Source organism: Lepisma saccharinum, chromosome 25 (assembly GCF_977018435.1).
Source record: "Lepisma saccharinum chromosome 25, izLepSacc3.1, whole genome shotgun sequence".
NCBI classification, from domain to species: domain Eukaryota; kingdom Metazoa; phylum Arthropoda; class Insecta; order Zygentoma; family Lepismatidae; genus Lepisma; species Lepisma saccharinum.
Genome location: NC_139253.1, coordinates 11,797,896 through 11,869,984, shown reverse-complemented (window position 1 = coordinate 11,869,984; position 72,089 = coordinate 11,797,896). Strand labels below are relative to the sequence as shown.

The 72,089-nt window shown below is 37.1% G+C and overlaps 2 protein-coding genes across 3 annotated transcripts in view; both read right to left on the bottom strand.

The window, feature by feature from the left end:
- Window positions 1-28,710, bottom strand: part of Rtf1 (RNA polymerase-associated protein Rtf1) — a 36,233-nt gene extending 7,523 nt beyond the window's left edge. The window contains exons 1-12 of the mRNA XM_083111170.1: window positions 28,526-28,710; window positions 20,419-20,683; window positions 19,805-19,994; window positions 18,320-18,519; window positions 16,884-17,130; window positions 16,246-16,344; window positions 11,978-12,068; window positions 10,049-10,131; window positions 8,045-8,240; window positions 3,334-3,428; window positions 2,054-2,216; window positions 1,394-1,543 (exon numbers count right to left, since the gene is read on the bottom strand). Coding sequence (XP_082967296.1) covers window positions 1,394-1,543; window positions 2,054-2,216; window positions 3,334-3,428; window positions 8,045-8,240; window positions 10,049-10,131; window positions 11,978-12,068; window positions 16,246-16,344; window positions 16,884-17,130; window positions 18,320-18,519; window positions 19,805-19,994; window positions 20,419-20,683; window positions 28,526-28,603 — 1,857 coding nt within the window. The 5' untranslated portion in view covers window positions 28,604-28,710. The remainder of the gene's footprint in view (window positions 1-1,393; window positions 1,544-2,053; window positions 2,217-3,333; window positions 3,429-8,044; window positions 8,241-10,048; window positions 10,132-11,977; window positions 12,069-16,245; window positions 16,345-16,883; window positions 17,131-18,319; window positions 18,520-19,804; window positions 19,995-20,418; window positions 20,684-28,525) is intronic.
- An 8,917-nt stretch (window positions 28,711-37,627) lies between these two features.
- On the bottom strand, window positions 37,628-71,665 carry Arp2 (Actin-related protein 2). Of its 2 annotated transcripts, XM_083111462.1 has the most exons (9): window positions 71,215-71,665; window positions 67,325-67,435; window positions 58,020-58,099; window positions 53,588-53,723; window positions 52,415-52,624; window positions 49,713-49,862; window positions 48,694-48,787; window positions 47,437-47,621; window positions 37,628-44,045 (listed from the first exon to the last, which is right to left on the bottom strand). In XM_083111462.1, the coding sequence occupies exons 1-9, from the start codon at window positions 71,260-71,262 to the stop codon at window positions 43,875-43,877; spliced, it is 1,185 nt and encodes a 394-aa protein (XP_082967588.1). In that variant the 5' UTR covers window positions 71,263-71,665; the 3' UTR covers window positions 37,628-43,874. The 2 variants fall into 2 exon arrangements, with proteins under 2 accessions (XP_082967588.1, XP_082967589.1); XM_083111463.1 differs by lacking the exons at window positions 67,325-67,435; window positions 71,215-71,665 and adding an exon at window positions 59,891-59,904.
- Window positions 71,666-72,089: the final 424 nt, after the last annotated feature.

Here is a 72,089-nt window from a genome sequence, read left to right as displayed (position 1 = left end):
GAAAAGGAAGAGATTTTAAGAAGATAGAAAGATTATCTTCAAGACCTTTTAAACTTTGGCAATTCAGATATATTAACCGAAGTACCACCAGAAAGAGAAATAGAGACAGAAGAGAATTTAAGCCCACCTACTTATCAAGAAATAGTCCAAATTATTAAAAACTTGAAGGGAAACAAAGCAACAGGGTCAGATAATATTATACCGGAATTAATTAAAAGTGGAGGAATGAAATTGAAACACAAAATATGTAAGTTAATTTTAAAAGTCTTGGAAAAATAAGAAATGTCACAAATATGGTCAGAAGGAATAATTTGCTCTATCCATAAAAAAGGGGGACCAAAGTACGTATATGTGATAATTATAGAGGAATCACTTTATCAAATATATCATAAAAAATATTTTCTGTTGTATTGTACAACCGGCTTACAGAAATAGTGAAAAAACAATTAGGAGAATACCAAATGGGTTTCAGACCAAACAGATCCACAATAGATAATATCCATATAATCAGACAAATATATGAAAAATGTTATGAGCCCAATATCACAATACATAATACATTTATAGATTACAAACAGGCTTTTTGAAGTGTAAAAAGGACAGTTAATCTTGAGTCCCTAAAGAAATATAGAGTACCAAATAAACTAATCCAACTAATTAAAATAACCTTAAGAAATACCACTGTAAAGTTGGAATAAACAATGAAACTACAGGAAGCTTTGGAGTTAATATTGGGGTACGACAAGGAGTTCCCCTATCAGCTATGATTTTTCAATAACAATTGATAGAATTATCAAAAAGCAAGACATGAGAGGCACAATAGCAACAAGATTAAAACAACTATGTGCGTACGCAGATGATAGCACATTTATGTAGTTGTCCGAGTATAAGCTTATTCCTGCGTAAAGGACTTCATTTTTGCTTCTCAAATATTTACACCAGAATTAACTAATTTTCTATGATTTGCATAACTCACAGGATAAATCAGACCTCTGAAAGTGTAATGTCAGTCAATAAACTCTAAATTTCGTGTTTGAGAGTTTATTTCACATTTTGCAGTCCATTTCGCATCATTTTGTGACAAAACATGGTAGGAAAATGAACCTCCCACCTTTCAGAAACATGAAAAATGAACATTACAGTGTGTTATTTCACATTTTGTGTTTCAGTCAAAAACGAAATGTGCATACCTCTAATAATTGCGGAGTAAACCAGTCCAGATTAACATTCTGTACACAAATTTGGTCTTAAAAATTTTGTAACTGTGCTCAAGGATGTTATGAGACAACTGCATCTATTACCAAAGTAAGTACCATTTTGAGACGATTACCAAAAATGATTTGCTAACTAATATCAAGGAAGTATTAAATAATAAGCCAGGGGGAATACTCACCAACATACTGGCTTGCTTCAGCTTCTCTTCCTCTTCTTGCAACTGAAGCTGATCCATTTGTTCACTAACTTTGAATACCATGCGAGGTTTTGTACTGCGTCTAGTGAATGGATCATCAATTTTCTTTCCTTTATTGGCACGAACCTCTTCCTGGAATATAAAGATTACATTATTAGTGTTTACATATGTACTATCAAATTTATATAATTATACAAGCTTCTTCAAGATCACAAGTTTCGTACACAAGAGTATATGCCTAAAAGCCATACACTAACAGTAATACTTGAAATTTTCACCTAAGAATACGTTCAGGAGATAATAAAATAACATGACTTTTCACACCACATGTGGTGCCTTGACATGCTAATAACATGTTATTTAAGATAATAAAGTTTATTCAAAGTGTTCAAAACAAATTAATAAAAAAAGGGTATATTTTGACAATACAGTAAAAACCTCAATTTTGCATTTTTAAGAGAGCGAAGCTGAAACAACTTAAAATGCAGGAAATTGTATAAAAGAGGAAAATTTGATAACATTTTGCTATGTTGGGACTGTCAAGATGGAATGTATAATGCAAGAAAATGTAAAATCTGGGAACATAAACTTGGGGTTCCACTGTATATTTGATTGTATTACATTAGGAAAAACAGTTCCTACCATGATTGCTTTCTCTGCTTCTTCAACATTCTTCTTTCGATTCCTGTCGTTTATGTAGCTAATACTGGAAATGGTTGAGGTACGGAGTCTGTCCAGTTCTTCCGCTCGCTCCTCAAGTTCTTGGAGTTTCCGCTGAATTCTTGTGGCTTCATCTTCATCTCCCCTGGGAATGGAATTGCATTTAGATTCATACGTTGCAATTTCAAAGAATGGATCCAACTTTTTCAGAGGCCATGGTGGCTACTCTGTGATTAAGATAAAATTCAAGCACTAAATGTTCCTATATAACTACATACACACACATGAAACAAAATCAAAGATATACTAACGCCATCTCCATGACAACCCTTATTTCCTCAAATTACGAAATTCCATGGTGGAATATCCCATTGAGATGGCCTGAAAAGTGCTTTTCTTTCTTTCTTCAATGAGCGACGTGTGACCAGTGCACCCATTCCCATCAACTGCATTGTCTGACTTTGAATGAATGAATGAGTTCAAAAGTTTTGTTTGTGTCAGCATGTATCACCATTTTGCACCCTTCAAAGTATATGGAGGAAAATTCCCTTATCTAACATCCTTACCTCAGAATTAAACAAAGGAAAGTAAAAAATCCCTGGGTGAAAGGTTGAAAGGGACCTGCACAGGACACACACAACACATTAAAAAGGTAAAGACAAACTAAAAAAAACTTAATTACAGAGAGTATAAATGGACCAATTCTCACAAAGCTCAAAACACAAGATACAACACTGTCATCATCTTCCAATCTCCCGACATGGATGATAAATCGCTGTCTGAGGATATTAAAATTGAATTGTTCGAGAAGGATGTGCCAAACATTTAAAATTACAGACATGACACAGCGGAGGATCCAGCCATTGCAGCAAATGACGATGTGCGAGATGATTGTGGGTTTGAGGAATGTCATGCACCAATGGTGGGCTTGATAGTGGAAAGCTTGTTCCGCTCTTCCTGCCAATGGGAAGAAGGGAGCAACGAAAAGCTTCCAAACTGCCCTCAAGATACAGGGCCAGTACAGAAATTTTACACATCAAACAAGGAATCAAAGCAGGGGCTATCAACACCAAAGACACGAGTACTAACCATTTGGCTACAATGAAGAACTGTCGCAAGAATACAAATTTTATTTTTATTTCACTGGCTACATTTCAACACATGCAAGGAGTTTTTATCAGGCCACAATAACAAACAGTGAATATGAATGTTTCTACTTCTTTGATTTGAAATTTGGTAAAACATATGCTACGATTACGTACCTTCCTATTGCCATGTCCCGCTCTTTCATCAATTGAGTCTTTTTCATTGCATAGTTGAAAGGGTTTGTTTGGAATCGCTCCTTCTCCTTAATTATCTACAATATAATACATGGAATTTATAATAATTGACAAAATATAATTTCATTTTTAATCAACAACTACTTTACTAATGTACTACCCATTATGGATAGACCAACATGAAATTTTGCTGATACTGATAAACTGCCAATATATATGCCAATGCGGATAACTAATAATATTCCAGTATAAAATTCGGATAACTAATAATATTCCAGTATAAAATTCCAAATGTTCAATGAAAAATGTGAATGGTATGAACATGATGATTATATATTTATATTCATAAAGAATAACAACAAATTGGTGGAATTTTACACTAAATTACAGGATATTGCATTGATGATGAAACAGATGATACAATAAATTCTCACCTGGGTCTTTGAAAGGTGTTATGATAAATGCAAATAATGAGAAATTACATGTATACAGAACTTTTGTTTGTGTCTTAGACCTGGGGAAGTAACAACTGGGAGGAACCCTACAGAGTATGACGATTTTTATAATGAATACTGAGAAGAAACTTGTTTCAGTATTGAGTTTGAGATTTTGTTTTAAGTTCACATTATGCACAGGTAGGTGGACTTACGCAACTCCACCGCGTATCGAACCTCGGAACCATTACGAGGATACGACATTGCCACCATGACATCGGGGAGGCGAACTTGTTTGAGTAAATGCTCTGGTAATGTGACATGTTTCTTGTGAGAGTTATATCATATGGTAAATAGTCAACACTTTTGGATTTCTTCTTTGCTCAAATTAATACATTATAAAAACATTTAATGATTAAAAATGAGTGAATTGAGTAACTCCCTGATGGTACAGGAAGTGGTCTTGTAATCTCCTTTGATCCCACTGTAAAATGTAGGTCCACTCTCAATTAGCCTATCTGAGCATAAAGTGCACTTAAAATAGGAAACGAAAAACAAAGATGCTGGACTCATCTGAGTGATGCCAACCTGCAAAAGATTTGTAATCAATAAAAGTGGATGTTAAAGTATTTTGTTAAGTAGAACTAAAAAAAAAAATTACACCCAAGACCAGAGTGGAGTAGGTCTACCCTACCAAATACTAAAAGGAAGCCGGAGAGTGGGACCAAAGGCTAAAGGTGCACTTCACGTTTTCCATGCGTGCATCACAACCACCCATAGGCCCACCTATGGATGTTGAGTATTTTGTGAACACACACATATCTAGGTTCTTTCCAAACATTCGTGTTCCCACTTTTAATAAATGCATTTTGCACTGTAAAATAAAGATTAAACTCAGGCAAAATACCACCAACTTAAAACTGAACATCCAGTTCCAATTAGCCTTTCTGTGCATAAAGTAGACTTAAAACCAAACTCAAAACAAAAAAAAATCACTAAATAGAAATGAAAAATCATGCTTACTAAGTTTCAATTGGTATGAAAATAATGGTTTCAATATTAATTTTTCATTTTGAAAGTTGTTTCCATGGCCATCTAACTACCGTAAAAAGGATGGCCTTTTGTCTCGAGCTTGGTAACCTTGCCAGATCTCACCTGGTCCATAGCCAAAGAGAATCTTTTCATCATGAACATTGCGGTTAAAAGTAATAACGGCCATTATTTAGTTAATTGATGAAATTTTATTGATTTTTATTCCATTTAATAATTATTTAATTTTGTTTAAAACAAATAGTTATAGTCAGGGATCGAAAAATCCCGGTTGCCAGGGTGACTAAAAATGTGAGTCTGGCAACTGTGATCTTTTGCTGTAATATCAAAGGTAAAGAATAAACTGTTTATCCATTTATTGTGTAAGATAAAATACTTATAATGCTTATAATTTTCTTAGCATGTCCTCTTAATACAGTGATATTTCCGTTACACAATGTGTACTGTAATTATTTTTCAAATCTCCCATCTCCCGTTGTCAGCTGATTGGCCGTGATTCGCGTAAGAGTCAAGCGTTCGCTGTTGCTTCGTACTCCTGCAGCGGCGCCGGCAGCCATTTGTCTCAAGTTAATTTACAGCTTTACTTTTACAGCAACTTTTTTAACTTTTGCTTTTAAGTTTGCATGTACGAAATTTTGAAAATTTGCAAATTTACAGGCATACTTTAAAATTTTAACTGTAGAATATTGTTAAGTTTACATTAACTTCTAACAATGTACACACACACTCATACATGTTATATAGGCCTGAGGGGGAACCATCCAGGCAATGCTAACAAGATGGCTGTCACCTGGTTAATCGCAACAATGTTGATTAATGATCCTTTTAAGTCCTAATTGGAATGTTCTGTTGTCTTAACCATTCCAAAATCCAACAGCAAATGATGAGAGCTCAAGAGATCATCAAGACAAGATTAAAGTTACAATAAAACTGAAGACACCATCATCTTTCTTATCTACTTGTAGTCTACGGTTATTACAAGCATAAAAACATATTTTTTCGTTGTGACGTTTCAGAACACAGACTCCCTTCATCAGACATTCATTTTCAGTTTGACTAAAGATACAGTTATAACAATAGTTAAGAATTTTTTAAATAAAAAGAGAATCCATTATACAATGGATGTTGTCAATGTTACTTCGTTGTAATATAGCAACATAACTGAAAAAACAAGCAGTCTTGTTTTATTTTTATTTCAGATAAAACATTTTATCACACTAAACTAGCTGGGAAAAATCCATCCATACCAATTCAGAACATTCTCGTATAGCAATGGATAATATATTTTTAATTTTTCTCCTGAGAGCACAAAGACTATGTTCTAATAATAAGGATATCAAAATTCAAGAAGAAAGGCTTTTTAATATAGCAAAAGAAAATGGCTTTCACACTTACAGAATAAACCAAATCAAAAAAGAAGTCACAAGAAAACTAAACGAAAAGAAAAATACGGACAAAGATGAGAAATTTGTTTGCATTCCATTCCACAAGGGATTCTCACATAAAATTCCAATTTTTTTTAGAATAATTTCAAAATTGTTTTTAGATCACCAAGAAGTTTGGAATGTACATTTAATTAATACAAAATGAGAAAATCTCTACCAGATGTGGTTGATTGATTTTGTGTTTTAAGTTCACTTTATGCACAGTGAGGCTAATCGAGACTGGACCTACAGTTTAAAGTGAGATCCGAACCACCAGTGCCTCCACCCAGTATTGAACCTGGGACCCGTTCATTACAATGTGAAGATGCTACCACTGCACCATCTGGAAAGCCTAGTACAAGGTGAGGAAACCACAGGAATATATAATATAAGTTGTTCATGTTCAATGGATTGTGTAGGACAAACAGCAAGGGAAATGGCAATAAGATGGCATGGACATGATTTGGACATTATAAATCTAAACCCAAGAACAGGTTTGTCAGCTCACATCATCGAAGAGAAACATTTTATTAAAAAGAGAAGGGTTATAAAAAGAGTAACGGGAAACATAGATATGAATGTCTGGGAATCTTCCTTCATTACAGACGAACACTGGAATAAATTTAATAATGAAAATGGTACCATAACCCACTATGGAGTTTTCTTTTTCATAAGTGGAGTAAGCCACCATCTTTAAAATTTAATGTAACAGAAAACATCAAGAAACTCTGTAAAAGAAATGGTGATTTTGAATTGCCTGATGATATTTGGGATTCATAATATTTTTTTAATAAAAATAAGGTGATAATTTTTTTTATCTGAAATAAAAATAAAACAGACTGCTTGTTTTTTCAGTTATGTTGCTATATTACAACAATGTAACATTGACAACATCTATTGTATAACGGATTCTCTTTTTTATTTAAAAAATTCTTAACCATTGTTATAACTTTATCTTTAGTCAAACAAAAAATAAATAAATGATGAAGGGAGCGTGTGTTCTCCTGAAACGTCACAACGAAAAGCTGTGTTTTTATGTTTGTAATAAGAGAAATAATTCTAGAATGCAAGCAATACGTACATACAAGAAAAACTATCATGTTTCTTGTCAAATCATAGCCAATTTTGATGTCACATGACCACCTTACATTTAAGAAAATGAGGTTGAGTTCAAGATAACAGCTTTCAAGATGGTGGGCAACCACATCATGTTTTGGGACATTGAACTGGTATGTGTGTCAGTACATTTGCTCTTCACAGGGGTGGTTCCATCCTTTTGGCCCTGCTTCTCTCTCTGTGTGCGCTATAGTGAATAATGATGCATCTGCCAGCACATTATTAAATATGTTGCTACCTCTTCTGTCAACAAAGGCAATGAGAATGATTTATGAAATAGATACTAACAATAATATGAATTATGCAGGGTTCAAATCTGAAGCCTCTGACTGTACATGCCATTCAACTAACCATTACACTACAGTGGCCAATGGGAAATGTATTGTCTGATATAGTGATGGCAAAAATATCCGAAATCCAGAAAATTTAAAATCCGATTTCGGATATTTTACTATCAGGATTTTCTGGTTTTACTATTTGGATCCCGGATTTTAAAATATCAAGATTTGACCATCCCTAGTCTGATAGTAATATACTGGTATTAAGGTACTTCTAATACTGACAGAAAAAAAACAACATCGAATCACATTGTTACTAACATGCCATGATTAAAAATGATATTCTTTTGGAATCACACAAAACAAATAACACACAAGAGGCAACACTCACCTTTTCGACATCCTCCTCCTTGAATTCATAGTGCAAAGCTTCCTGAATATCTTTCAATTTCTGGTTCATCTCATCCAGCGTTGGGACAGAGATGCCTTGTAGCATACACGTCTCCCTCCACTTGTGGAATTCACTGTCGGTGAATTCCTGATTGCTGACGAACTCCAATCTGAACACACGTTCTTGAGCAGCATGTCTGAAAGAGGAATTAAATTGCATATGTGCAACGTAAATAACAAAATAACTATTTTATCTATTCCGATCTTACATCTGTCACAGAGAATAACAAACATGAAACAAACAGCCGATAATAAAACTAGAATTATGTTGAAACAAATGTATGTATATATATATTTAGTTCATTCAAATGAAAAGGTCCATTTTATTTTTTCTGAAAAAGTGTTTTATACGAGACAGTAATTTCATGTGTTTTGTATACCCACAGGTATATGTGACATTTTAGTAATGAGGCATCTGCGCATGCGCAAGTGTGTCCAGGTAGCACGTGTCCGTTATCTAATCACCTTCACTTTCTTCCCTCCAGGTGGAACGCTGTGCTGAACAATGGAGCTGCCACTAAGGGACGTGTCCAAGGAAGAACAGCGGGGTGTCATTCGGTTTCTTCATGCCGAAGGAGTATATCCAGCGGAGATTCATAGGAGAATTAAAGTTGTGTATGAAAATGTGTATCAGACAAAACAGTGAGAAAATGGTGTAGGCATTTTCGTGGTGGACGAAACACATTGAAGGACGATGCTCGGCCGGGACAGTTGAAAAATTGCATTCCTGATTGGACAGTGGCTGCTATTGACAACCTTATTCAAGAAGACAGACGAATATCCCTGGCAGCCATTAGCGAACAAGTGAACGTGTCATTGGGTAGTGTGCATGACATTGTGAGGCACAGACTGGGTTACAGGAAAGTGTGCGCACAATGGGTGCCAAAGTGTTTGTCAGAGGAACAAAAAATGTGCAGAATGGGAATGTCATTGGCTCATTTGATGCGATACAGGAATGAAGGTGAGGACTTTATCAGCAAAATCATTGCTGGAGATGAATCCATCTGCCCGTATTACCAGCCAGAATCAAAGAGAGACAGTATGGAATGGAAGCATACAGGTTCACCAAAACCAAAGAAAAGCAAGTGACTACCTAAAGTCGGCAAACTTATGATGACAGTATTTTTCGATGACCAAGGGCCACTGCTAGTGAGTTCCTTCCAGAGGGACACACAATTAACGCAAACACGTACTGTGAAACACAGCATCGTCTACGGACATCAATCAAGAATAAGCGTCGAGGAAAATTCAGCAAAGGCATCATTTTACTCCAGGAAAATGCTCGTCCCCATACAGCCAGACAGACACAGGATATGTTGCAATCATTCCATTGGGAAGTGCTAGACTACCCTGCCTACAGTCCTGACTTGAGTCCATGTGATTATCACATTTTCGGACCTATGAAGAAACACCTCAGAGGACGACGCTTTGCCTCGAGTCCTGAGCTGCAGGAAGCTGTCAGGGAATGGTTTCATTCCCAGCACAAGGACTTCTTCTACCAAGGAATTCATAATCTTGTTTCAAAGTGGAACCAGTGTCTTACCTCATATGGTGAATATGTGTAGCCAACTACTGTAATAAAGTTTCTGCAAGGAAATGGACCTTTTCATTTGAATGCACCTAATATATTGTGTCCATTGTAATTTAATCATGGATACTTCCCATATTTCTGTATTTAAATCCATGTTAGGCTCAGATAACATGGATCTACAGTTTAAAGTGAGAATCCAATTACTGTGCAACATGTCAGGGATCGAACATGGGACCTTTGATTACAAGGTCACAGCATGAACCCCAATGACATTAGGCAGACTATGTAAGAAATTTGGTTGTATTTCGACTTGCACTCAATACATGCAAACTTATTTTATGTTCATCTCAATTTTATTATATTCCTATCTTCAATACAGTAGACTATACTATGTATTGTAACAATTATGGTTACCTCAATTTTAACCCTTTATTGGTTCTTGTTGTTCCCAGCTGGTAAATTTTTGCAGTTTCACAAACTCCAACAATTTCAGCAACCTGAAAAGAGCAGATATATTGTAGAGATGAGTAAACAAACAAACAAAAAGAATGCATTTTTGCAAAGACCTTTTGCAGTGACAACCAATTTATTATATTATATTCTAGATATACAATAAAACTGTTACTCAATAAGATACTGACTGTAAAATATTGACAATAAACAATTCACAGATTTTGAAGAAACAGAGAAATTAAATACAGCGGAACTATATTTTAAGTGTAAGAATTATGTACACAGTATAAATTTAACCGACAAAATTTGCTATTCGATCCTCTATATCTAGAGGCACATATTTTTGGTAAATAAGAAAGCAACATTTCGGTACAAAAATGAATGAATCTCCCGTATATATCCAGGTTTTGCAGACCACGAACCAAAATTTTCCAGAACATGCCATTATATTTAAATGTGTGGAAGAAGGTCACTATATTTTAGCTAAACACCACACTTAGAATCCCACTAAAACAAATCTTTAGAATAGTATTCACTTCAGATGTAATGACAAGAAAACAGATATCCACTGTTGGGAAGGGGTATAAGGGGTGAACTTCTATGTAATACCTGCCATGTACTGAATAATGGTTAACAGAGAATTCTTTTCTTATATTAAAAATCATTACAATTATAGCATAATACATTATTATTGTAATATTTAGTATTATATGCATTCATCCTAATATCTACCAAACACAAGCCAAATATTGCAACAAAAAAGTGGAAAATTCTTAACAGCCATTTGTTGTAGTATATTTCAACATGTAAATGACTCAAAACATGATCCCTTTTCCTAGAGTAATGTACAATTTCTACAGTAACTACCAATAATACTTAGTACATTAAACTGAAGTATAGTTTGTGCACAACAAATTTGAAATTTCTAGTTTGTATATATTTTTTTTTAAAAAAATCTACTTTTAGTACACTTCCACAAAAACGTCGATTTTTTCCAGAAAATAAAATTCCCGACATTCCATGACTTTTCCAGAAAAAGTAATTTCCTTTATTTATTTAATGATTTCCAGACTGGTAGGCACCCTGATAAATATTGGCTCGGCTTTAATAGAAATGTTAATGTTATATGAAATTCATGAAGCTGAAAACAAGCAATGTGTAACTATCGCACATAACATATTACATGCAAAAATTAAAGTAAACGCATGCCACTATGGACCTTCCACACCTGGACCTCTTTACTTCACAGCACACCTAGAGGCTCATAGCAAAACCACTACACTCTGGAGGCCTGTGAAGCAATAACGCAACATACCCTTGAATGGTATCACAGAGATTAATATAAACCCAACAAATTAATTTTGCAGATAAAAATAAGAACTTGATTCCAGTATATTAATTTGCAACCACGTTTCTCATTCCCTGAAAACATGAACGTACTGTCATAAATATACATATATACAATAATTATTATTACAGGGTGTCCCATAAGCTTGGACCCATGGGAGTTTTCAGCAGGATGGTGCCCCTCCACATTTCAAGCTGGCAACGAGATATTACCACAACACAGAGTTTCCTACACATTGAACTAACAGCCAAGTATGAATGAAGTGGCCTCCAAGGAACCCAGATCTAACTCTGCTTGATTTTTATTTGTAGGGCCACCTGAGATCAAAATTGAGAGCACACTGTGCAGGCGTGTCACCAAATTTCTGCAACTGTGATCCATATAGAGTTGCAAGAGGGAATTTTTCTTCTACTGTGCATGCAATATAATGGAGGTCACTTGAACAAATTCTGTAATTCTAAATTTTCTTCTCTTATGAGTCGAGATTTATGGGACATCCTGTACATTAATTTTAAAGTATAAGTAGTGGTAAGCCTTCTCACCCTGTAGACAGGCTTTCCATTATTGCTACCAATTCCTATCCTAACAAAACAGCCTTGTGCAACTCTTGGAAAGAAGGGCAAGTGCACGAATCTGGAAGAGAGAGAGTTTATAAGTTCTAGGTATAGTGGCAGCCTTACACACCTCTTCATAAACTTATAATAAACACTGCAAACACATATAGGCATGTGGGAAACCTTTAACTTTCTTTTAGGGTATAAAATACACTGTGAATTATAGGCACGTGTGCTGAATCTCTCTGTCTTTCTTCTAAGATCAGCTCCTATTATCTGCTGCACTTTCTCCAAGTGATGTAATATTATATGCACTTTCTCTAAGTGATGTAATATTATAAAATTAACGTTAGTCGCATGCTTGAGAGATCTACGTATCTACCCCTTTCTCACTAACCTATATAACATCTGAAGATACTGTGCTCTGTCTTAACTTTGTTACGTATTTAGTCCCCAAAGCATGAGACTGACTTTAACATTGTAATATTACATGGCTTAGAAGTGCACAGAACCACACAGCTAAGCAATGAAAAAAGATAAAGAAATAACGCTCAGCTACATAAAAGCACCCACATGCAGTATAGTTCACAGTATTGCAATGAAGATCAATGGGGAACACTGGTACCCTACATACCTAACAGAGGGTTAAAAAAATCATGCATTATGTAACTGCATATACAATAACCACCTCAAATGGATAAGTACATATTATTTGGCATTAACTCGTCCCCTTTCTTACAATGGTATAAAGCAGGTTGCCTTGCCAACCACATTCTATCCTGGTTAATTTACACCATTTTCCTACCTCTTGCATCTTTCTTTGCTGGTGGCAATACTTGTTATTTTAAATACTACAGAATAGTGAACATCAACACTTCGAGGATTTAAATTAAATAATTAAAAAGAAAAACTCTGGTGTAAAACATGGTTAGTGACATTTTGGTCCTTTCCGAGTTACGAAGTAAAATGCACCATTCTTCCTTCCATTTTCGAGTGAAATTGCATTGACATACAATTTGCATGGGACTCAGTGAAGCCTTCTGAAATTGGTAAACACAACAGGAAAACAATTTATTTACAGTATAGCTTCTAATAAACTTTTTTCTTAATGAACTCAGAAATGACCTAAATGTCACTTAGCTTGTTTTACACCAAAACCCTTCAAATATACCGTATTTACGCGTGTATAATGCGCACTTTTTTCCAAAATTTTTGCCCTTCAAAACTGTGGTGCGTATTATACACGGAATAATTCGGACAGCTAAAATTAAATCACGCATTTTTTTTCACTATGTCACTGCGTATAACGTATATATCTACAGATTGCCTTTCTTTAGCAATAATAATTTTAAAAAAATAACTTTTTAATGTGAAATGGCCGTTTTCCATGAGTTGTCACTTAGTAATGGAAAGTTTTGCGACATCGAGAAAAGCAGCACCCGTTCTGGCGGCATTCAAGCACGCACCTCCCGTCACACGGGAGACGTATCAAGCGGTATTTTTCACGGGAGAAATAACTTCCACAAAAATTGTTTTCGCCTTAGACATGGTCATGAACAGAGATCGGGCGAAAAATACGTTTTTTGCACTCATTCCCTTCAGAAGCACTCTACCGCTCGCAAGTGGGTCTGATCTAAAAATAAACACCAGATCACGCTTCAGTTATTTCCAATAGCACTTGACCTCTGCCCTCCCCTCCCCCAAGCGTATCAATGTTATCCGCAGCCGACGGCTGCTACCCAACATGCCAGGCTTGTTTTGCCATTGTGATTTCGTTTGCTCTTGGATACATGAGAAGAGATCGAATATGCTTCGATGTTATTTTAAATAGACTTTGTAGCGTACAACTTCCGGTAATCGCTTTCATTCAAAACGTATTCTTTGTTCCCTGTAACACTTCCTAAAGAAGTGAAACTGTTATAGATAATCAAAGCCACATAGGCCACCTAAAGATCGTTAACACTCTTAATGCATTTTCATCCAGGTTTCCACAAAAGTTCACTTCGATCTTACTTGCATCATAACTCCCGTTTACCACTTTCTACATTTTCATGACTGTGCCGATGTCCTAATATTTGCCAAAAGTGTTCCGTTGGCAGAGTGACTTCTCCCTCTTTTCTTCTCAGCAAACGTTTAAGGGGGGGGGGGGCAATGCCGATTGTCTTCTTGCTCGTGTGTGCACACAGGCTGATTACAGGCAAGGGTGGAAGTGGACCGCTCTTTCTTTCCTTTGACTTCTAAAATGGTCAACCAGTTCTGGATGCATTCTTGAAAACGAACAAAAACCATAGGACAAGTATAAAAAAAATGCCCCCCTACCCAGCTTTCTCCGCCACTGGTCTGCACGGCAATGTAATAATTGCAGAATTCAGGTCCTATTTTTTTCTTTTTTTAATGCTATTGTATTGAAATATTGCCCGTATTATTGTCTGTTGCAAGGTAAAATATAAAGAAAGGGTTTATTCTTTCTTCTTCACATAGCTGATAAAAAGTTCAGCCTTCGACAGTTGCGTTATCTTTGTGTGAAATACGGAGGATTTTCCCTGACCACCTGTTGCTCGAACTTCCAGCCGGTCGCCTTGTTTTTACGCTGCAACTGGCGCCAGTGTTTTGTCTAGCGTCTGCGAAGTTGTCGCTTGTGGATAACAGCAATGACTCATCCAGCGCGAAGGCAAGTCATTGTTTTGTATCTCGCAAAGCTGTTTTGATTTGACGATAACGAAATTCGATCTTCAGAAAGAAAAAGAAGAGTTAAAACAACTTCGTGTTCTGCACCTTTATCTTCAGAACCTCAATGTGTAAGCTGCGAACGATTTTTAAAAAAATGCTCAATGTATAAGCTGACACCGATTATCGTCGATTAACGTGAGAGTAAATAAAGATCTTCCATTTTGATATCTGAAAATGCGCAGGTTTCATAAAGCTTGTTTTGAGTTCATTTTATGCTTTTAGGCTAATCGGGACTAAATATACAGTTTCACTTTAGTGAAATCTAATTCCAAACCAAAGTGATTATCGAGTGCGACACTGTTCAATGTGTCTTAGAATACGCATTGGGTGCAAATAGATTGCAAGTTGCCCGTTTCATTTTTCACGCTGGCTTACAATACAAGTCGAGGAAGAGGAAGGACTGCTCCCTGGAATGGGGGAGGGGGTGAATTAGAAGTTGGTCGAAGGAAGGAAAACGTGACATTTTTACGACGTATTTTACACAGCCTAACCAAAACGAAATTTACAGCCCCTTTTTTTTTGTGCCTAGAAAGGTGAGATCTTCCGAGATATCGTATCTTACCAGTTCATCTTGTAACAGACAATGCTCTAGTAGACCCGTATTAAATCCAACATTCATTCTGCCCGATTATCTCCAAATAATCGTTTTTGGTGCAAATTCCAATAACAACCCCTTCGAAATAACTACCTTTTTCCTGGGAACTATGAAAGGTCGTTGTATCGAGAGTTGACTGTAACAAATATGAAGGTAAAATAATTACGTCAACACTTACAAATAGAAATAATTACTGTATATTTACTGCGCTATTGCGGCTTGACTCACGTAAATAAATAAATAACGTTTACACTTAATTTCGTCATTCACTCCCAGTTACTAATACAAGCAGTCTGAAATGTCCTCACTTCCATCCATCTTGTTCGATATTCCCGTTACCTTAAAACTTTTGATCATCATTTCAACGGAGATGGAGTTCCATGCCTCACGAACCCATTCACAAACAATCGGCAGCGACCCACGTTTCACCCATAGGTTTCACCCTCCCGCTTGATGCGAGTTCATGCTGCCTTGATGTCATCCATCTATTGTAAGCATCACGCACTGCGACCTTGAACGGGTGGTTGATAACTTTGCTCCCTCCTCTCCTATGAAAAGCCCAACATCTGGAAGTTCAAGGTCGCGTGGTGAATGCCAGCTACGAAAGCAAGGAAAATATCGTTTTTATGATCTACTGATCAATTTTAAATGAAATACGTAAATGTTAGTCCGACGCTAAGAAAGCCATTTCTGGAACCTGAATTGTACTGCGCATTATATAAGAGATATATATTTTTGTTGCTTTTCCCCATCAAAAACGAGGGTGCGTATTATACACGCACGCGCATTATACACGCGTAAATACGGTAACTTTGCATGCCAATGGGCTACTCAGGACTGAATCTGGGACCTTTGGATTACACAGCCACTTAGCACTACACCATATATTTACCAAAAAAATAATTTACCAGATGAACTGCTTCTAAATTACCTTTCTAATTTATGTCTTGATAGCCGAATTCTGTTCAACTGCTCCTTTGCAGAAATATGTTCTATCTTCTTAGACTTACTCCTTGAGCTAGCAATTGACCTGGAAAAATTATGATTGAAATGTTAAGGCATCACTTTAAGTTGAATGTTTTGACACAGTGAAATATTCATAAATAAACAACCCATAATTACTTTTTCTCTTTGTATTATGTATTAACTTCCGTGGCTGGTAAAACACAACAAGTTCACGGAGCAACTTGACAGAACTTGAAAAAATAAACTGACACACAAAAACAGTATGTGTCAAATATTTTGAGAGTCCCTTTACTATAAAATATTAAAGATTCTTACCTACCCTTCCACAACCAACCACCTACCTAATGTTTAATATCAACACAACACACAGACCATCAGCCAAAACAGCCAATAAACCCTGCCCCCTCAATAACCTAGGGGTGCATTTGAGTGTGCAGTGCAAGGCACATTACATTGGCAGATGCAACAGCATCCAACAGACACTATGAACATCCACTCCACCACATGAAGTATCTTCACCAAAATTAAAGAATAAAATGACATAATGATTTTCCGCAAGAATTGAACATTCACAAATGCAAAGGTCATCAAAAGTCCACTTACTTGGTGTCCGAATCTGAGTCACTACTGCTCTTAGAATCACTGCTACTGCTTCTTCTTCGACTTTCCGCCTTCTCTGATTTGTCGCTTTCAGATCCACTGTCATCAGAGTAAATATCGGAGGCCTTCAGTTTTGTTTTTGGCGTTTTATCTTTGTCATCGTCGTCTTTATTTTCATCATCATCTTCACCTTCTTGCTTTTCCTCTTCCTTCTTTTTCTCTTGCTCCATCCTCAGTTTCTCTTTCTCCTCTGTTAGGAAAAAGGATTTAAAATAAACTAACAGTTTGTTATCTAATAAGAATATTATAAATGTAACTAATACCCTTCAGTATTCTTTTTGACAATATCCACGAGAAGTGGATGTAATGAATCATTGGGACTTCTAGGAATACTCAATGTTTCTGGGTTGGGTGTTTCATGGCATTTCCTGGATATGGGGTTAAGTAGTAGGGAGCAACAGCTGATAACAATTGACAATCATATTGTGATCCATGCTTTACACTCCACACCTCAAACTTGACTGGAGGGTTACAAAAGTTAATAATTTGTTTGAATTGCTGTTGTAAGTCTACTTCATGCACAGATAGGCTAATCAGAACTGGACCTACAGGCTAAAGTGGGATCCAAACCACTGTGCAAGTGCCTGCACCAGGTATTGAAGGCCTGCATCCACTCCTGTGTAAAGCAACCCTTTCTTACTTCTCAAATATATAGAGCAGAAATAATCAATTTTCTGTGATTTGCATAACTGACAGGATAATTCAGACTTCTGAAAGTGTCACATTGGGAAATAAACTCTAAATTTTGTGTATAGAGAGTTAATTTCACATAATTTTGTGGCAAAGCATGATGTAAAGGTAAAGTACTCCCCTGTGCTTAGCACCACGCCATGAAGGCATATAGGGGGTGTGGGGGTAATACCCCACACTTTCTTTATCTGGTCATGAGTGGGGGTGATGTGATCAGCATCACGCCCCTGACTGCCTTTACCCCCTAGGGTTTCCCCCAGGTACCCATGTCATTCGACGCTGGGTGGGCGCTGGGGCCGCTTCCGTTAGAAAAGTTCCCGAATTTGAACCGGCCAGGGATCGAACCCAGGACCTTGAGCATTGTAGTCAGACGCGTTACAGACTGAACCGATACTAAAATGTATCCCACATATTAGCCTGCATGAAACTGTCATGCAGCATTTTACAGCCTCCATAACCCAGAGAATTGACAGTACTGATACATTCATTGCATGTATACCTTTAGTGTGACGGAATATCATATCAAGACTTTGCCAGTAAAGTAAAACTCCACATTTCCTTCCATGCTGCCACAAACTGTGAAATATTAACAATAAATTCCACTTCAGCTTAACGAATATTTGGAAGAAAGGAAATACAGCATCAAGTTACAAATTTAATGATTCTCATTGCATTCAATTCACACATACCTCTCTCCCTCTTTTCTTCTCGGCGTGCTTTCAGAGCATTCATCGCCTGAGCCTTTTTGTCAAATTTTCCTTTTATCTCCTCCACCGTTTTCTTCCTCTCTTTGCTCCTTTCCTTCGCATCAATCTTCATCTTCTCTTGCTCCCTTTTCTTCTTAATTTCCTGCTTCCTTGCCAACCTCAACTTCTTCTCTATCTCAAATCTTCGAAAGAGAAATAATCAAATAAACATAAAACATAATATATAACTAAAAAATGCATGTTACACATGACACTTGTTGACTCTATTTCTGCCAACTATTCAGTTGAAAAAATAACGGTATGAAGTAACAAGAACCATAGCAATGTAATTTATAACTGATTGAAAAAGACCATAATTGGATCCCAGTACTTGATGCCATGAGATCGTTTTTACTCAACATTAGTAACAAGTAAAAATTCAGGTAATTACTCTGAAAGCACAGGGGAGAACAATTGTTGTGATCCTCGTTAATGCACCCTAAATAAAATATAAAGTCACAATAGTAACACACAGATCATACATTTGTTCTAAGATTGTGGCCTGCAGTAACAGCATTTTAAGTAAAAACCAACACTATTTGTGGATTTTTACTTTAAAACAATAAAAACTCATAGATGTTGCATCCTCATTCTATAGGGTTGTGCACACAAGCCTCTCCTCACATCGGAAACTAAATTGATTTTTTATTGATTTGCTTTACTTTACTTTTTGTGCCAATTTTGGCTAATTTGCGAAGATGGGGGATGAGTGATGATATTGACGACACTCACAAACATCCATGACTAAGCTGGGAGTCGAATTCAGGATCCTTGGCGACGTAGCACGATGTGCTAACCAATCCGCCACGGGGGCCGACGGAGAAACTAAATTAATGCAATATAAAGAACTATACGCTAGGAAAGGAGGGGATTTCAATGGCTGAACGTAGGAGAAAGAATTAAAATTTCAGAACAAGCAAGCAAGATGAGGCAAGTTAGTTTTTTGTAGCAAACCCTGTACTTGACAAAAACCACCATAGAAAGCGTTGAAAGTGCTTTTTTCAGTTTAATATAACATTTACCAATAACACAAACCTTTCTTGATAGCCCTGAATGGTTTGCACACAGGCCTTGCCCCCATCGCCCTGGGTATTCAGAAATTTATTTTACAAAATCAAGGACCACAAATTATAGCCGGTATAAACATAAAAACAACAACACGATGGAAGAATTGTGCACTTCCTTTCAAGCTATCAACAGGGATAATGGATAAGTAGCTGTCAATAAAACAACATATCTGTATTAGCTAATGACAACCATTAGTTTAATTAATGACATTTATGTGCATACTTTAAGATAACCACTACTAGAACAATGAAATAAAAGTGAACTGGTCAAAAAATGACAACACAACCCAAATATGGAACCGCAAGATTTAGAAAGAAAGACAATGTGAGAGTAGATTGGTTGGATGAGAACCTCACTCACCTAGTTTTCATAACTTCTCGTTGTTCAATTCTCTTAAATATCTCCTGCTCCCTTTCTTTCTCAGTCATTTGAGCTAGCCGAGCCTGATCCTCCTCATCTCCCATGAGGTTCTCATCGTAGCCATCGTTAAACTCCTCTTGGCTCAGGTCGGATGTGTCGGAATTACTTCCATCGGAATCTGACACTTCACCTTCAATGCAACAAGCACACTCTTTATTATCAGTCATAAACATTTATATAAATAATATTGAACACATATGAAATAAAATTTGTTGTATTATCAGAAAAAGATTGTTATATATTACAACGTTACTTAACATTAAAAGATGAGGTGAATCTGATTTCTTGTGCATGTGCTGGCTGGAACCAGTATAACAATTTGTGAAGTTTTATATTTAAACATAAAAAAGGTAAAGTGTTCCCCTGGGCTTAGCACCACGCCATGAAGGCGTATAGGGGGTGTGGGGGTAAACATACTGGTATTCAATACATATCTACAAATGATGAAATATAACTTAATTACACTTATTGTTACATGTCTTGGGATTCAAACCTAGACTGCTGATTGCACAGTCTAGCAACATGGACAAGTAATACATATACCAAATCCTCACCCTCCTCCGGCTCAGAGCTTTTCTCCTTGTCACTCTCATCTTCACTTCCAGATGACTTTGTAACAGTTTTCTTCCCTGCCTTCTTAGTCTTTATTTTCTTCTTCTTCTTTCCCTTTCCTCTGGCGTCCCAATCGTCATCAGAATCTGAGGTGTCAGAGTCTGAGGACCCTGTGTCTTGTTTCGAATTCTCCTCCTTTTTATTGGTTGGTTCTGAGTTTTGAGAATCATCAAGTTTCTTTTTCTTATTGGCAAGGGACAAAAATTCCTGAAATGGGAAAGTGAATGAGATGAACAGGGTATGGGAACACAATGATACTAACATCATATCTTACATATTCACTATAAGCAATGATACTGTGTTTACAGTGAATATATAAGATATGATCTTGGGTAGAAAGATGAATAAACCAATGAAGGGCCAATTTAAATGGGTCAAAACTTGTACAAAACATATATAAGTATCACAGTCATGGTCTACAATTCAAGTGTGCCACACTACAAATTATATTTGAAGCTTTAATTGAACAATAGTAATGCACAGTACTGTGAACTAAGGAGAGGCAGGGCAAGCTGCTTGCATAGATTTCTCACGGAATATTTAATGCATTATCTGCTTTCTCTATGTTTTTAAAAGAAAAGAAAAAAAGCGTTGTTCAAAATGTTCTTATGTTTCTGTTTTGACAGCGTTGGTTCTAAGCCCAGGAATGATGTGATTCTATGTTCATGTTTTCCCCTTGTCTATGCTTGCAACCTACCTTCGTGAACTTATGTTGTTCTCCCATATTATGTGTAGTAAGTTGACGCACGGCTCTGGCCAACCGAAACATGGCAAAGAAATCACTCTTGCATTCCAGAGTGCCGTTGTCTGCAAGTGTAGAGTTGCAAACTCTGTTTCAAATCCATTACATGTCACATTGTGCCATAGAAGTGTTAGTATTACTTCTCTCGTAGTTTACGGTTCTTACAACCATTTACAAACACTTTTTGATGTAATGATTCTGGAGAACCCACGCTTCCTTCACCAGACAAAGAAGTGTTAGTAGAGTTTGTTATTCTCTTTTGGGTATATGTATGTGTTTATGAATAGGGGTTGTTTAGTTCTAGTAATAGGGGCTTAGAGTATGCAAAACTGTAGTAGGGCAGGGAAGATCAGTGGTAAAACAATGGGTAAGGGTTCAGAATGTTTAATGATTTTTCGTAAGGAAGTACTTTAGAATACTGGAAAACATAGTGGAAGGAAGTTTGAATCTTACAGAAATGAATTAGCATAGCTCAAAGATTCATTATTATTACTTACTGAAGAATTACGATTTAAGAACTAGCCTAAGAAAACATTCACTTTTTCAGTGAGCAGCAATTCATAATTTACGGGCATCTCCAAAATGCAGTTCCAGAAGATTTTAATTTGAGGTTCGAAGGGGTTTCATACTTGAGGCCAGATATTATGCGATCAGGTGCTGGAGTTATTATTATTTTAATGCTAAGTGCCATACAACTGACTGAACTCACCTCACAACAAAAGCTTTTATGGATGATTTATTATTGCCAAGAGCCCTAGACCTGACTAGCCTACTCTAACAATATAAGCATCTACCCATCATACCCCACACACATTAAGTAGATAGGAGAAGCGGTCTGTATCCAAGAAAACAGCAAACAAATGAATGCTGAAAAAGATTCACATAGGAGTATAAGATACGTAAAAATCATCCTCAAGACAGCATGCAGCAAGTAATCACTAAGGCTCTCAAGTATGTGTAGGAATAGAACCATGTAAAAAAATGTGGTAACAGTTCGTTATATTGGAGACACATATATTGGATATTTTGTGTTTCTCATGGTTCGTACTTACCAATTGTGTATTGCAAAACATAGTTCAAGGTGCCATTGTGCATTTTACACGAAAACAAACACAATTTTTCCCATAGAGAGTAGTTTTTGTTATTTCTTTTTTCGCTTCCGTAACACACAATATGGTGGGCAGAGGTTCACTACTGTTATAGGTATGCAGTGTTCCCAACCTTCTTCACCGAAAAATACCTACTATCATGTTCGTGACGTGTGCAAATTGTACATTATGCACAGGTAGCTGACGGATAGCCCAACGAACCATTTCTGAAAAGGTTAGGCTAGGCAAGCATAGTTAAAAAGAAAGGGGTTGGAAACACTGACAGGGGGTTACGTCATCAAACGTATGCAGCATCCGGTTTATGTAGCGAAAGCAATGGCACTTGTGCGTCGGTGAGATATTTCTCTTGAAAAATACATGATTTCCAGGTCAAATAGATTCCACGATGAAAGAAAATACCTCGACGAACATTGGAAACCTTAGAGAAACTAATTTTAGTAAGTAGATTCTTCTGTAAAAATGAAGAAATGTGTCTCCGATATAACGAACTGTTACCAAAAATGTGTGTGTCAAGTTTACTTCGGAATTAAGCAATAAGAACATGGGCCAAACCGTGACCTTGGAGCAACTTTTGCCTTCATTTTTCAAAAATTAAGAATCAATCTTGCAATGCCAGACACAAATCAAGATGACAAAATACATCCAGCACCACACTTGCTATGGAGGAAAAAGAAAGATTCAACCCCTACAATCGAAAAAAGGTCCTGTTTCCGACTTAAGGACAGATATTTTCCCATGTAAACTAGTCACAAACCCACAATTTCTCATAAATATATTAAATATATTCTTGATATAAAGTAAGTGGAAATCACTGGAAAAGGGCTGCTGCTTTACATAAATGATCCTATCTGAGGGGATGGTACTCTCCACTTTGACTTTGAATACTATTCAACATGTATTTTTAAATTGGCTGGTGCTTACAATCCATAAAGGAAATACTAAACCTAAAAGAGACCAATGTTTACATAATCCAAGAGAAATAACCACTACACAATCGGTTGGGACTGTAAGTCATAAGATGGATAAAAACTCTTCATTTCAAAATCTTGAAGAAATGACATGCATCCAGACAAACATCCATGTCTAGTAGCAACATTCAGGATCAAATTGGGCTGGCATCATTAAAAAAAATTAAACACCTCCATAGGCTGTGAAGGTCAAGTAAGCAAAGTACAGACACTATTAACAGCATTAATGAACTATTGAGACGAATGAAAGAAAGGAAAATCATGTTTTTATCAAGATACTTGGGTTAGTATACACCACTTCATTTGTTTAGCATTCATTCTTACCATTACTATTAGCCTATGAAGTAGAAAGGATACATAAAATAATCAAAATAAACACAGAACATTAAAGTCCACTTGGAGTAACTATCCAAACAGTAGTCTCAGTGGTACCAGTTACATAGATCGGAGACACATTAAAATCGCATATTTTGTGTTTTCCATGGTTCGTACTTACCAATTGTGTATTGCGGAACATAGTTCAAGGTGCCATTATACTTTTTACACGAAAACAGATGCAATTTTTCACATTCTGAGTGCTTTTTTTAATCCTCTCTTCGCTTTCGGAACACACAATATGGCAGGCACACGTTGTGGGTATGCAGTGTTTCAACCTTCTTCACTGAAAAATACCTACTATCGTGTTAGTCACCGGTGAAAATTATACATTGTGCATGGGTAGCTGACGGATAGCCCCACGAACCATTATGCATGGTAGCTGACCGATAGCCCCACGAACCATTTCCAATAAGGTTATGTTTGGTTACGTTAGGCAAGCATAGTAAAAAAAAAAGGGGGGTTGAAACACTGACAGGGGCTTACGTCATCAAATGTACACAGCATCCGGTTGCCCTAGGGCAACCGGTAACGGTTCAGATTGTTTTATGATTTCTCCTAGCACAAATACTAAATATCGTAGAATTTTGGAAACCATTGTCACACGAAATTTGAATCTCCCTTAAAGTAATGAGCAGTGTTTGGACTCGAAAAAAAAGTTATTTATGTTGAAAAAAAAAAACTTTAAAATTACCTTACGCACTTCTCATGGACAAGATATTCTCCGTCGACAAGCGACAGTAAATATCGTAGAAGCATGAGAATGAATGTAGAAGTAAATCGGAACCCTAGTAGAATGCATTTAGGGACTTTATTTTATTTTAATGCTAAGGGAACCAAACCTAACCTGCCTAATCTAACTACGAAACCATATATTGAACAAAACCTTAAGTAATCGCTAAAACTCCGCAGTATGTGTTAACAGACGTACATCGAAATCGAACCATGTAAAAATTGCATTCGTAGCATGATTAAATCGCAATAAAACAAAAGGAACTTGGGCCCAAATATATTCCACGATGAAAGAAAATACCTCGACGAACGTTGTAAACCTTGGAGAAACTCATTTCCGTAAGTAGATTCTTGTGTAAAATTGAAGAAATGCATCTCCGATGTATGAAACTGTTACCATCTCAGTCACATTTGCACAATGTTCGTTACTAGTTCCACAGAAGAACGAGGAATGTATTTACAATACTTGAAATTAGTGTGAACAAAGTTTGAAGTAACTAATTTACACCTTGCATAGTCACAGAAAGTATTAATTTGTGAGAAATTATAATGTGCACATGACCATGCTCATAAACTGCTGCAAACTGGAGTTCTTCCACATAAAAAAATTGGAAATCAGCCATTCCAGTTGTCACGGACGTTACAGTTTTACTAATTTAAAGCTCTTAACATTAAAATTAAATGTATTTTGTGAACTTTTTTAAACATGAAACACAGTAAATGGTGATGACCTCCCTACAGAAAAAACTATGTTGAGTAAAATGTATTACTATTCCGGAAACTGAAAAAAATGTTCCGTCACGGATGTCACAGAATTTGTGAACTCACATTACAGGCTGTGAACTAAAATTTAAAAATCCAGGTTACTGCCTGAGACAAAATTCATTTTATACTCATTGTGTTGATCTGCAAGCTTTACAGGTTCTAGTTCTGATCTATTAATTCACAAAAAACAAAAGGAATTGATTTTATAATTGCTTTATTCATGTCACGGATGTTATTGGCCGCGGTGGCTCAGTCGGTAACGCGTCTGACTACCATGCTAAAGGTCCCGGGTTCGATCCCCGGCCGGTTCAAATCCGGGAACTTTTCTAACGGTGAAAGTGGCCTCGGCGCCCACCCAGCGTCGAATAACATGGGTACCTGGGGGAAACCCTGGGGGGTAAAGGCGGTCAGGAGCGTGATGCTGATCACATCACCCCCACTCACGACCGGATCAAGAAAGTGTGGGGCGTTACCCCCACACCCCCTATACGCCTTCATGGCATGGTGCTATGCACAGGGGAGCACTTTACCTTTTTTTTTTATGTCACGGATGTTACATGGAATTCGTCACGGATGTTACATCTGACATAATATATGACAGACAGTTAAGATTTGTACTGTTCTACACATAATTAAGTCTCTAATTAGAAATCAGACCAAATAATTTTATTTATTGGAAGAAACCATGGATTGAAGAAAAGTCTTGTGTGGTCATTATCCAATTTGTAATTATTATAACACAAATAGGATTTTAAAGACTTTTCTTAAAAATAAAAATCCTACAAGCAGATTTTGCTTTTTAAATCATAGATAATTCTACTTCCATTTTCCGTTATGGTTGGATTAGGTAGAATGCGGACCACCTGCTTAATGTTTATTTATTTTTCATCCTCTTCATTAGGTGCGAATAAATTGCCAGTTTTTCCATACTGCTTCAAGAAGATCACACGTAAATCACCACTGTTTCGCAAAACACTTGTCTGACACACTGCAACATAGTTATGGCTAACCTGAGTCTTTCCATGACCAGTGATGCAGACTTCAACGTATACTCAGGTACAATATTCACATTGAGTTCACATAGGTCTAATTCTTCGGTTTTCGAGTTATGTACAAGTTCATTTATGTTGTTTTCAACAGATGCATCATCATCATCATCACAGTCATTTTCTTGATTTGATGTATTTCTTGTATTCCTGATGCCGTTCGCACGTACTCCCATCGTTTGTTCAAAAATACTGAAGTTTCTTCTGTCTCTTGGTTACAAAAAGAACCTCAGTTGACTTACATTGAGCTTCAGTGACTTTGAAGAATTCTTCAGCATTTTGAACAGTACAAAGTAGTGATTTTACTGCTATTGAAGAATATGAGTCCAAAGCTGAAGGGTTTGGAGGTGTATTGGTCTTCATCGCTTCGGCTTTTTTACACCTCCACTCCTGTACCCTCAATCTAGTCTTTTCTCTCCTCAAATTCAAAAGGTTTTTGTCTTTGGCACACTTTTCCTTTTCTTCTTGCCTTTTTAACCTATTTCTTTCTCTATCCTTTTCCAAATATGCAGCCCATCTCTCTGGATTTTCAGATTTCATTTTAGCTCTCATTTTTGCCATTCTAGGAGCAGACTTTGCGGTGGCATTATCTGCAACAAGAGAAAATATAAACTTGGACCAAATTATAGATTATTTTATGTTTCTGTTATCTACCACTGATTTTAAGGACATTTCATTATAACATAAAAAATAAATTCTAGATGGAACGAAGAAAAATAATTTCATTTTACTCTATGACTTAATAAAATCAAGTTCTACACATCAATAATATATTTTAAATCTCTCTGAATTATACCAGTAATAGGTTATGTAACATGGACTATAGTTCATAAAGTTAGACAACCCAAACCTAAAAGTATCAGTGGTGATAGAAATGTAACATCCGTGACATCTATTTTATTCTTATTTAAACTCAGATAATATCTTTAAGATGGTAGGATGCAAGTATTTTACTAGAATGTCAACATTATCTACTTTTGACAAAAACAAATTTAGTTCAATTCTGTATTTTTAAAAAAGTATCTTCTTTTTGTCACGGATGTTACACCATGTACATCTAATTACGGTTTTACATTTAATTCATAAATTTACTCACCTTGGTCTCTGAAATTCAGTGTGTAGACTCTCAAAACATAAACTCAGCAGTAAACTTCCTGAGAATGGAGTTAACAGTTGAACTGCATGTCTATAAGGGAGCTGCCAACTTAGTGAATGCTACTGGCCATGTATTGCCAACTAAAAGCAGCTATTTCTTGTAACAATAAAACATATCAAATATATTATTTTTCAAAATATCTCAGCAGAATGCTTAAATGAGAAGTTTTATCTACTCATTGCATGCAAATAGAACATATTTTTGATTATTATTTTTTTTTGGTATAATTCCCTCTTTACCCGGAATGGCTGAAATACAGTCAATTAAACCTAACCTACTCGAAATATGTAAACAACAGACTGTAAACATGTGGGAGTGGAACTATAATGCTAAAGTAGCAAAGCTGATGCAAAGCTCAGCAAGCATATATGAGCAGGATGGGAAATCATTCTGCACAAAAGAGACAGTAATAGGTAATACCAAACAGTGTGTGTTTGCAAAATGCACTGTTCAGTGTAGCTATCATAATTCCAATAAAAGATCTCAAATGGTTTAATATTACACATAGCAGAGACAGACCTCTACAAGCATCGAAACCAATTTATTACATACCAAAAATAGCATTTATTTATTATATTCAGATGTAATAAAGTGATACAAAATGTAACAATACTTTGCTTCGAGGGTTATCTTTCGGTGGATATATCAATTTTTACATGCATTATGCGTTTCTTAGTCTGTGCCTGATGCAACTAAGTTCGACGAATATCTTTCGCAGGTAGAAACTTTTACGTTGACAAATCACAGAAACTTTGCTAGTACTTAGGTTGGAATATAATGCACAGCATTCACAAGAATACAAGATTAAAATATTACTTTTTGTAACAAACACTCATTTCGTCATCACAAAAATTCAACTTTCAGGAACTTTGTCACGTGCTGCACTTCGATTTTAAGACAATTATTTTAAACATAATGTGACTCATACACTCTCACTGATGGTAGGTGCGTTGTGAAATTAATTTTCAACACTGGTTGAACATAAGTATTTAGGAGTCCTATGTGGACAAAAAGTAGACCAATATCACAGTAAAACCTGAGAATAAACTTTTACATTAAAAAGCACTACACGAATGACTATTCCTATGACAAATACGGGAAAATTTGGATGTCAACAACGCAGTTTAGGACCTTTTTACTCGTTTACACGACTTACCGAGTCCAAATCTGACGCACTGCCTTCACTTTCATCGCTATCGGAGTCAATCAGGACTTGGCTTTTCCTTTTCACCATTTCCGCAAAAGCAGAAAGCGAGAAACTAGATAAATCACAAACTTCACCGGATTGTTTTGCGGGCTGTCTCTACTATAAGTTCTTCCACAACATGGTCCAAGCTAGACTTCCGGTGGAATGAAAAGAAATTTCAAACTGCTGCCATCTATCCGGTACTTTACGATACTCAAATAAAAATAAAGAAAATTTGACGATCAGATTGCGAAGTAATAAAACTTCTAAGTTTTTTAAAACATTATTCATATATATTGAAGTGAACACGTGATTCTGTAGATATGTTATTACTTCATAAAATTCTTGATAATTTACAGGTGCTTCCAGTGCCGGATCTACAAAGATTGAACCCCCCGCAAAATATTGCCAAAGGCCCCCTCTACCTACAGTATGTAACATTCTTATTCGTACACACGAATTTTCAAAGAAAATGCTTTAATATCTGGAAGGAAATACACTCTTTTGAAATTGTTTCTTTACAATTCAATAACTAATATCATTAGGAACATAAAATCTTACCCAAATTCTGTATAACCAATGACAATACCAAATTAAATGAAACTGAAAGAGAAACATACCATTTTTTGTACAACTTTTCTATTCGTACACTTAATAATATAAAAGAAAAAAAGTATATTCAGAGCAAATTGACTCGCAGTTCTAATACTTTGATGCGTATCCTTTGGCTTTAATTACTGCTTGACGCCTGTTCTTCATAGAATTAACCAGTTTCTGACATGTTTCAGAGCTTATTTTATTCCACTCGGCTTGCACAACAGTTTTCAACTCTTGTTTGGACTTGACGCCTGCTTTATGGACTCACCTCTTCAAAATTGCCCATAAATGCTCGCTGGGATTTAAGTCTGGACTTTGAGCTGGTGTTTGTAGTAGTTTGGGCACATTTCATATTAGCCAATTCATGTTAACTCGCGCCTTATGCTTACTGTCTTTGTCTTGTTGGAATCTGTAGATAGGCGGCATGTCCATTTTTTGGACACTCTGCTTTACATTGTTCTTCAATATCTTCAAATATGTGATATAATGCACCCTGGAACACATGATTCACTAATTATTTGTGCCTGACATATGCATCCATGATACCATCAATAAACTGGATGGCACCAACACCTTTGGACGACATACAGCCCCAAATGAATAATGACCCACCACCGTGTTTAACTTTTGGAACTGTATTAATGAGATCATTGTCTTTATTTGATTTTCTCCAGACCCTATTTATCCCATCTGACCCGTATATATTAATCTTGGACTCGTCTGACCATATGACACTATCCCAAAATTCCTGGTCCTTGTGGATATGCTCTTTCGCGAATGAAAGTCTATTCCTGCGATTCACCATACTTACATACGGCCTTTTTTGTGGTATTCTGCCATGTTATCCATGCTTCCACAAGGCACGTCGGACAGTTTGATCGGACATCATCTTGCCAGCAACATTTTCTACTAACGGTCGTAACTGAGGAACACTTAGTCGGGGGTTTTCTCGCATTCTTCTTAAAATAAAGCGTTCATTACATTTATTCAACCTTCTCTCTTTTGGTTTTCTCGGCACATTCTGTGCTGAACCATCCTCTCTAAATTTGTTTACTATGTATTGAACTGTGGAGTGTGATTTATTGACTGTTTGTCCAATTTTTCTTAACGAATAACCTCTAAGGGCCAAATTATAATAACATCCTTCAGATCGGAACTAAATTCCTTCACCTTGCCCATTTCGAACACTCTGATAGATAGACGATAGGCCTACAACAATACTTACGCCAGCATTCCGCTTGACGGGGAGCGCGCCTGCATGTTCAAACTTGTTACGAAGTTGCAAACTGCACGAAATCACCCGAATAGCGGTGGCGCTGTATGCGAGGAAGATTGAAGCTCTTGCCTGTACGAATAACAATGTTGCATGAAACAGCGTGTTTTTCTCTTTTCACTCAAATTATATGCTCTTTTTATACATTTTGAACATACAATTTTATTGACATTTGTTGCTGAAACCTTCATTAACATTAATTTCCAGGTACATATGAAAATGATTATATTTACTAGTAGATATGACATTTTTTCCTCGGAAATTCTATGTGTACGAATAACAATGTTACATACTGTACCTACCTTTACCATTCTATTCCTTTACACACACACATACAGTATGTAACATTTTTATTCGTACACACAGATTTTCAAAGAAAATGCTTTAATATCTGAAAGGAAATACACTCTTTTGAAATTGTTTCCTTACAATTCAATAACTAATATCATTAGGAACATAAAATCTTACCCAAATTCTGTATAACCAATGACAATAATAAATTCAATGAAACTGAAAGAGAAACATGCCATTTTTTGTACACCTTTTCTATTCGTACACTTAATAATATAAAAGAAAAAAGTATATTCAGAGCAAATTGACTGACAGTTCTAATACTTGGATGCCTATCCTTTGTTTTTAATTGCTGCTTGACACCTGTTCTTCATAGAATTAACCAGTTTCCGACATGTTTCACAGCTTATTTTATTCCCCTCGGCTTGCACAACAGTTTTCAACTCTTGTTTGGACTTGACGCCTGCCTTATGGACTCGCCTCTTCAAAATTGCCCATAAATGCTCAATGGGATTTATGTCTGAACTTTGAGCTGGTGTTCCTAGTAATTTGGGCACATTCCATATTAGTCAATTCATGTTAACTCGCATAGACTCTCAAAATACCTGAATAGTTATGAAGCTCTAGGATTAAGACTATTTAATAAGCTACCTCTTGATGTGACAAATATGCCTATGAATGTATTAAAACATAAACTCTATGCCTGGTTAGTTGCTACACCATTTTACTCAACTCAAGAATTTCTTGAAATTAAAAATATTGTAGTTTAGTGCAACTTAAACATAAAACGGGTTATAATTTTAAATTATTTTATAATATATTTCACATGTATTTTGTTCTTGACTTTGTCTATTGCTGTACAAGCTTAATGACAATAAAATATTATTATTATTATTTATCCCATCTGACCCATATATATTAATCTTGGACTTGTCTGACCATATGACACTATCCCAAAATTTCTGAATTCTGCCATGATATCCATGCTTCCACAAGGCACGTCGGACAGTTTGATCCGACATCATTTTGCCAGCAACATTTTCTACTAACGGTCGTAACAGAGAAACACTTAGTCGGGGGTTTTCTCGCACTCTTTTTAAAATAAAGCGTTCATCACGTTTATTCAACCTTCTCTCCTTTGGTTTTTTCGGCACATTCTGTGTTGAACCTTCCTCTCTAAATTTGTTTACTATGTATTGAACTATGGAGTGTGATTTATTGACTGTTTGTCCAATTTTTCTTAACGAATATCATCTAAGAGCCAAATTTATAATGACATCCTTCAGATCGGAACAAAGTTCCTTCACCTTGCCCATTTCGAACACGCTGATAGATAGACGATAGGCCTACAACAATACCTACGCCAGCAATCCGCTTGATGGGGAGTGCGCCTGCATGTTCAAACTTGTTACGAAGTTGCAAACTGCACAAAATCGCCTAAATAGCGGTGGCGCTGTATGCGAGGAAGATTGAAACTCTTGCTTGTACGAATAAGAATGTTGCATGAAACAGCATGTTTTTCTCTTTTCACACAAATTATATGCTCTGTTTATTGACATTTGAAACCTTCATTAACATTATTTTCCAGGTACATACGAAAATGATTATATTTACTAGTAGATATGACATTTTTTCCTCGGAAATTCTATGTGTATGAATAACAGTGTTACTACATACTGTATGAGCCTCCTTGATGGCGCAGTGGTAGCGTCATCACCTTGTAATCAAGGGGTCCCGGGTTCAATACCCGGTGGAGGCACATAGTGGTTCGGATCCCACTTTAAACTGTAGGTCCAGTCCCGATTAGCCTTACTGTGCATAAAGTGGACTTAAAATACCAAATCAATCAATCAACACACACATATCATATAAAATGTATGCGTGTGTGTGTGTGATTATTGATCTCATGTTGACAAAGTCACATATAAGGGCCTAGAGAGTGATTCCAAAGTCCCAAAGTAAAGGGGTTAGGCTGGGTACAATTGGTCATGATTGAAACAGGTTAGGTTTAGGGGGAACCACATTGTTGTGTTCCAATCGGAAGTCCACCATATAGAATTCAACAATCTTTTTTTTTAAATGGGAAGGTGGGTGATGTCAGAAAGCGTGATGTGATATACACTACATTGCCATTCGGCACCGGACACCCCTCAAACAGTGCTTGGGTTCATCTGTACACGTCATACAACCTATAAAAGGCGTTGCCGGTTGAGAATACACTCATACCAGCTACAGCAGTCAATATGGACAGATGACGCAAACTGAGTGAGGCTGAAAGAGGGATGATCATTGGAGCCCACAGGTTCGGGCATTCGACCCGTGAGATTTCCACCAAATTTCAGATACCCCGGTCGACAGTGAGTGATGTTATCGTAAAGTGAAGCGAGAGGGGGTCATGACATGCCTACCCAGACCCAGTAAACTGAAACTATTAACAGATCGTGACCGTCGATGCATGAAACATGTGGTAAAGTCAAACCGGAAGGTATCGTTACAGATGGTGACACAGGAGTTTCAATCGGCTTCCAGTAGTGCTGCAAGTGATCGTACTGTCCTCCAGTAGATCGTGTCACTTGGTTTTCATGGTCGCGCAGCAGTTCACAAGCCGCATATCACAGCCCGCAATGCGACCCGTCGGTTACAGTGGTGCAAGGAACGCCGCCATTGGACTCTCGAACAATGGAAATCTGTCCTATGGAGTGATGAATCGCGCTACCAAATGTGGCAGTCCGATGGACGTGTGTGGGTGTGGCATATGGCCGGTGAACGCTGTTTACAGACTGTATCGTACCCACAGTGAAATTAGGCGGACGTGGCATCATGGTGTGGTCCTGCTTTTCGTGGTATGGTCTTGGTCCTCTTGTTTTAGTTCGGGGAAACATGAATGCCGATACGTACCAAAAAGTTCTGGACAATTCTGCGCTACCGACATTGAGGGAACAATTCGGTATTGGCCCATACCTGTTTCAGAACGACAATGCTCCATGTCATAAGGCAGGCATTATCAACACGTGGTTCGAGGACATGGGTGTGCAAAAACTTGATTGGCCAGCCCAAAGTCCAGATATCAACCCCATTGAACACCTTTGGGACGAGTTGGAGCGCCACTTGAGAGCCAGGCCATGCCGCCCAAAAAATACCACTGAGTTGTTTGCCGCTTTGCAGGAGGAATGGGGCAAGATTCCCGTCGACACGTATCGCAAATTGGTGGAAAGTCTTCCTCGAAGGGTTGCGGACGTCATTGCGGCGAAAGGTCGCCCTACACGATACTGATGTGGTGCTGCAACCGGATTAACGTACTGGTATGGGATGTCCGGTGACGAATGGCAACATAGTGTGTATATATATATATATATATATATATGACACTGTTTTCTTACACCTGGAAAGTGATACATTTGTTAGAATCATACAGTCGTAACTTCTTCCTGATTAAAGAAAGATAGGTTGACGAAATCTTCACTCCTGCATTTCTCGTGAAATTCTAGCCTGATTTGATTATAGTCTGACTGCCACGCGGAAAACAAAGGGTAGGTGATCTTAGGTTTGAATTATTCCTGCTTTGTCCCTGCATAATGAAGCTCTAGGACCCACTCAGCCTCAAATCAAATGAGTACAGGGAGGGGGGGGGGGCGACCGCAATGTGGTACTGATCACATCACCTCAAAGATGCTGACATCGAAAATATGAGGGGCCCACATAACCTAAATGTGCCTTCATGGCACGGTGCTATATGCAGAGGAAACTTTACATTTACCTGTATATATTGTATTTGCTTCTGTACTCCAGAGTATCTACGTTTATTCTTTTACATACGCATATACGAACTGTGTACTATGCCAATGGCTGAGGGCCACCTAAAGGCTTACTTGTCTTCACCCCCCCCCCCCCCCCCCCAACCCACACACACACACCGTGGGGTTTTGCAGATTGTAGATCCGGCACTGGGTGCTTCTAACAATACAAAGAGTAATTTCAAATTTCTGTGAAGAGAGCAATTTAGTCTTTTGTTTTGATACAAAATGGATGGACAAGGCAAACATTTTATTTGGTTTTATTTTACTTTGCTTTTCTGCCACTTTTGAATAATCGTGAAGATGAGTGAAATTGATGAAGGGATACTCACAAAGAACACCCATGCTTAGGCCAGGATCAAAGCCACCTGCAGGATTTGTTTCAGGGAGTTGGGGGGGCAGCATTGCTAAAAGTGTGTTGGGAGCGTGGAGTGATGCTTTCTTCATGTTAAGAGAATTCTCATAAAGCATCTCCAGCACTTGGGAAATTTACATAGTCACTCTGCTGTCTTGCACGGCACACCTCACCCATGTTTTCACGGTAGAATTTCACCATTTGAATTGTATGAAGTCTTCCCAGATATCTAGGGGGGGCAAGTACCTCTCTCTGCGGGCGCCCTTGGCCAGTATTCGATCTAGCGACCTTTGGCATTGTAGTACACCATGCTAACCACTCTGCCATGAAGGTAGGCTATTTCTAACAAATCAAGGAATTTGATCCTATAATTTATTTTTCAAACGCCAATAGGAAACAAACACCATATCCATGATTTATATTATTTGGAGCAGGGTTACTAGATGACAAACTTTAATAAAGAGGACATAATTATATTGTACACTTACAAATATTATAATTAGAGTATATTTGAAAGATTGGTCAAAATAATGAAGATTGGATTGGGCTTGGCCAAGATAGGAAAAAATGGAAGGTTTGTGTTGCTGCAGTGATGAACCTTCGGGTTTCTTAATCCCAATGAGTTAGTTACTTTGAAATCAAAACCTTATGTGGCACAGCAGCAACAACAGAAGAGTTGCAAAGGTCCAACAATTATTCTTAGTTGAAAGAAAAGTTTATTGTCTTTGTGCTTGAAACTGAGATTGTTTCCTTACTCTGAAATTGAAAATGAGAACAACAGTACAAATTATTTACAAATATACAAGCCATGGTAGCTCAGTGTTTAGGGTGTCTTGACTATCATGGGAGACACCTGGCTCCAATCCCCAGTGGGGGAGAACCGGAATTTTTCGCATCTGATCAAGCGGCACCGGCACCCACCGAGCATCGTATAAAGTGGAGGAAACTCTGGGGGTTAAAGGCGACCAGGGGCATGGTGTGGATCACGTCACCCCCACCTTCGGCCGTGATCAAGAAAGTTTTGGGCTCTAAATCCACACCCCTTATACGTCTTCATGGCGTGGTGCATAGCACAGGGGAGCACTTTACACTTTTTACAAATATAAATTTTTGTTAGGAATCTTGAAGTTGAAACAGTTGTCTATACTACAAAGAAGAGACTTCATCATTTCCCTGAAAACCTGCCCAGACCACCCTAATTTGGAGGGGCCAATGTTTTTTTAAACATGGATGTAATTTCTTGAATTGGTCTATAGATTGTCTGCAAATATTAGGATCTGTCCATAGACCACATTTTCAAACCTCTTAATGTAACCAACTTTCATGTTTAATTCTCTTCCTAATAGATATTAAATGCTTACATACCATAGAAACATGGCAGTGGATGTGAAGGTTCGGTGCCCCACATCCACAATGTAGGTTATTTTGTGGACTTATGTTATCAGTACCATACTCTGGCCACCTTCATGACCCCCAGGTACCCATTTATTAGAGGCTAGGTGAAGTCCAAAGCCATTTCATGCAGGGGCATTGCTGGAAAAATATCTACTTGGAATCACTCACTGCAGGTATCAAACTCAGCGTTTCCAAATTATAAATTTTTAAAAAAGATGTCGGAACTTGCCTTGAACAAAGTATGGGAATTTTATCATTTTTGACATCCCTGCACTGTTCACAATAAAATCGGCAAAAGTAAAGTGAACTGCCTCCCTCCCCCAAAAAGAAGGATTGGTTGCTACCTCCTTCAAAATTCTATGCATGCCACCAATACTTGTCCTTGGTGGACTACAAAAGTAATAATGTGTTTGTTTATTAATATCTATGATAAATCATTTCAAGTATTTTATTGGCCCTTGCAGTGTATGATATAACTGCCCTATTTTTATTCAACAGGCAGCGACACTCCTGCAAATAATGCTCTTTTTATTTTAGGAAGTCTGGACCATTGGTCACTACTGCAGCCATGCAGAGAAAGAATTATCCTGGCCAAGTAATGCTGTCTCCTTTGATAAGACAGAATTGCTAATGTATCTTGTTCGACCTCTTGGAGAATAATTACAATTTTCTCCACTTATCGTAAGAATTAAGTAGGAATTTGATGACATATTGTGTGTTAATATGCCCTTCCTCAAACCTTAAAAAAGATTCCATAATTGAAACTCTGACTGGCATGCTACACTCACGCCACTCATATTTTGACTATTTAGTTCCAAACTAAGGAATGTTAATTGAACATTACCCATTGCATACTTATTCTAATCTTCAGGTGAACAAATTTCTTTTTACCGGTAGTGAGGAAATCTACAAATCTAGTGTGCAAACAAACTACTACACAGCACCTCCTGAAATTCTGTACTACGCTATTGCTAATTTCTGAGCAAGAATTGAAGCAAACATGGTCCCCTCAAAAATTAGCAATAGTAGCATAAGTGGAGCAAAAATTGGTACACAATTTCAGGGGGGTGTCATGGAGTAGTTGGTTACCGTACCAGATTTGTAGTAAAATCCCAGGTCTGTTGATGGGTGTTATTCCCCACCACAGGCAAAAACAATTTTGGTCACAAACATGAAAGAAGAGGAGTTCTCTTAAAATGAATAAGTATAGTTAAAAGCACTAGATAATGGGTAATGTTCAATTAACATTGCATAATAATGTCACTAATATTGAGAGAATTAAAAGGAATAATAACCAAATTCACCTCCAAACCTATTGCAATCCGGAAATCTCAAATATTGGGTTAAAAATGGAACTCCAAAAATTTACAATTTTTCTTTAATGAGACAGAGTTAATTTACATATTTTGTCAACAAATACTGAATCTGTTGTAGATATTAAAAAAAGTCAAAGTAACTATACAACTGAATGTATAAAATCAAAAGATACAAAATAATATATCAACATAAAGTGAACCAAGTGTGCTGATCACACATCAATAGTAATTTACATATTTTGCCAACAAACACTGAATTTGTTGTAGAAAAAATCAAAGTAACGATACACCTGAACAAATAAAATCAAAAGATACAAAATTACATATCAACATAAAGAGAACAAGTGTGCTGGCCACACATCAAAATTTCTCTGTTGGAAGTATTATTTAATACAATATACTGGGCTGTATGGACAAAAATGAGCAGGTTCTCATGAACATGTACTCCAATGGAAGCACAGCATGTACTGTACTCCATTTTCTTAAGTATACAATCCTCTGTCGCATGCTTTCTGATCTGATGATTTCTCATACCCATATTTTTTTTTATGACCTGGTAACCGTGAAATTAACAACTGGTATATCTATAGAAAGGCTGGAATTTGCACAAAATTCCATCATTTTGTTATTTGTTAGGATATAAACACTCAAATACCCTAGTTTTGTAAAGTAAATGTCTAAATATGCAGCTTCTTTGTCAAACAAAACCCCATTGCAGTAATCTGTTTGCACACATTAAGTAGGTTAATAAGCCTATGTTCTTCACAGAACATTTACACGTTTGCATGAGATATATTGAATATTGGTAAATTTAATATTTGTACTTTATTGCTATCGGTAAACCATATAGTTTGCTAAATTTCCGAGAATGTATTCTTTTTAATTCATATCAAAATGTGAACAGATCCTCGGTCTTTACATTCATTCACAGTGGAGTAAGAGCTTCAAAATGCTGAGAAGTGAGAGGTACTCAGTTTTATGCACACAACCCATTGTCGAGCTCCTAATTTGAAGTTTAGACAGCTTCTTACGCTGGTATGTGTATACTGTAGAAGTATAAGGAATGATTAACATACTAGTTTACGTTTACTGTATATTTATGACCATTCTTTTCTTTTTAACAGAACAGAATTTATGTTCTCTATACTATGCTAGAGCCTTTTCTCTTATGATCTTTTCCATTCTTTAAATTTGTGTAAGAAATGATTTGTTTATCCTAAACATTAGGGAATGGGCATATTAATCAGTACTTTATTAATACTGGTTGTTACCAGCACACCAACATATTATCAAAATTGGCAATATTTTTTCTGATACAATATTTCTACAAATGATCATTAACTCAGTACGTGGGTGTAATTCATGTCCTAATTTTGTAATTATTTGTAAAATAAATTTCCTAATATGCAGCTAAGTTGTTTTACTCAGCGCATAAGAAATCCTTTGGGTTCTTTGTAAAAATGTTTGTTTTTATATAAAATCAGTAAATTTTATATGGATTCATCCTCCTGATTATAGAAGTATCACAATTGGAAAGTTACGTATGAGAAGTAAGATACTTACTAGCCCCGTCTAGTTTGCTGCACTTTTTGACACTCGGTGCAGTGCAGGTGCATCTAGTGCCAGAGTGGATATGCTCAACCAACTAGATGGAAAGCGGTGTTCAAGTTCAGCAGATTCAACAAATGCCTGTCTGCTGCTTTAAACAGTCATTTGATTAGTCAGCACACACCACGTGACCATACACCACACTTACACCGGTCCAGAAGGTAGTGCAAACACCAAATACACTACTTGACTCCAATTCAAACTAGACAACTCAGTGTTGCACTGTGCAACCAACTAATGCTTCGGTGCAAAGAAAGTCAAAGCAAGTCAAAAATGCACCATGGTGGTGCATCTAAGGCAGAAGCTTTGGGCTCCAAGTATGGAACCATGCAGGTCTCCTGGAGGAAGCGTTTGGGACTGGCAGTAGTAGTAGTGAGGCCAGTGGCCATCCATCATCATGAGGAAATTGGGCAGCTATGAATGAGTAGCATAACCCAGTCATGGAAATACAGCAACGACTTGGGATTTGTCATGCTGACCACCCCATAACTGCTATGGATGATCTCCCACCTCCGGTGGGAGTGGGTCAAGCGGTCGACTGGTAGGCACTGGCCCTCACGGACTGTTACACCACGGATCATTATTATGAGACACTTACTCTTATTTAGTTGGGAAAATAACTTGGTTAGTCAAAGCCGGAGAATGAAAAAAACAGGTATTGCATAATTTTGCATGCACCCAATCATCACGTCAACTAATACTCAATTAACAATAACTTGCAAACAATGGTTGTGGATTTCATTTCAGTATGGAACTTATCTGCTTGTTTTAGAAATGCGTGTATATGAAAATTGCATCATTACTTACCCGAGTAGTTGATGCTTAATTCTTCTTTTATGACCAGATTTCTACAGCCTTGCTGTTATTGCAAGAGCATAAATTTAAAAATAAATTTGAGACTTGAAACCTTCTTACACATATGGAAGGTGATAATGGTAGTGATATGAATTGAACTGAATATCCACAGTACAAGTCCAACAGAAAGCAGTAAATATTCAGGGTTAAATTTGACTAATACATTTGCACCCCAATTAAATGTTTGGTTCTGATTTCACATCTTAAATATGTAATAATTCCCTGTGCTTTAGGGAAAATTGCTTTATTCGCCTTTTGATTTCAGTGACCAAACTCTCATTATTCATGTAAGGTGTATTGTTATTATACCAGAAAAATATTATTTTACTAACTTTATGCGACTTTTCTCCCTCTTTAGGTTGAGTGCATTGATGAGGATGAAGTGATGAAGGGACATACCTGGACAGGATCTGAACCCAAAACTGTTCAATGGCAAGACATGATTTGTACACATAACATGATCACCAGTGCACATGTATGATGAAACTGTAAAGTAATTCCCTGTCTATTTGTGGAAATATTGGATCTGAAAAATTAGTAATAAATTTGCCAATAATAAACAATATCATCCATACAGGCACATAAGATTTTATGTGTTCTTTCGAGTTGGAAAAATAAAGGATTTATTGAAAAAAAATACAAGGTTATCCCCCAAGTTTTTCTAGTTTTTTTTTCCAGATTTTTCCAACTTTTCAAATGAATGAAAATACATTAGTACACATTGGTTGGCTGCATTTTCCTTGCTCTGCAGCTTTTGTTTACCCCTCTAATGCAAAGATACACTCATTTTGAAATTTAAAATACAATCTTTGACATGTAATTCATAGACAGACATTAAGCAGCAGAGTTGCAAAAAGCCAGCTTTTTTGAATGGATCCTTTTCTTCCCTATAACCTTCATATTTCAGAAGAATTTTCTCGACTGTTTCTAAAATTGAAAATTATATTCAATGTTTTAAAGTATCCTAGACTCAAGTTTGTAAAACTCCATGGAAATCTGGTATCATACCCCTTTACACTTGTATTCAGCAAAAAATATCTGTATTCTGGCTTAATAGTTTGACTTACCAGGTGTGCCGGTTAATAATTCTTAATTTTGTCGCTGGATGTGCTGGAAGCAACGGTTGGTGGAGTCTCAACTGTTACATCAGTGTGTTGCCAGGACAGTACCTGTCAAAACGCCGTGGATGTGCAACCGAGTGCAAATGATCGTGATATTGGGTTTGTGTGGCAAACATGTTGACCCTCAAACCAAATAAGGAGCATGTGCGGCACGTCCTGCTTTTCTTGTTCAATCAAAAGAAAAACATGAGTGAAAGCAATCGTATCCTTGTGGAAACGTACAGTGACAATGTCTTACCGCAAGACACGTGTGCGTTAGTTTAGACGATTCAAAAGTGTTGATTTCGACTTGAAAGACAAAGACCGCCCAGGCCAGCCGAAAAAATTCCAAGATGCCAAATTGCAAGCACTGTTGGACGAAGACGATACGCAAATGCAACAACTGGCAGAGAAGTTAAATGTTGGTCGCCAAACCATATATGATCGTCTTCATGTTGGGAATGATCCAGAAGGCAGGAAAATGGGTCCCACATCATCTGAACGACAGACAAATGGAAAAGCGAAAAACGGTGTGTGAAGTGTTGCTTTCTCGGCATGAAAGAAAGTCTTTCTTGCATCGGATAGTGACTGGGGACAAAAAATGGATCTACTTTGAGAACCCAAAATGCAAAAAGTCATGGGTTGACCCAGGACAACATCAACTGCAAAACTGAATTGCTTCGGAAGGAAGACAATGCTGTGCACTTGGTGGGATCAGAAGGATGTGGTGTACCATGAGCTTCTGAAACCAGATGAAACCGTAAATGCCGTTCACTACCGTCAACAACTCATCAATCTGAACCATGCATTGATCGAAAAGTGGCCAGATTGGGCGACAAGACACGGAAAAGTGATTTTGCAGCACGACAACGCCTCATCACACACAGCGAAAGGCGTCAGAGACACCATTTCTGCACTTGGCTGGAAATTCTTGCCCCACCCTCCATACTCACCAGTCATAGCCCCTTCGGACTACCACTTGTTTTCATCGATGTCTCACTCACTTTCCCAGCAACACTTCAACAATTATAAAGGTGTCGAACAATGGCTTGCTGACTGGATCACCCTTCTGGAAGGGCATCCACAATTTAACAGACAGATGGGCACAGTGTATAGCTAGCGATGGCGCATACTTTGAATAAAGTATTTGTTACCTTTCTCCCCAGATACACTTGTTTTCTTTTGGATCAATTAAGAATTATTAACCAGCACACCTGGTAATGGCTACTAAACCAAAGTGCAGAGGAAGTCACAATGTATTTTAACCACACAACCTGGCCACCTAGTGTCTTAAAACAGGCCGAAAAGAAAATAGATGGTTGTAGAAGGGTTTTTCCCTTATTTAAATCAGGCTTTATCATATAAAGTTTGTCACTTTGTGCTTAAGTAGGCTAAATGGGCTTGGACCTACAGTTTAAAATGGGATCTGAACCACTATGCCTCCACTGGGGATTGATACAGGGAACCTTTCATTTCAAGGGAACATGATTGCCATTATGCCATTGGGGAGGGATTTCTTATTTAAAAAAAATCAATCAAAAGGCAGCTTTTCCCCCCACCAATAGTACTCACATTTCTAAGAAGCTAAATTAAACCTTAATCTCTCTTATAGTAGAAAACTGATCTTGTGATAATAAAAGCTTCTTACGCCACGTGTCGGCAAAATTTTAGTAAAAGCCAACACAAGACAAAACAACAGTATTATAAAAAGCATTGGACAAGCCTGTCCAAGCATTCGACTCCATCTTGGAGTCTTCATCAGTGCTGGTCATGGTCCACCCCTCTATCAGCACTGATTATGACACCAAGATGGACTTGAAAGCTTGGACAGACTTTTTAAGTGCCTTTTATCATGCTGTTTATTTGTTTTATGTTGGGTTTAACTAATAACTGATCTTATTAAGCATTAAACAGTGTCATGTAATAGGTGTAATTCTGTGCACATATTGGGAACATTGTTTCCTTTAATTCTTTAAATTCATTTTATACTCAGATAGGTTAATCAGGACTGGGTCTACAGTTTAAAATTGGAGTCTGAACCACTATGCAATATGTCTCCACCAGGGATTTAACTCAGTGCCCATTGAGTACAAAACAACTGTGCTACCACTATGACATTGAGTATGTACCCACACATAAGACAAATCAATAACTAGAAGCAATGGCCAATATTTCTCTTGGCTGCTAGTTCCAAATTATGGCATTATAAACCTCTAAACTCTCAAGTGAAATGGTAAATGAAATAGGTTAGCTGCAATTTGCAAAAATTCCCCCCACCCCCACCCAAAAGCCATATTGTTATCAGCAAAAAATGTCCATTTGAAAAGGCCAGCTTTTTTCCAACTCTAGTGGTCTTAATACAGACTTTTTCTCTTGAAGAAACACAAATTAGATCTATTTAAGCACTACCTGCTCTAGCTCAAGATCAGGTTGTCTTACTTGTACATACTTAACAGAGCTTGACCTGCTACAACATTGTAAATTTCAGAACAGGAACATACTGTAATTAACAGTAATGTGTATTAAAAATAATAGTATTGCACTTATAAATTATTCAGATTACATTGTGACAATAAAGAATCACCATCAATACAGGAGCACCATTTAAATTAATTATATAATTTTATATAATCACATACAAAATATCAAATCATTCACACATCCTCTTTCACATTGGAAATAATCGTTCAACACTAGTTCACCTGGTATAGTGTTCTTTATTTAGTTCTTGTGCACTAACTTGCTCTCACTCCTAGTTTGGAAAGCACTTTGACCCCTTTCTCCTGGTACTCTTCCCGTGACATCCAGAAGGTGTCTCGATCCTTCATCACATCGGCTAAAACAGCTCCTCCGATAAATACCATGTTCTTTCGGCGTGGGGGATCTTCTATTCTGATTTTAAATTTCTGGTGGGGAAAAATGAAATAAGAGTGAGATAGAAATATTGATTGATCATAAGAATGAAATACACGAAATTAACTTCGAGACATTACTGCTTTACATATTTCCAGATGTGAATGCATGTGAAATAAAATTAAGTATTTATTATACACGTGTCCAGTTTGCACCACTCAAATGGGGAAATATTTTCATCTTCCCCCCCCCCCCATACCCCATGCATACTGCAAACTGCCAGATAGAGACCTTGGTAAGAGTTAGAATTATTTCTATGTTTACTAGTTAATTTGTCATGGCTTCGGCCACATATTTGTGGTGAATAAAATATCAATATTTCGGTACAAAAACTAGGCATATTTCAGGATCAAAAGCAGTATATAAAATGCCATCTGGTGTTAAAATGTTAATAAAACACTAATGAGGTTTAAAAACTACACTTATTACACAAAATAAACATTCCCTACTAATAGCACATTTATGTGGTTTTTAGAATTTTAAGTTTATTCCTGTGTGAAGGTGTCCATTTTTGCTTTGCAAATATTTACAGCAGAAATAATCACTTATTCGCGATTATAACTCACAGGGTAATTCAGACTTCAGGAAGAGCCACATCGGTAAATAAACTCTAAATTTTGTGTTTAAGAGTTTATTGCACATTTTGCATCATTTCATGACAAAACATGTTAGGAAAATGCACCTCACACTTTTCAAAATTAAATATGAATGCCACTAGTTATGGCTGCTCACTGTCATTTTAGAACACAGTATGGGAGAGAACATCCCAACTTGTAGAGGCATTTGATTCTGATGCCACAAACTGAGGAACCTGTGACAACTAAACATCAAACATGCTTAAAGCAACATGGAGTAAGGTTGAATATTCTAGTCTGGATATATGTTATGCTACCAATATCCTCACATTGGAATTTATCAACAATTAGAGGTAACAAATATTTGTTGTTTTACCTTCCAATAATGCAAAACATAAATGTGTATAATATATAAATATGTATAATAAATACTTTAATTCAAGAAACATTTTTCTAAAAACAGGGTAAGTCATAATTATGTTAACACTTAAATGGGTAATTTGTTGTTGTTGTTATCTGTAGCGGTGCTTGAGCTTAAGTGTGATACATCCTGTATGACAGAATGGAATGTGAACCACATTGTAACAAGTGTATAACACATATGTAACCGTCTTTCTGTTCTTTGCAGATATTGAATTTCACGTGCCTCATCGCTATAAGTGATAACATAATTATGACTCACCCTGTGTGTGTGTGTGTATGTATATATATATATATATATATATATATATAAAGTGAAAGAGGAGAGAGGGGACACAAACCGGACGCACAAAAACTTCAAATTTTCGTGACGGTATGTCACATCTTCAGTAGTAGAGAAACATTGTAGAACTTTGTAACAAGAACGAAGAGTTAGCATGACCTGCAGTGTTGCCAGGTCCCCAGTGACAGTGCCACAAAAATATAAGTGGTTCTTTCGCCAGGCTTGTCGAAAACTGTGTGGTGATGGGGGGGATTGGGGAAAGGTGGTGGTGGGGGTGAGGATTGAGGATGAGGGGCATTACTGGGTGGCTTTGTTCAGGCCTGGGGGTGCATTCATGGTCGATATGTACGTATGTACGATCTTCTACGTTGAGGTGTTGGTGGCTTGGGACAAGGAGTGGACGATCGCTACCTGGAAGCAGTCATTAAAAGGAATATTGTGGTGCTTGGTGTGAATGGCAACAGCAAAGTCCATGTTTTGGGTGGAGGAGCGGTGGTTGTTGAGGCGGAGGTTCAGGGCTGTGGATATTTCCCCCAGGTAGAAGCTCCCACAGATGTTGCACATGAGGATATAAATTAGGTTAGAGCTGTAGCAGGTTCCTTGGGGTAGAGGGTGAATTTGCCGGTGGCAGTGTGGATCTGGAGGGTGCGGGAAGTGACAAATATGGGGCAGGTTTTGCACCTTGGGCGGTTGCATTTGTGGGCAGGTGCGAGTTGATTGTGAGTAGGTGGATTGTGGTGGACCAGGATGTTTTGGAGATTGGGAGGGCATTTGAAAACCACTCTAGGCTTGTCGGGGAAGATATTCCTGGTGTCAGGATCACTGTGCAGGATGGGAAGGAGGGAACGTAGTGTGTGTCTGATTTTGTTGAGGTGGGGGTGATATTGGGTGACAAGTGCAGGGGGATTGGTGGCAGGTTTCTTGGTGGGAGTGTATGAAGCAGCTCGGGATATTTGTTTAGTAACCAGGGTGGAAGGATATCCACGGTTGGTCAAGGCTTGGTGTAAGCGGAGGTTATAGTTCTGTCGGGAGGTGGCTGAGGTGTTGAGGCGTTGACCTCTGAGGGCCAGGGAGAATGGGATGGCTTTCTTGGTGTGGAACGAATGGGAGCTGGAGAAGTGTAGGTATTGCATATGGTTGGTAGGTTTGATGTGGATGGAGGTTTCCAAATGTCCTTCCTTCATGTGCACATCCACATCCAGGAAGGTGATTTGGTTGGTGGAGTGGGTCCAGGTGAAATTGATGGAGTTGAAGTGGTTAAATTTGTCTAGGAAGGTGGTCAGGGAAGGTTCTCCATGTATCTTCATGCTTTGGACACATGGAGAAGCAAGGACTTAAAAGCAAGGAGGGCCAAATGGGCTAAATAAAAATCAAAGGAGAAAGGAAACACTCACCAGACAGTGGAAAAATTATAATTTTCGCAGTCTAATGCTGCATCTTCGGTGTAAGAAAAAAGATAGAACCCATCTTTATTCTTACACCAAATATGCAGCGTTACTGGCACCCATTTGTTACCAGTGGGCATATTGATTTGATTTGATTTTAAAAATTTTGGGTGTGTCAGCACTAAGGCTATTTTGCACCCGTCACACTATACGGGGTCCAGCCCCTTACCGTTACACGTAACAACTCTAACGTTGCTTAATTAAAATCATAAAATATTAAAATGTTCTGACTGTTGTTAAAAGCCGAGGCTGCAAAGAACACTCAGCACAAATAAGGACAAAACACAGGACAACCCAAACAAAATTATACTTTCCATGGGGCCAGTCGCCAGAGCCTCGTTAGTCTTTAGTCCAGGGTACACTACGTGGAAGTGAGGTTGACTTTTGGGTGCCTACGTGGAAGGTACCCCTTACACCCCACCAGTGGGCATATGCTATAGCTGATAATGTCTAGTGCTTCTACTATTAATACCTAATCTAACACATGTTTTGAGAGAGCACCTCTCCTCTCTTTTCAAGTAAATAGGCGTATAGTAGGTTTGATCTTCACACAGGCAAAAGGAAATTATTCACTTAAAGATGAGAGAAGAGTAGGAATGCAGTAGTAGAAGTACTAGACAATGATTTTCTAGTAGACATTATGTTGTTTGTTATAACTTACAGAAAGCTTCTCAGTGTCTCCTCTCAATACACGTTCCAGGTACAACTGTTTAATTTCACGTTCTAATCTGCTGGGCAATCCAGGGTACATGGTCGATCCTCCCGAGAGAACGATGTGCTTATACAGCTCGGAACGAATATCAATGTCTGCAGCTTGTATGGTGTTGAATACCAACTCAGCTATACCTGAAAACGCAAAACTGAAGTTGTAAGAAAAATCACCATGAAAATATACATTGGAACCACAAATTTACATTCCCAGATTTTGCACTTTCCCACATTATCCTTCAGAGTGATAATAGACCAACATGTTTTCCCAGATTTCAGATTTTTAATTTATTTTAGTCCCTAATTTCATGCTGTTTATCTTAATCTACTATTCCAAAATATCCTGGATATAAAAAAGCAATTATTTCCTATTGAGAAAAAATAATGAATCATGAAAATTGTGTAGCTAAAACTTGTTGAAAAAGTTGATGTTTCTGACATACTACAGTTTCTTTTAAGATACTTTCATATTCCATAATGTATGCATGCTAAGCACATTGACAAAAGAAAAGAGAAACAAAAGAACGTGACAAGGCTAATCCAATGTGCTAGAAGCAAAAACACAAAACTAAAGTACTGGACAATTCGAAATATTTCAAATTAGATTACTCAATAAATTTCTTCAAGGGGAGCTGCAGACAGAAGTGACGCAGGCCCTTGCAGCCTGCACATGCACAACCAACAGACCAAGATGATATTCATTCATATGTGTAGGGTCTAGAAAGCTCCCTATATGGACTTATGCCATTGGAGGTAGCAAACATCTATTACAATAGCCCCTATCTAATGACTGATTGAATTACGTTATTTTGGCTAATCGCAACAATAATCATGAGTGATGATACGATGAAATTAATGAAAGGACACTCACAAAGAGCACCCAGGATATGATTCGAACCCAGGAAAAACCCTCTCTGTTGCTATTAAACAATAAATAACAACTGAAAATTAAGGCTGGAACAAATTAATAGTTTTGTAAATAAACGTTTAACTATGCTGTTCTTTTCCATTACAGTTACCTGGTTATATACATTAATTAAGGAGGTGTAAAATATATTATTGGTACAATTTTATATTTGTATTAGTAACATTTTCAAACTGGTTCATCACTACTGACAATATATGCAGATGGACATTTTGGCAAACCATTACGAGAATGTACGTTTTCTTAGCTTTAATAGAATTTTAACAGAACTTATTTTCAACTCACCTTGACCTTCAACATTGATGAGATGAGGTTGGAACAATGCTTCTGGAGCTTCAAACCGTTCTCCACCAAGTTTTATAATTCTCCCATCTGGTAACTGGAAGAGAAGAAATAATTTTGAATGTTATTAAAAATCCCTCCACGGTGCAGGAGTCAGCACAGAGCATTACAGTGCCAGCGGTAGGCTCAAATCCTGGATGTTTGACTGTTCTTGTTTTCTCAATTTGTTTCACCATTCTTTCTTGTTGTGACTAACTCGTGGAATTGTCACATAAACCAAAAAGTGAACAACATTTTGTATGTTTTGTTTACATTAGTAATCAGTGTACAATTTGGTTTTCATTGCATGCTGTTTGAATATTTCCTCACTAACATTCTAGAGGTCAGGACATCACATGAAGTATGGTAACACTGTTGAGCCTTGTTTCCATGTTTATGAAACATAAAAATGCTCACCAAGGCAAAATTTATTTTATACAAAAAATATACACTAAAAACGTAATGTTTCCACCCTCGAACAGGGTCTTTTTCAGACGAAGATGCGCAATAGATTTTAATGTGTTATGTGAAGTATGTTAAATTATGAAGTTACTATGTCAATTCTAAATAAAAATTGTGTGTTTGCATTTTTTCACTTAGTGTTGCTTTTCTGTTACTTTTGGCTAATTGTGAGAATAAGGACAAACAATGATTAGACAAAATTAATGAAGACACACAGACAGATACAACAAAAATCATGCCTAGATGGGCTTGATCCTGGAATTTCCAATAGAAATATTACAGAGGTGGCACAAAAACTATGACAATCACAACTTCCTTGAAGCTTAAATTGATTAATATTGTTACACTTAAAATTCTTGATAAGACTTGCAGAATAACAGTCGAACAGTCAATTAGCATCATGCAAAATCAATGACTTAAAATTTACACTTGAATCGACCCTGCTATCCACATACATCAATACACGATAAGCCCTAAGAAAAACCTTAAAGAGAGTCACACCTATACAAATTCTTACTTACAGTATAGGATTCCACCAGAACTGTTGTTTCGAGGGCTAGCTTCTGCTCAGTCTCTATATTGTACCCAATGTAGCACAACTTCTCTTTCATCATTCTCACGGTTTCAAAATCTGCCGAGTGGTTGAAGGCATATCCTCGGAGCAAAAGAAGCTGAAAGTAAAGCAAACAAAACAGAATTTAATAGACTAAATATTTGTTTTTACATGTCTATGCCAGCATAGAAGTGCAGTTGAAAAATGAACCTTCATGAAAAGCTGCACAATAGCATGCATCATGTCTGTTGATCATGCATGCGAAGTGATATACCTTATATAAAATGCATAAGGAAGCACACAAGAGAAGAGATAAAGTTGGGACCAGTAATGGATTGCAGGAACAATATATTGGAACCCTTGGAAAGGAAACAAAAAAGGAGGTGACAGATGTCTTAGTAAAGGAACAAGAAAGTATAGCGGTGAAAAACAGTGAGCAACCGGTGGAACTTAAAGGTCTGAAGAATAGTGGGGATGAAACGATAATGTTCAGCTTAGATGTGACAAACATGTTCTCAAGCATCAAGAGGGTATAAGTAGTGGACATTGTTCGAAAAAAGATGAGACAAGATGTAATAGGAGTGAAAGCAATGGAAACAACTAGGAACAATGGTTACATCAAAGTGGGCACCAAAATAATGAAAATTAGTAAAAGACTGAATATAGGATCCACTTTTAGCAGAACTAGTAAAGAATAAATGGGAAAAGGAAGTAATCATAGAAGAAGGGGACAAAATAATTCTGTCTTGTACATATGAAGATGATTCTTTCGAGATATATAAGGGAAGGGAGATTAAGTTTCTTCGATGTAATGATCAAAAAGGAGATGAAAGGATATTGAGACCACATGGTATCAAAAGGAGTGTGCCATCAGATTGTTCTGCCACAAAAGAAGTGATGTGAGTGACGCATCAAAACAAAATTTTATAAGGAAAAAGGAAGGACAGAATAAAGAAAATATACACGGAGAAAGGAGAACAGCCTATGGAAAGAACTAGAAAAGAACAGCTATGAAAAGAAATACAGACATAATATCAATAGAAGGAAAAAGAAAGAGGAGAAAGGATCAGATGAGGGGGAGGCAGTGTCATGCCCAAGGTGGGTTGGTGGGTTATAACCCCCCTTTGTCCCAGTATTCCTAAAAAAAAAGAACATCTAATGCAGGAATAGATGGCAAAATGAGGGCTGCCTAATAAAAAATGTATACCTAACCCCCTCCTTTCGAAAATCCATGGCACGCCACTGGGGGGAGGAGAGAAAAAGAGAGATGGTTTGGTGTAAGGAGTATGGGAGACACCACAGACAGAGTTGTGCAATTATGCATAAAAAAAAAGGTTTTCTGTATGCATAAAAGACGTAGAAAACGTACAGTACATAAGAAACTAAAATCAAACCTAAAAATTAAGAGAAACAAGGTTTTAGCGATGGTTATTGTTATTTATGGCAGTTGGCATTGGTAGAAAACTAAAAAAAAGGCTTTAAAAAATGTTCCTTTCGAATTTGTTTGTGCTCTTACATTGGAATTTTACAAACTGCCATATTCATATTCACATCATAATTAGCCTATGCAAGTGTATAATACACACGAAAAAGGATTTTGAAACTGTTACTAAGACTTTGAAATCTAGTTCAAATAAATTGTCAATAATTATTATGTTATGTTATAAATACAGGAACTAATGCAAGACGTATATACATCAGCAGGTTTCTCAATTCATAAAAATAAGTGAAAGAACAATTCTGTTTTTTAAAAATCTGTTAGTGAGGGTGAGGGCATGAGGAATCTTCAGAAAATAATGATTTTGTGCTGAAATATGTAAGAAAATGTAATACAATTAAAGTAGTTTTTATATTACTAATTTACAAAATAAAATTAGTTTTTTACATCTGCATAAAAAACTGGTTTTCTACACGAAGTAAATGGTTAGTAAATTATGTGTAATTTACATAAAAAAAACATAAGTAAATTGCCAACCTTGACCGCAGAGAAATTATGCAAAGTGCTTAGGAAAGTTGAAAAAGAATATACAGGAAGGGAGGAAACAAATTATTACAAGGCAATAGAGGAGAAGACATAATGAACTGGAATGGAGGACTTAGAATCAACAAAGAATGGGAGTGTGTTAGAAAGAGTGGAAAGGATAAGAAGGGGGAAAGGAGAGGGGAAAAAGACCAGCAGATAAGGAATCTCTCCACATCCAGATGTGAGGGGAAATTATAAGAAAATTGTGAAAAACAATTGGAAGGTATCTGTCAATTACTTATCACTCAGGTTAGATGTCAATTACGTGACAGGAGAAACCACATGCAGAAATAGGGAGGTAGGTAGGTAGGTCGGTCGGTCGTTGTTGTCTTTCTTACTGATATAGACTGACATGGTCAGCATTGTGTTTTTTTCTGTCATGGAAATAAGGCTTAATCATGTTACCAACCCTTGGAAATAAAATTAAATTGGAAAATTGTTGCTTAAGACTGGAGATTAATATTAATCAATATTTTGAACAACTTTTAATTGTTACAATTTTCAAGCACCTGCATTGGTATTGGTGAGAATGAATAAGAGTATTGGAACATGGTTCAAAGTGGTATCAGCTCAACCCTACTCTTTCTGCATGTGAATAATGTCCAAATGTACCTCTTTTATCCTTGAAATTACAGGTTGCTGCTTACCTTGATGAGATATCGTGTGATATCTCTTCCGGCAATGTCCAGTCTCCTTGTAAGGTGAGGGAGAGCAAATTCTTCATACACAGGGCATATGTGGGTCACTCCATCCCCGGAATCAACAACTACGCCTGTAAGAAGGCCTTGAGCATACAAGGTCAAAACAGCTTGTATAGCTATGTATGCTCCAGCAAACTGGTATTTTTCAAACATCTTCTGCAATTATAAACCACACATTTTCAGTGCAAAAACAGTTTATGTAATATACACAGAGTAATAAAAATTATATATATAATTATACATTACATAAAAATAAAGAAAATTGAAATCTATGAAACATCCTTTATCCACAGATATATATGTTACATTTTCTCACATCATAATGTGTTACCTTCCATCACACTACGAATCAGTGGCATGCCCAAATGGGGTGGGGGTGGAGGTCATGACTCTCTTTTGGCCAAGTATTCATGAAAAAAGAACGACAAAGGCAGGAGAAGATAGGAAAATGAAGAGTTGACTACTAAAAAAAAGTATACGTAACCCCCCTCCCCTTTGAATATATTGGGCATGCCACTGCCATGCATCACACAGGCACACAAACATTTCACATGTGGCGAAATACAGAGAAGTCATATATTCAAGCAACCCCTTGCTCTCAGTGTATAACTTTAAGATTTAATTTAATTTTTGTTATTTAGTGTTGCTCTCCTGCCACTTTTGGCTAATTGCAAAGAAGAGAAAGATTCAATGATGTGATGAAGTTGATGAAGAGATACTCACAAAGAACACCAATGCCCAGGCTGTGATTCGAACCTGGAGAGTCTCGCATCATAGCACACTGTGATAACCACTCTGCCATGGAGATCAGCTATAACTGCGAGAGATTGCAATCTTCACTTTCCTGTTTTTTTAAATAAATATCAGATGAAGGGACTCCTTGACAATGTGCCTTTATTAACTGTAGTTCTACAGAAATGAGGAGCGTAATACAATCAATACATACATGCAAGAAGAAGAGTAAAATTTTTGATAATTCACATCTTCACAGGGTAATCAGCAGAAAAATGTATACTTCAACATAAATTTCACATTTGACTTCTTCAAACCAAAGGCTAAAGAACTCAGCATTAGGCTACAAAACAGCCGGAATATTTTTAACCAAAGCAAAATACTTACCTCTATCATAGTCTCCCTATTCTTTGTCGGATTCATTGGTGGTTCTGTCAACAATATTTTGCATTCCTTGGGCTCAATATTCATCTTACCAGGACCAAATGTGTAGTCCCATACATGGCACATATCTTCCCAGTTTCTGAAACAGATGTTGTCAGTGATTAACCAGTGTATATTGATAAGCTAGAAGAACAAATACATTAAGATTCCAGAAACTATGCATATTACAGTTCCTTCTTCTACTCCTCCTTCCTTTGTAATGAAGATTTGGAAAAATAATAGTAAAAATAGGTAAAAGTATATACACATACTATGATAGGATCATGTGCACTGGGAGTTAACAACATTGATGTGTGAATTTAGTCCACGTGTGTTTGTAAATACTATATCTATAATTGTATACATACTGAATATTTCCTGATGCAAGTACATCAAATCTTACACACTTGCATATTTGAAGATATATTAGGGGTGTAGCACATTAATCAATACTCTACTGGTATGGACACATTATTATTATTATTATTATTAATAATAATAATAATAATAATAATTTGTAGGCTTTAAAAACTATGGTATTTGTTACTTACGTGAAATTTCGTATTTCCACGTTGCACAATTTAATGGTTATTTCCATGTGCCATGTATCGGAAATAACCATTAAATTGCACAATGTGGAAATACAAAATTTCACGTAAGTAATTCTTAAACCTCGTGTACTGCATCTATCATGAATATAGTATGTGTGTTTGCATTTCTGCATAAATGCAGTGTCACTGGATTGAAGTGAAAAAAAACCCACAAAATAATGAGGTTAAACTTGTTTTAAACATTCAAGAAGTACCGGTAATTACAATATCAAAAAAGTAACACACAATGTTTGTTTATAACTTATTTACACGAACAATACAGATACATATATCATATGTGAAGAGAGACTGAGAGTTGACAAGGTTGGAGGACAAAAGAAACGAACAAAAATATGAGAAACCTAATTCAAATGTGAAAATGAAAGAATCAGGAATAGTTCGCAACTGATTAGTATTGGAATAATCTTATTAGAACATGTTTTAATAATATTAACAGGAAGGAGATGTAATATTCTGGGAGCCAAAAAATTACCAAAAATTTTCCAACAAAATAATTCTCTAGACTGTCACCGAGTACATATTTTGGCATTTTTATATTTTTTAATGTGAGCAAATTCCACTTTGAACTGATGAAGATACTCTCACCGATTCCCACAGATACTGATTCCGATGCTTGAAAATCATAACAATTAAGAGTTGTTCAAAATATTGATTAATATTAGTGGTTGAATATTCTACACTATTATAAGCATCAATTTACCAAACTGATGTTTGAAAATATTCAATAATTACATCAGAATATTAAAATACCTGTCATGCAATCAGAAAATAATTTTTTCCCCTCCATAGAATATTGGTACAAAATTATTAGGAATTTTGAATGCTTAGACTCCTAGTTATGACACCAAAGTATAGTAGCAGTTTTCAGATTTGAGTCCTAGCCTGGCATGGGCTTTTGCCTCTTCGCCAATTTCATCTAATAAACATACATCATCACGATTAGCCAAAATTGCCAGCAAAGCAACGCAAGATAAGAAAAAATATTAATCCATGTGCAATGGGAAAACCATTCCTTAATTTGTCAAGTTTTCCTATTGATTCTGCTATTGCTTCTAAGCTATGTACAAAAAAAGGGGGGAGGGGGAGCAAGGGAGGGGGGGAGAGAGAGAGAGAGAGACACAGAGAGAGAGAGAGAGAGAGAGAGAGAGAGAGAGAGAGAGAGAGAGAGAGAGAGAGAGAGAGAGAGAGAGAGAGAGAGAGAGAGAGAGAGAGAGAAAGGAAAAGAAAGAGAGAGAGAAAAAGATGAACCTAAAAGCTTTCTTTTTCTGCAAGACCACTACAGTCACTTGGTTCGATACATTAAGGAGATGAAGAGTCCTTGCTTGACGTCCACTTTATGCTCAGACAGGCTGCCTAGTTTCAAGTTTCAAGTGGGATCCAAAGCACTGTGCTGCAATTGGGGATCAAACCTACACCCCCTTGATTACAAGGTGCCTGTTCAACACCATGACATCTGGGAGGCCCTCAGGGCCTTGGAAGAATGTTTGTCATTTAATATGATGTGTACATATACTGATCTATCTTCTGCTGTTAAGAACAAATACTTAACAGGTCATAGCTCAGCCTCAGTATTTTACGCCGGAAACCGTGGCAGAGTGGTTGGCACATCACGCTACGACACCAGGGGTCCTGGGTTCGAATCCCGGCCTGGGCTTGGATGTTTGTGAGTGTCCATTCATCAATTTCATCACACATCCCCATCTTTGCAAATTAGCCAAAAGTGGCACAAAAAGCAAAGTAAAATAAAAACAATTTAATCAATTGATCAGTATTTTACGTAATTCATAGAAAAATTGTTGGTAAATAAACTCTGTTTAGGAGTTTACATTATCTTTGAGGAGGTAAACAGAAGAGGACAAATGGGTGGTGGACTATATCAAAGCGTTCGAAGATTAATACGGAACAGGAATGTACCTATGAAATGCAAAAAGGTAATATACGAAGGTTATTTTTTAAGTACGGTCTGTCTTGCAATAAAAACGAAGTAAGTAAATGTTTTTTTAAAAAAAACATTTATCTTCTGAATTTACATACACTTCTCTAATTTTCTACATAATATACTTGTTGGTTTAAACATTTATCGTAACAAACTTCGAGTTTTTAGATACCCTCCTCATAGAACTCTGCCGCCTGTGATGATAGCCAGTTACTTATGGTCATCTTCACTTCTTCATCAGTGTCTAAACGCTTGCTGCCCAGGAAAATCCTCAGATGGTGGAAGAGGTGGTAGTCACTAGGTGCAAGGTCTTGAGTGTATGGCAGATGATCAAATACCTCCCAGCCAAAAGATCTGATCAGATCTTGAGTTTGAGCCACAGCATGTGGCCTTGCATTGTCATGAATCAGTAAAACACCGGCCGACAGCATTCCACGCCGTTTGTTCTGGATTGGCTGGGAGGTATTCGATCATCTGCCATACAGTCCAGGCCTTGCATCTAGCGACTACCACCTCTTCCGCCATCTGAAGACCTTTCTGGGTGGCAAGCATTAGACACTGATGAAGAAGTGGAAATGACAGAAGAGTTCTTCTATGAGGAGGGTATCCGAAAACTCGTAGTTCGTTGCGATAAATGTTTAAACTGGCAAGGAAATTATGCAGAAAAATATAGAAGTGTATGTAAATTCAGAAAATAAATGTTTTCTTTTTAAAAACATTTACTTAGTTCGTTCTTATTGCAAAATGGACCTTACTTAAAAAGTAACCCTCCTATAACACATACTATGTGTCAATAATTACGTACGGAGCAGAGACTTGGACAATGACGGAGAGAGACAAAAGAATAATGCAGGCAGTGGAGATGAAATTTTTAAGGAGTATATTGGGGAAGACTTGAAGGGATAGAATAAGGAATGAGGAAATCCAACAGACAGTGGGGGTGGTGAAGATTTAGGACAGGATAGATCAGGCACAGACGAGATGGTTCAGACACATGCAGAGGATGGATGCAGAAAGACTACCAGTAAGAGCTTACAATGAACAAGGAGTGGGAATAAGGCCAAGGGGGAGACCAAGATGTTGGTGGAAAGAGCAGATAGCAGTGAGTGTTTGGAGAAGAGAACATGATTAGAACACAGTGGAAGGAGAGGAATGGTGTAAGACCAGAAGATGGAGAGGCTTGATTTCTATGCCGACCAAGCCAGAGGCAGGAAACGGTGAAGGATGATGATGATTATCTTTGAAATTAATTTTACATTAATTCATGCAACAATGGTGATCTACAATTAGAACTCATGAAATAGCTTTATGAAAAACATGGCTACTTCTACTACTGAAACAGGAAAAATATAGCATTGCACTGCATAATCGCAGGGCCCTGTTTTTTTTCATTCCAAAAAATGTTTATAATCTTCTTTTATCGTGTAATCATCTCATTGGTGCATCAGATAACAAAACCAATGAATTTTTAAACAGAATTTTTAGACAAATAAGATTAAATTTTGTTAACACTGTAGTAAATTTTCTCAAGTGTAATATTTGGGCTATAATGTACAAATCAAGAACAACAATGTGTTACCTTTTTTGTTCATACTGGAAAAATGTTCACTGAACTGTTGCAAAGAAATAAGATGCATCAATTTGGACAATTCAATTGTAAAGTATATTCACTAGTATTTCGTGCATCCTGATCTTACACCAAAGACAATTTGGTAATAAATGATGTTTATATACCAGTAATACCAGCACAATTAAAAAAAAGTTTCACATAATGGTCGCACCCCACTTTTTTTTGCAAAATCTTACACGATTATGTAAAGAAATATGGTAACAAAGAATGTAAACATACCTAACAATACCATTTTCCATGGGATAATTCACTTCCAACATTGACCTAAGTTTACTTGCTTCATCACCTATCATCAAATCCTATTTAAGAATGAGAAACGAGAGAGAAATTAGCAACATGACATACAGAAAAAAAACTCATTTAGCTTGAGTGTTGAAAATATAAAACATGCTTCGTGCCACAAAATACATATAAATGACAAAATTAAACAAATATAAATAATTAAATGTTATATGATGAAGATCCACTGGAGTATCTACCAATAATTATAAGAAAAGAAAAGTATTATATAAGAAGATCACAATAACACCTAGGGTTCTAGGAATAACTTTATCAATTTAAAATACAAATCATGCGCCATATTAACCTTTCATTACTCATGCTGTTGAAATCACATTCAATGTTTAAAATATGTAGTGACTTTAAGGTAGAAATTGCTTGATTAGAAGCTGCATATATCTAATGGGCACTTTACTGTTTAACTGTGCAGTCTCTACCGTTCTTGTACTTCTGGTAAAGTACTCTTTGAATACTGCATAATGGAGAACTAGTGAAGTTACCTGGCTGTAGACACTGTGTTGTACAATGCAGGACTTACTTATATTTTGTTTTTTTTATGTTAATTTTCAACACCTCCAGGTTAATTGTCATAATGAGGATGTTTGGTGAAATTCACGAAATAATACAAATGAAATATCAGACTTCAACTTCCCTAGGATTTGAAACTACAACTCCTGATTCCATAACCAATCACGGAAGTTTGATGACTCACTGCCAAGGTGGAACACGACAAGAAATTTCTGAATTGTCAGTCTATATGTACAACTGAAGATACATATTGTAAAATGTAATGTAGGGCAATGTTAATTTTTTCAATATTTCTTTTACTTTACATGAAAATGTACATTTAAAAAAAAAAAAAAAAAAAAAAAAAAAATATGAGGCACACCTCAAAAGTAACAGCCAGACACTGTGGCTCAGTGGTTAGCACATCGCGCTGCAATGCCAAGGGTCCCGGGTTCGAATTCCGCTTGGGCTTGGTTCTTTGTGAATGTCCATTCATCAATTTAATCATTTCATCACTTATCCCCATTTTCACAAATTAGCCAAGAGGCACAAAACGCGAAGTAAAATAAGCAATCAATCAATCAAAAGTAACAGGCAGATTGGTTATAAAAAATATACATAATAAAGCAAAAAGTTTATTACCTGCATACACATATTGTACATAACAATGCAGACTGGCACGATTGCTGATTCTCAGCTTGAATAAATCAGTGTAAGAAAGGCAAACAACAATTAGGTAAAAGGTAAAGATAAAGTTCTCTGTGTAAATTGCACAGTGTTCTAAAGGCACATAATGGGATGTGAAGATAAGGCTCCACACATTCTCAATCTTGTAAATTTCTTGAAGGTGGTGTGATGGCACCATGCTTCAATCACCTTTACCTGCCAGGTAGTCATTTATTTGAGGCTGCATGAACCCCAGAGCCAATTTATGGTGTTACAAGGCTGGAAAATTTTGACTTTAGATCACACACCCTGGGCATCGAACCTATGTCTCCCACGGGGCAGTCTGACGCCCGGCTCACGACTCATTCCTTACTAGGGACCAGGTCCTTGCGTCTAAAATACAACTCATAAAACACTGAATAGTTTGCATTAAAATAGATAAAGCTACATTTAAAAAATAAAATACGCTGACACTGGCATGAGTAACGACAGGTTAAAGGTCAATGCTACAAATTTAGTGAAAGGTATAAAACAAATACCAGAACAAAGTATTGAAATATGTACTGGTCCACTGATATGCAAAGCTCCAGAACCAAGCTCGAATGCATGCTGTCCTGGGACAAAGCATGCTTACTTACTGGTACATTAGCATACTCCTGTGCAGCATTTCAAGGGCAGAAAATAAACATTAAATATACAACCAGCTACGTAACGTATGAAGTATTCAACACAATACTGAACAATAATTCTGGTGTTTTTTTAAACAAATTACTCAAGAACTGAAGCTGTACAATCTACTGAACACAACCTAATGGTGAGCAGATGACCTGTTGCGCCACAGTCCTGAATGGCTTTATATTACATTTACAATGATTGTCACTAGAATCCCCCAGCCATTTATTCCACTAATAACACTGAGTATGTACAACACTATCATGATGGTGATGATGATTTGATATATTACTATCTGTGTTACATGTAAAGATATGAAATCACACAAAAAATGAGCAACATTCTTACTCAGAAAGTATATGTGAAAATAAATTAACACAATTAAAAATTATGAACAAAAAATCCATAGCTTTTGATTAGTTATTGAAAACTACGCAAATAGCATGAAAATTGAGAGCTCTCTTATTACTAACCCTGCAAATTTGCAATATAGTAATGTATTCATGCAAAAAGGTAGATTATGGGAAACAATGTACCATATTAACTTTTTTCTTCCTGCATTAATATCATGAGTGAAAAATTTATGACATCATGCAATCTGGGTAACTTACTCTTAACATTTTACTATAGCGCCATAATTACAATATGTAATTTTTTTCATGGGTAAATGGACTCAGTATCACATATGTCATACAGCAATGAAAGATTTTTCATCGTACATAAATATCTCTTTCAATGGCAAATCAAAGGATATGGGTTTCATTCAGAATTCTAGCCTAATCTAGCCAATGAAAAAAGTCCCACAAATTGCACTCCTAATGGTTTGACTGACTAAATACTATAAAATTTTCATTAAAAGTCTGAGATTTATCATTACATAATGTAACTGTATTAAAACATTCTATCCTTACCAACTTTGCAACTAGCACATTACCTGTTCCCTGTTTTACAAAATTAGCAATGTTCATGAATAACACAATATTACTGTTTTTACCTTCTTTATATGCTTAAAATTTAAGGTAAGGTTAGTACTAAGAAGATTAGCAACACTTTTGTACATAACTAGTTTCAATTTAACATTCCGTGTTATTCAAAATGACTAGTATTCTCATTATGAAGCATAGTTGTTTAGTTTTTGAGGAAAAGGAAACATTACATGGGTTACTGCATATTCATCATGAGTGGTTGGTACCAGAACGTATGATGCTAATGATCTCTGGTGGCGATATCAGCAACATGCTCCAGCCACCTTTACAACACCTAGGTAAGCATTGATGACTGTTTATGTAAACCACATAAGTGATTATGCAGGGACTTTAACAGAAAATTTCTCACTAAAGGAATCGAACTGGGTTCTATGTGACACTCAGGTGATACAACACTGAATTATATTATCTTTATTTGAATCACTGTTTAGTATCAGATAATAAAATATGTTCAGATGATCAAAATGCAAGCCACAGTTGTAAGGAATAAACTGATATGGAACACAAGATGAAATAATTTTTGGAATAAAAAACTTGAATGTTGCCATCTTGCAATTAAGGAAGCAATCACACCGAAGTAAAGTATGTCACTTGAGAACAATCAAATCAACAGCAACAATTCGCACTGTTGCCATGTCACATACCTCTGCATGTGAGATCTCTGTAGGTTAATGGGACTGGACTAACAGTTTAAAAGTGGGATCCCTTGTGAAAAGGTGACAGTGTTGCTACTATGCTATCGGGGAGGCAGAGCAGAATCAGGAAAGAAAAGTATGGGAGAGTGGAACATGCGGGAGAGATCAGGTGTTTATACTGAATATTAGCTGTAGTGGCACAATGCCACGTCTGTGGTTGTTTGCTTTTAGCATTTGATTCAAGCTCTTCCCACCAAAAGTTCTGGGTTTGAGCCTCACCATGGGTGTTTGTTTCTGTCAGGGGATTAAAGTTCCAGGAAAACTTAAAGAGAGTTCCAGGTTTGAATTCGGGCCTGGGCAGGGGAGTTCTCTGTGAGTGTCCCTTCATCAATTTCATCACGCATCCTCATCTTCGCAATTAGCCAGAAGTGGCAGAAATAAGAAATAAAATAATCCAAATCGAAATCATCAATCAAACTTAGAGAATTCCTTTTTAAGACCACTTTCTGCACAGACAGGCCAATCAGGACTGGAATTCCAGTTTAAAGTGGGATTCCACCACACATTGAACACAGGATCCTTGATTACAAATTACCACTTTGGACCTTCTTTCAATTATATATCATTATCATCGCGATGACCCTACAAAGCTAGAAAAAATAACATATAACATAAATGAACCAGCTATTGGAGATGGCAATAATCACCTGTGGACAGATATTTTCATCTCCACACAGTCTTTACAAAAAAAAACCAGCTTTGAGAATACTGTATTGCTGCATTGTTAATACATGAACACACACGGACAGTAAAACCATGCCACTCCTACCACTCAAAAGCAATTGAGTAGACATCTTTTAATTCCATACAAACTTTTAAGCTTACAGCATTGTTGACTCCTTACTTGTACACAAACATCCTGAAATGAAAAGACGTCAGGTTCTTCCATCTCCAAATATAAATCACTGTAAAATCCCTCACCTGACTTAGTTAATCTGGCAATTTTGTACACAAGCTTTATACTTTTTATATTTCCATCTTTTTCAAGTTTCAAAACAAGTAGTTAACATTACACAGTATTCATACTTTGGGATGCGGTAGTGAATAATTAGAGAAACCTAGCAATCATGCTTTCTGCGAAGTTGTCTATAGCTTGTTCTATAAATTTCAGTGGCCACTGCCACCATCCACGGTGGCTCAGTCGGTAACGCATCTGACTACCATGCTAAAGGTCCCGGGTTCGATCCCCGGCCGGTTCAAATCCGGGAACTTTTCTAACGATGGAAGCGGCCCCGGCACCCACCCAGTGTCGAATAACATGGGTACCTGGGGGAAACCCTGGGGGGTAAAGGCGGTCAGGAGCGTGATGCTGATCACATCACCCCCACTCACGACCGGATCAAGAAAGTGTGGGGCATTACCCCCCCACCCCCTATACGCCTTCATGGCATGGTGCACAGGGGAGCACTTTACCTTTTTTTTTTTTTTTACCTTTACTGCCACCATCCTCTTTGGAACTTCTTGAGTGTGAATGGCAGATGACACAGAGTTAGGCAGATAGGCGACAACAAAGCACCTAGAGTAGGGTGTATCGAAAAAAACTTTCTTTTCCAAATGTTAAGGTGGCTAGTGCAGAAAAGTGGCCATTTGTGACCAAAAATAAGTCTGATTTTTTCAGATTTCTTGGACGTAGTTTATGTGGCGCGCATCGACCTTGAAGTTTTGATAGTGATTTGGTTATGCAACACACAACAATTTCACAAAGTCATTATTGGCTATTTCATGTCTTTTTTTTATGCATTATGGTCGTTTATTGTTTTGTTTATGACAAATACGTTACATTCGTGCCTCAGGGGTGGTTTTCTATGCTGTTCACATATGCTTTTGCTGGAGAGTGGAGAAAACAAAAGAAGAAGAAACTGAAGCGAACGAAACAGAACTGGGTGGGGAAGGGGATGTGATCTCGGGGTTATCACAGATGGAGTGGGGGAGAAGGGGTTGAGAGCAGCAGACAGTCGGCAAGCATCGGTGCTCTTGGAGGGGGTAGAGGAGGGGAGGGAGTGGCCGGAGCGGAGGGGTTTGTTTGTTTTCAATATGAGACGCTTAGTCTGCCTTGTTCCTTGTGGCTGTAAACTGCTTGGAGTGTTGCGCTTGTGTGTCGATAATTGAATATTACTTGCTTGTGTGCATTTTTGTCGCTGTTTACTGCGCAGTTACTAATTGTTAGAAAGTGATTTCGCAAAATGAGTAAGAAGAAAGTGTTGCATCAAACTGACAAGGACTTCTTATTTGGGTGGCCAGAAGAGCTTTCGGACAATAGACTTCCAAGTTATTGTGATGTTATGAAACATTTTCTTTGGGGAAAAATGTGCAGAAAAGATGCAAGAGGCGAAAATCCCTCCCTCAGTGATTTTGTGAACGCTACCGTGAATAAGACGATACAAATCTGGACAAAGGCTTGGATTCCTACAGGGTCCAAAAAACGAGTGGTGAACATGATTTTGGATTATAACAAATCTTCAATGAATTTGCGAAAATCTGGAAAACGTGCTTTGGCTGAAGAAAAGGTGAAACGTTTTAAGGAAAGTGGACAAAAACTCTTGGATATGTGCTCGTGCAAGTGTACCGACCCAGGACAGTTTTGCAACTGGGAAAGAGTGAACAAAGTGTCAGAAGCAGAGCGACCTTTTCTTATGGACCAGCGAAGGAATAGGAAAATGATAATTGGAAAGGTGGATTCTAAAATGATGGAAGAAATTCGAAAAAAGGCTGAAAGAAGGGAGAAACGCTCTGTGTCGAAGACAAACGTTACGGATACCACAGTATGAAGAGAAGGAGGACGGGATCCTTGATGACGGAAGAATCTTCGAGTACAACTGAAATTTCTGGAACTAGCGAAAATGATGCAGATTTTGAGCCCGTGGAATCAACCTCAAAATCAGTAAAAACACAGACACGCCTCGATCTAAAAAACGTTGCTTCAGCTGCCTATAGAACCGGGGCTTCGAGGAGACAAGTTGCTCTTATAGTATCTGCTACTTTGGAAGATGTGGGAATAATTTCACCTGACAATAAAGACAGTGTTGTTGATAAAAGCAAAGTGACGTGAGAAATGCAAAAACTTCGAGCTCAAATTCAGTCTACATCAAAGTCAGAACATAAACATATCCGTGGACTTTACTTCGATGGATGTAAAGATAAAACTTAGCGAAGGAGCAAAAAGGAGATCGTTTTTACCGTAAAGATATCTTTGAAGAACATGTGTGTTTGGTAGAAGAACCGGGATCCATTTATTTAGGCCACACAACGCCCTTATCTGGAACTGCCGAGGAGATTAAAAATAGTATTTCCCATTTCATTGAAGAGAACAACATCAACTTGTCTGATCTACAAGTGATCGGGTGTGACGGCACACCGGTAAACACAGGGTGGAAAGGCGGAGTCATGCGTTTGATTGAAGATAAAGTCGGCAAGCCACTCCAACATGCAGTTTGTCTTCTTCACTTAAGCGAATTGCCGTTTCGATGGTGCCACGAAAGGTCCGTCGAAACTTTCAGGACCGATTGGAACAGCCATACAAACCTGTGAAAATCTTAGGATTTGTAAGTTTGAACCTATCACAGTCCGCTGGGTGGAATGAATGTCAGGTATAACAGATTTAAGCACAGACCAACAATATCTGTTTCGAGCGGTGTTTGTCTGTGCAGTCTAGTGAGGAAATAGCCCGGGCCACTTGTCCAGTCGCGGTGGTTAACGAGTGCTGCGGCTGTATGTAAGCACGCCCCACCCCTCTGAAAAACTGCAGCTTATTGCAACGTACATAATGAAGGTGTACACACCGGTGTGGTTTCGGATCAAGAAGGAACCATCGATAACTGACGGAGCCCGACACCTCTGGAATTTGATCCACTTGTCCCGATTTCTCCAACACCATTTGAGAGAACTGATTGATAGGGTCATTCAACAAAACACATTCTTTGCCCATCCTGAAAATCTCCTGCTGGCTTTAATAACCGACCAAAACCCAGAAATAAGAAGTCTTGGTTGGCAAAGAATTAAGAAAGCAAGAGGATTGAAAAAAGGCAAAAGAATTCGCACTTTTGTTTTACCAAACATCAATTTTAATGCAGACCAATACTATGACATGGTTGATTGGGCTTCATGCTCCCTCCATGAGCCTCCGTTGACCAATAATATTACAAATGAAGAAGTAGATGACTACATTAAAAACAAAAAAAAAAAAAAATAGCGGAAATTCAAGACTTCCCCTGCCACACACAAGGAGTGGAGCAACTTGTGAAAATTATCACAGAGGCTGCTTCTTCCCAATTTCGGCACCAGCGCACGTGATGGCTACATCAAAGCGAAATTGGAATCTACAGAACATATCCCGACATTTCGAACAAAAAGTTACTATAAAGTTCAAGGAGAAAACTACAAGAAAAACCTTGGTCTGCCCCTTAGTAAAATTATGTTTGCCAACATAATTCTTGGAGCTCGTAGTCCAGCCACCTCCTCGTGGTGAGCTCTGGGTTATTTTCAAAGCATAATAAGCTATGAAAATAACCGAAGCGCTGGACAGTAATTGAGGAACTGTTAGCAATTAGAAAGCCAAAATATTTTATTTAGTCTTTTATATCAGAAAACTTTCGAATAAAACACAAAGTCGAAACCAATTGGAAAACATCAATAGAAAAAATGGAATTTTTAGCCTCAAATTGACAATTTTTGACCAAAAGCATACATAAACAGCATAGGAAACCACCCCTGAGGCACGAATGTAACAAATTTGCCATAAACAAAACAATAAACTACCATAATGCAGAAAAAAAGACACGAAATAGCCAAATAATGACATTTTTGTGAAACTGTTGTGTGTGTTGCATAACCAAATCACTATCAAAACTTCAAGGTCGATGAGCACCACCTAAACGATCTTCAAAAAATCTGACAAAAATCAGAGGTCTTTTGGGTCACAAATGGCCACTTTTCTGCACCAGCCACCCCAACATTTCGAAAAAAGTTTTTTTTTTTTTGATACACCCAAACCTAGAGCCAATCGAGGACCAAAGAGCAACAGAAATGCCCCAAGCAACAAGGATGGTGGCAGTGGCCACTGAAATTAATAGAACAAACTAGAAACAGCTTTGTGGAAAATGTGATTACTACGTATATCTGTAATTATTACACAGCATATTTAATACTTTAAGAAATAAATCATCATATGAATAGAATCCAAATGCAAATATTAACAATAATACTCAGAGGCTAGAATAAATAACACTTTACACAATCTTTGGACAAAATATAATTTTGTTACACTTAAGAGAATTTTTTTTTTACTTGTATACTTACCTTTTATTCCTACCTAGGGCACATTCATATATCATTCACATGAATTAGGGCAATATATTGCATGTTCATATAACTTCCATTTCAGTAAAGAGGTTATACGCCTCTCTCTCTCTCTCTCTCTCTCTCTCTCTCAGACACACACATATATGCACACAAAGACATTAATACTTTGGGATAAATGAGATTTACAATTTCACAGTTGCAAATATTTTCACAAAGTACAACTATATTATACTAAAATTCAAATTCATGTTTTGTAGTTTGTGAAAATAATCAATAAAAACGAGAGCAACTGCCTATTTACATAAATAAACATTTGCAATATGCTCATGAACATATACAACATTTACTCTATTATTTAACATCATATTAACATAAAAATGCAACATAAAATATGCATAATGTACTTTATAAAAGATCTCACCTTAACTTCAATGTCACCAATTTTGTTTGCAGCTCGAATGATTGGTCGCCCAACCATTGATGGGAAGATGTGAGCTGGAAAGTTTGATCCAGCATACCCACATTTAACGAACTACAAGGAAAAAAGGTAAATAAATACAATATGCATTACAAAGTGCTGGTAAACTTACAAACTGTCTATAATTCTTTAAAAAATATATATATATTTTTAAAAGTTATATCTTGGTTCTTACTATGCTACTTGTGTGTTACAGTCTTCTTGCAGTTGGGAACTGGTGAAATCCTTATAAGGATCTAATATCAGCTCCAGAGAACTTTGAAGCCTGTCCATGTTGATATTCGAATCACCAGATTGATAATCCAAGAAAGTATTTTCATTGTCCAATATCTCGTAAATTGCAGGATGCTGATTTATCACTTATTTGTGAGAGAATACAAGAAAGAAAGGCAAAGGCCTGACTTCCAAATGCAGAATGATGTTTGCAAATAAGTGATAAATGAGGATGAGAAAGTTTGAATTTGTGTAAAGTTCTTGGTAACAGTATGGTATAGTGAAAACACATTTCTTCTGCATATCAGCTGACGATTGACAACGTGAGTCAAGATTTGCCCCCCATATTGTGTGTAACGAAAGCGAATTAGCAACGAACAATAAATACTTGTAATGTGAAAAATTACACTTTTTCAGCGAATTTGCAGTGCATGCAAGTTTTAGATGGGTAAAAATTTACTATCCTTCGGACACCTCTAATTTTTTCGTTTCGTCAATTTTTGACATTCGTACTTACGTATCTGCTTCGCGGAACATTCCTGAAGGTGTATCAACGTTGTTTTGATGAAATTAATTGTAATTTTTCACATTACCAGTACGTCTTTCTGATAGGCCTTTTCGCTTGCCTGAGACGAACTAACCTAACCACACGCCAATGGTTCGTGGGGCTAGCACCAATGGTTTGCAATTATTTCCAATTTCTAGATCCTGATACTAACACGACACCAAATTTTAACTATGTTTCCTAACCTAACCACGTGCCAATGGTTTGTGGGGCTAGCGCCAATGGTTCGCAATTATTTCCAATTTCTAGATCCTGATACTAACACGACACCAAATTTTAACTATGTTTCCTAACCTAACAGAACTAACCTATCCACGCGCCAATGGTTCGTGGCGCTAGCTATTCTCCGGCGGAGAATTAATTTTCAACAAACAACATGAATTTCAGCTATGAAACATTCCCACATCACACAAAACACCTTCCCGATGTTCGACAATGCTACAGGAACTTATTACGGTAAGTAGTTTCTTCTGTAAAAATAAATAAATGTGTCCGAAGGATAGCAGACAAGTACCCCAATTTGCACAGTCAAATGCTTTACTAAGTATTATTGCAATACCTTGCAATTTGAAAAGTAGCTTAAGCAAGCATCTGTTAGTTTCAAACACAGAGCTTTCACAAATTTTCATGGGAGCCTTAAGACCAGATATTATGTAATCAGGTGTGGAAAGTAATTAGGGACATTATTTTCATGTTAAGACTCCTAAACCTGACCCACCTAACATAACAACTAAAGTTAACCTAACCTAACAAAAGCATTTAGAAATGCAATACCTCTTCACAATCCACGCCCATGAAGTAGATGGCTGCAGCAGGCAATGGTAACAGTTTCATAGATCAGAGACACATTAAAATCGCATATTTTGTGTTTTGCATGGTTCGTACTTACCAATTGTGTATTGCGGAACATAGTTCAAGGTGCCATTATGCTTTTTACACGAAAACAAACGCAAATTTTCATATTCAGAGTGCTTTTTTTATTCCTTTCTTCCCTTCCGGAACACACAGTATGACGGGCATATCTTGACTCACTTTGTGGGTATGCAGTGTTTCAACCTTCTTCACTGAAAAATACTTACTTTCGTGTTCGTCACCGGTGGAAATTATACATTATGCTCGGGTAGCTGACGGATAGCCCACAAACCATTTCCGATAAGGTTAGGTTAGGTTTGGTTGGGTTAGGCAAGCATAGTAAAAAAGGGGGGTTGAAACACTGACAGGGGCTTACGTCATCAAATGTACGCAGCATCCGGTTGTTGTAGGGCAAGCAAATGAAAGCAACGGCAATTGTGCGTCGCTGAGATATTTCTCTTGAAATATACATGATTTCCTGGTGAAATATATTCCACAATGAAAGAAAATACCTCGACGAACGTTGTAAACCTTGGAGAAATTCATTTCCGTAAGTAGTTTCTTGTGTAAAATTGAACAAATGTGTCTCCGATGTATGAAACTGTTACAGAAGTCCATATCCAAGACGACATTGTAAACAAATGGTTGCTCACAAAGAATCATACAGAAGTATACAGAAGAGAAATGTCGTTCTCCAGAAAACAAGCAGTAAGTAATCACAAAGACTCTGAAGTACATGTTTGGTTTTGAGTTGGTGTTTTAAGTCCACTTTATGCACAGTAAGGCTAATCGGGACTGGACCTACAGTTTAAAGTGGGATCCGAACCACTTGTGCCTCCACCGGGTATCGAACACGGGACCCCTCGATTTGTGAAGTACATGTAAACAGACGTAAATAGTAATCGAACCATGTCAAAAATGCATTTGTGCCTCTATTAATTTGAAATGAAAAAATCGGAACTTGGGCCGCTATGTTCAGTTACTGTAATGGTAACACTTTACTATACCTGAGACAGATTTCTTCAAATTTACAGGAGAAAGTACTTATGCAAATCATCTTCTGTAGCGTTGTTGATGTTCGGGAATATAGTTTTGATCCATTTTAATGCGAATGCATGTGGTTTTCTACGTAAATCTATTTCCGACACGCTATTGCTGCTGCCGCCATCCATGTGTTTGATGACGTAAACACCATAGTAAGTGTTTCAACGGACGCCGTCTTTTCGCTATAATATGATGTGCCGTTGTCCGTATATGCTAAATTGAATGGAGTGCTAATGGAACCTAACCCAACAGGCCTAACCTAACCTAGTAGGCATACCTCGTCCCCGTGATGGTTCGTGGGGCTATCGTGAATTTTTGGGCTAACGTCAATGGTTTTTGGGGCTAAACGTGGATGGTTTTTGGTGCTAACATCAATGTTTTTTGGGGCTAACGTCAATGGTTTAATAATTACTCTTTATGTCGAAAATTGAACTTTTTCGTGAAAAAATATCGTGAAGTGTTTTTAATTTTTTTTTTAAATTAAGGTATTTTTCGGTGAACAAGGATACAACACTGCATGCACACTCCAAATCGACAAAACACTGGCACAACGTGCGATGAACAGGTAAGCTATCGCAATATTGTGTGGAAATAAGGAAGAACAGTAAGTACTCGTAAATGTAAGAAATGTGCATTATTTTCGTTAGAAATTCATAATTTCAGCTAAATAAATGTTCCCGAATGCAGAATAGTACGTTAGCAATGTTAAAAAGTGTGAAATAAATCATTGACAGGTGTCTCAGTTATAGTAAAGTAGTACCAAAAAATGTAAATATTCCCTGGCAAAAGGACTGTGGAAGAAAGTTGCACAAAACTTCCCCCTGCACAAAATGACCCTTCTGAATGAAATCAACCAACACACCATGTCCGTTTCCAATATACGATAATCATAATGTATTCACATGATTTTATTTGGCAAAGACAAAAAATTTTGATTAATGTTTTCATACTTAAAAATATTAGATCTACAGCCGGCTACTTTAGTTATAACGGTCCACGAGTGTATGTAAATATTCTTCAAACTTAAATTTTCTACATTATATCGCAAGATCATTACTGTATCCAATTGAATAGCTATATCAACATTAACGCTCAAAGTAAAAGAAAACGAAAATTTCATAATATTGACATTTACATATCAAAGCAACCATGTTCTTACCCCGGTTCCATTATCACATACAATCACTTTTCTTCCTTGCTTATCCATTGGATATACAAATAGTAATTATTTCTATCTGCCTCTAGTAAGTTACGATGTAATGGAAATGGGAAAAATTAAATGCTTTTCGAAGTACATCCGCTGTATCTTCATCGGGCGTCTTGTCTCTTGGTGGTATTTTATCCCACGTTTGTTCAGTATGTGCCACTCCTCTACATTGACTCTTCTTAGTAACCCGGTTTAAGTAGAGAGAAATAATAATTAAAGCACGCTACTTTGAATAATAAATAAAATTTTCTCTGCGCTCGTATCTTGAAATACCAAAAATAATATATTAAAAATGCGATTAGTAAACAGGTTTAAGTAATGCAATATATCCAAAACGTTAACGCTAGTAACAAAATATGCCAATAGCTGGCAACAAAAGGTAGGAAATGGATGACGAATTTTCCATGACGAACGCTTGATGAATAAGGAGCTGCCACACCTTTCGCTTTCAAAAATAAGTACATTAGAGTATATGGGTACCCAAAAAATGGCGACAGAAATTTGAAGGGGTATGCGGGCAAGGCCCCCGAATTTTTGTTCGCAAATTTTCGAAAGTTAGGAAATGTTTGAGATTTTCCCACACTGGACACCTCGTATTCACTGGCCAAAGCAGCGGAGGATCTGATGGGGTTACAGCCCCTCTGAACTTTTGAGAAAATCAATATTTCAGATGAAAGTAGCAACGAATTTAAAAACTCCCGAGAAACACAGCAAATAAGACATTTTTATGATTTCCTTATTTAGCAAAATAGTCGTGGATGTTATATTTTTATGGCATAGAAAGTTTGTAACAGTTCGTTATATCGGAGACACGTTTCTTCATTTTT

Bases quoted from the DNA above. Each gene is read 5' to 3' on its own strand.
- Arp2 (XM_083111462.1), bottom strand. From the start codon at position 71,262: ATGGATAAGCAAGGAAGAAAAGTGATTGTATGTGATAATGGAACCGGG. The intron at 67,436-71,214 runs GTAAGAACATGG...TTTTCCTTGTAG, and splicing joins TATGTGATAATGGAACCGGG to TTCGTTAAATGTGGGTATGC. The intron at 47,622-48,693 runs GTGAGTTGAAAA...TTGCGTTTTCAG, and splicing joins CATCAATGTTGAAGGTCAAG to GTATAGCTGAGTTGGTATTC.